General features: G+C 48.2%; 1 protein-coding gene and 1 pseudogene across 4 annotated transcripts in view; one reads left to right on the top strand and one right to left on the bottom strand.

Annotated features, from left to right (window-relative positions):
• Nucleotides 1–5,443: 5,443 nt before the first annotated feature.
• LOC118936627 lies at nt 5,444–28,931 on the top strand (annotated as a pseudogene).
• Nucleotides 28,932–45,003: 16,072 nt separating this feature from the next.
• The window catches only part of LOC110516312 (phospholysine phosphohistidine inorganic pyrophosphate phosphatase), a 22,450-nt gene continuing 6,505 nt past the window's right edge, over nt 45,004–60,948 (bottom strand). Inside the window, exons 5-8 of one of the 4 annotated variants that reach the window (XR_005041873.1) lie at nt 60,429–60,521; nt 59,993–60,084; nt 45,267–46,280; nt 45,004–45,188 (exon numbers count right to left, since the gene is read on the bottom strand). Coding sequence is in view for 2 of the 4 variants with exons in the window: in XM_036972605.1 (XP_036828500.1) it covers nt 46,184–46,280; nt 59,993–60,084; nt 60,429–60,521 (282 nt within the window). In the remaining 2 variants the exon portion in view is untranslated. Of the gene's footprint in view, nt 46,281–59,992; nt 60,085–60,428; nt 60,522–60,948 lie in introns of all 4 variants that reach the window. The other 3 variants (XR_005041874.1, XM_036972605.1, XM_036972606.1) reach the window with 3 other exon arrangements.

Here is a 60,948-nt window from a genome sequence, read left to right as displayed (position 1 = left end):
CATTACTTCCTGCAAGGGGTTCTGGAGCTAGGACCATTACTTCCTGCTTGAGGTTCTGGAGCTAGGACCATTACTTCCTTCATGGGGTTCTGGAACTAGGACCATTGCTTCCTGCATGGGGTTCTGGAACTAGGACCATTACTTCCTACAAGGGGTTCTGGAACTAGGACCATTGCTTCCTGCATGGGGTTCTGGAACTAGGACCATTACTTCCTGCATGGGGTTCTGGAACTAGGACCATTGCTTCCTACAAGGGGTTCTGGAACTAGGACCATTGCTTCCTACAAGGGGTTCTGGAACTAGGACCATTACTTCCTGCATGGGGTTCTGGAACTAGGACCATTACTTCCTTTATTCCTGCATGGGGTTCTGGAACTAGGACCATTGCTTCCTACAAGGGGTTCTGGAGCTAGGACCATTACTTCCTTTATTCCTGCATGAGGTTCTGGAACTAGGACCATTGCTTCCTACAAGGGGTTCTGGAACTAGGACCATTACTTCCTGCATGGGGTTCTGGAACTAGGACCATTGCTTCCTGCATGGGGTTCTGGAGCTAGGACCATTGCTTCCTGCATGGGGTTCTGGAGCTAGGACCATTACTTCCTGCATTGGGTTCTGGAACTAGGACCATTACTTCCTGCATGGGGTTCTGGAGCTAGGACCTTTACTTCCTACATGAGGTTCTGGAACTAGGACCATTACTTCCTGGATGGGGTTCTGGAGCTAGGACCATTACTTCCTGCATGGGGTTCTGGAACTAGGACCATTGCTTCCTGCATGGGGTTCTGGAGCTAGGACCATTACTTCCTGCATGGGGTTCTGGAACTAGGACCATTACTTCCTGCATGGGGTTCTGGAACTAGGACCATTGCTTCCTACAAGGGGTTCTGGAACTAGGACCATTGCTTCCTACAAGGGGTTCTGGAACTAGGACCATTACTTCCTGCATGGGGTTCTGGAACTAGGACCATTACTTCCTTTATTCCTGCATGGGGTTCTGGAACTAGGACCATTGCTTCCTACAAGGGGTTCTGGAGCTAGGACCATTACTTCCTTTATTCCTGCATGAGGTTCTGGAACTAGGACCATTGCTTCCTACAAGGGGTTCTGGAACTAGGACCATTACTTCCTGCATGGGGTTCTGGAACTAGGACCATTGCTTCCTGCATGGGGTTCTGGAGCTAGGACCATTGCTTCCTGCATGGGGTTCTGGAGCTAGGACCATTACTTCCTGCATTGGGTTCTGGAACTAGGACCATTACTTCCTGCATGGGGTTCTGGAGCTAGGACCTTTACTTCCTACATGAGGTTCTGGAACTAGGACCATTACTTCCTGGATGGGGTTCTGGAGCTAGGACCATTACTTCCTGCATGGGGTTCTGGAACTAGGACCATTGCTTCCTGCATGGGGTTCTGGAGCTAGGACCATTACTTCCTGCATGGGGTTCTGGAACTAGGACCATTGCTTCCTGCATGGGGTTCTGGAAATAGGACCATTACTTCCTGCATGAGGTTCTGGAGCTAGGACCATTGCTTCCTGCATGGGGTTCTGGAGCTAGGACCATTGCTTCCTGCATGGGGTTCTGGAGCTAGGACCATTACTTCCTACATGAGGTTCTGGAACTAGGACCATTACTTCCTGCATGGGGTTCTGGAACTAGGACCATTGCTTCCTGCATGGGGTTCTGGAACTAGGACCATTACTTCCTGCATGAGGTTCTGGAGCTAGGACCATTGCTTCCTGCATGGGGTTCTGGAGCTAGGACCATTACTTCCTGCATGGGGTTCTGGAGCTAGGACCATTACTTCCTGCATGGGGTTCTGGAACTAGGACCATTACTTCCTGCATGAGGTTCTGGAGCTAGGACCATTACTTCCTGCATGGGGTTCTGGAGCTAGGACCATTACTTCCTGCATGGGGTTCTGGAGCTAGGACCTTTACTTCCTACATGAGGTTCTGGAACTAGGACCATTACTTCCTGCATGGGGTTCTGGAGCTAGGACCATTACTTCCTGCATGGGGTTCTGGAACTAGGACCATTACTTCCTGCATGGGGTTCTGGAGCTAGGACCATTACTTCCTACATGAGGTTTTGGTGCTAGGACCTTTACTTCCTGCATGGGGTTCTGGAGCTAGGACCATCACTTCCTGCATGAGGTTCTGGAGCTAGGACCATTACTTCCTGCATGAGGTTCTGACATTAACCACTACTGATAATGACATTAACCACTACTGATAAGTGAAAGGTGACCTCAGCGATCGGGTTGGTTCCAGCAGGCCTATCATAACCACTACTGATAATGTCATGGGTGTGACCAACCAGTATCTTTGATGAATGGGCCAAGAGCTGGTCTACTCTTCCAATGCCCATCAATGGGGCTCTGGCAAAGACCTCACCTCCAATCCTTACCTCTTGCCTGCTCACCAACGGTTGTCGATGGGGAGAACAGAATTAGGAATTAGGTAGGTTTAGTCTGATTTGTTCAAACTTCAACATGTTTGTGTTTCAGATATTACCTATACTAACTGCCATTGGTTTTAAAAAAAAAACAGTCACTATTTGTTCCCAGAAACATGTATGGAGCCAGCACATGGAGACTTGCATGATGATGTGATGGAGTCCAGACTGATAGACAGGTCTGATACTGATGTCTCTGAACGGAGAGAGACCTGGCACTCTGACAGACAGGCTTGATACTGATGTCTCTGAATGGAGAGAGACCTGGCATTCTGACAGACAGGCTTGATACTGATGTCTCTGAATGGAGAGAGACCTGGCACTCTGACAGATATATACTGATGTCTCTGAATGGACAGAGACCTGGCACTCTGACAGACAGGCTTGATACTGATGTCTCTGAATGGAGAGAGACCTGGCATTCTGACAGACAGGCTTGATACTGATGTCTCTAAATGGAGAGAGACCTGGCACTCTGACAGACAGGCTTGATACTGATGTCTCTGAATGGAGAGAGACCTGGCACTCTGACAGATAGATACTGATGTCTCTGAATGGAGACAGACCTGGCACTCTGACAGACAGGCATGATACCGATGTCTCTGAATGGACAGAGACCTGGCACTCTGACAGACAGGCTTGATACTGATGTCTCTGATTGGACAGAGACCAGACAGGCTTGATACTGATGTCTCTGAATGGACAGAGACCAGACAGGCTTGATACTGATGTCTTGAATGGAGACAGACCTGGCACTCTGACAGACAGGCATGATACCGATGTCTCTGAATGGACAGAGACCAGACAGGCTTGATACCGATGTCTCTGAATGGACAGAGACCTGGCACTCTGACAGACAGGCTTGATACTGATGTCTCTGAATGGAGAGAGACCTGGCACTCTGACAGACAGATACTGATGTCTCTGAACGGTGAGAGACCTGGCACTCTGACAGACAGGCTTGATACTGATGTCTCTGAATGGACAGAGACCTGGCACTCTGACTGATAGATACTGATGTCTCTGAATGGAGAGAGACCAGACACTCTGACAGACAGGCTTGATACTGATGTCTCTGAACCAGGATCAGTCAATATGTGGAGGGAGGAACCCTGTGTATGTATTCTGGACCAGGATCAGTCAATATGGGGAGGGAGAAACCCTGTGTATTCTGGACCAGGATCAGTCAATATGGGGAGGGAGAAACCCTGTGTATTCTGGACCAGGATCAGTCAATATGGGGAGGGAGAAACCCTGTTTATTCTGGACCAGGATCAGTCAATATGGGGAGGGAGAAACCCTGTGTATTCTGGACCAGGATCAGTCAATATGGGGAGGGAGAAACCCTGTGTATTCTGGACCAGGATCAGGTATCAGTCAATATGGGAGGGAGAAACCCTGTGTATTCTGGACCAGGATCAGGTATCAGTCAATATGGGGAGGGAGAAACCCTGTGTATTCTGGACCAGGATCAGTCCATATGAGGAGGGAGAAACCCTGTGTATTCTGGACCAGGATCAGGTATCAGTCAATATGGGGAGGGAGAAACCCTGTGTATTCTGAACCAGGATCAGTCAATATGGGGAGGGAGAAACCCTGTGTATTCTGGACCAGGATCAGTCAATATGGGGAGGGAGAAACCCTGTGTATTCTGGACCAGGATCAGTCAATATGGGGAGGGAGAAACCCTGTGTATTCTGGACCAGGATCAGTCAATATGGGGAGGGAGAAACCCTGTGTATTCTGAACCAGGATCAGGTATCAGTCAATATGGGGAGGGAGAAACCCTGTGTATTCTGAACCAGGATCAGGATCAGTCAATATGGGGGAGGGAGAAACCCTGTGTATTCTGGACCAGGATCAGTCAATATGGGGGAGGGAGAAACCCTGTGTATTCTGGACCAGGATCAGTCAATATGGGGAGGGAGGAAACCTGTGTGTTCTGGACCAGGATCAGAGAACTCCTGTTGTACATGGGACACCAGACAGGAAGGTATGCCCACGCTGACATGTTACCACGGTAACCCCATTACCACCACACAGGAAGGTATGAACACTCCGATGTGTTACCACGGTAACCCCATTACCAGCACACAGGAAGGTATGAACTCTCTCATATGTTACCCCGGTAACCCCATTACCACCAGACAGGAAGGTATGAACACTCTGACGTGTTACCACGGTAACCCCATTACCGCCACACAGAAAGGTATGAACACTGACGTGTACCCTGGTACACCCATGGTAGCCCCATTACCACCAGACAGGAATACGCAAATAGTCCTCAAGAGTCTTATGGCTTGAGGGTAGAAGCTGTTAGGAAGTATTTTTTTTATTTAGAATTGGCGTTCCGTTACTCCTCTAATCAAGGATAAATAATGAAACATGACTAGTGGTGAATTGAAGTTAACCCTCAAATAAATTGGACCACATTTGCAACTTTTCCTGGACTAAAAACAAGTGTTCTATTGACATACTGCATAACATTATGCAAATATCTGGTGGTATTCTAGTGACATCATCCCAACCCATAACATAATCCTTTATCGTGGTTTACACATACATGTGCATTGTGTAATCCTTGTACATATGACCTACTTTTTCACAAAGTTGTTTACGGTCAGTCAACAACTATTACAAACCTTTAAATCGGACTTATTTTTTTTATGTGCTTTCGATTACTGCCGTGCGGATGAGACCATCGTTAAGGTGAGGCGGCCGCTATGTGATCGGTAAAGTCTGATACAGTATCTCTCACTATCTTTACATACTTTTGATTATTGACCGTATCAAAACAGTCGTAACCACATAATGTATATCTAAATGCGCGACAAACCTTAATATCATGATATTTAATGAGTAAACCCGACCACCCCTACGACTCATAAATGGTTCGCTCCAAAGTGCATGTCGTCACAGCGTGTAAATTCAGACACTGGCTCAATGTCTGGTAGTTGTGAGAGTTCAGTCCCCTGGGTGTGTGTCCATGCAGCACGGGAAGTTTGAACTCAATGCTTTGTCTTGTAGCAGTAGCTATGTTTTTTGCAACAAAAAACATTTGGAAGATGATTCTGCATTTCGAACTGTAAGTTGGTGTGGGAGTCAGACAGACATTGGGACCCATCGAGCTGTGCAGCTTAATTCTCGTGAGTTGTAACACTGTTTAGCTACTATAGTTATACATTTTAGCTATGAGATTCTAGGTAGTAGAATAAGTAGCTGTGCAGCTAACTACCAAGCCATCTAGCAGGCTGTGCAGCTAACTACCAAGCCATCTAGCAGGCTGTTCAGCTAACTTCCAAGGCATCTAGCTGACTGCAGCTAACTACCAAGCCATCTAGCAGGCTGTGCAGCTAACTTCCAAGGCATCTAGCTGACTGTGCTGCGAACTACCAAGCCATCTAGCTGACTGTGCTGCTAACTACCAAGCCATCTAGCAGGCTGTTCAGCTAACTTCCAAGGCATCTAGCTGACTGCAGCTAACTACCAAGCCATCTAGCAGGCTGTGCAGCTAACTTCCAAGGCATCTAGCTGACTGTGCTGCTAACCACCAAGCCATCTAGCTGACTGTGCTGCTAACTACCAAGCCATCTAGCTGGCTGTGCTGCTAACTACCAAGCCATCTAGCTGGCTGTGCTGCTAACTACCGAGCCATCTAGCTAACTGTGAAGCTAACTACCAAGCCATCTAGCTGACTGTGTAGCTAACTACCAAGCCATCTAGCTGACTGTGCAGCTAACTACCAAGCCATCTAGCTGGCTGTGCTGCTAGCTACCAAGCCATCTAGCTGGCTGTGCTGCTAGCTACCAAGCCATCTAGCTGACTGTGCAGCTAACTACCAAGCCATCTAGCTGGCTGTGCTGCTAGCTACCAAGCCATCTAGCTGGCTGTGCTGCTAACTACCAAGCCATCTAGCTGACTGTGCTGCTAACTACCAAGCCATCTAGCTGACTGTGCTGCTAACTACCAAGCCATCTAGCTGACTGTGCTGCTAACTACCAAGCCATCTAGCTGACTGTGCTGCTAACTACCAAGCCATCTAGCTGACTGTGCTGCTAACTACCAAGCCATCTAGCTGGCTGTGCTGCTAACTACCAAGCCAAATGGCTGACTGGGCTGCTAACTACCAAGCCAAATGGCTGACTGGGCTGCTAACTACCAAGCCATCTAGCTGACTGTGCTGCTAACTACCAAGCCATCTAGCTGACTGTGCAGCTAACTACCAAGCCATCTAGCTGACTGTGCTGCTAGCTACCAAGCCATCTCGCTGACTGGGCTGCTAACTACCAAGCCATCTAGCTGACTGTGCTGCTAGCTACCAAGCCATCTAGCAGACTGTGCTGCTAGCTACCAAGCCATCTAGCTGGCTGTGCTGCTAGCTACCAAGCCATCTAGCAGACTGTGCTGCTAGCTACCAAGCCATCTCGCTGACTGTGCTGCTAACTACCAAGCCATCTAGCTGACTGTGCTGCTAACTACCAAGCCATCTAGCTGACTGTGCTGCTAGCTACCAAGCCATCTCGCTGACTGTGCTGCTAACTACCAAGCCATCTAGCTGACTGTGCTGCTAACTACCAAGCCATCTAGCTGACTGTGCTGCTAACTACCAAGCCATCTAGCTGACTGTGCTGCTAACTACCAAGCCATCTAGCTGACTGTGCTGCTAACTACCAAGCCATCTAGCTGACTGTGCTGCTAACTACCAAGCCATCTAGCTGACTGTGCTGCTAACTACCAAGCCATCTAGCTGGCTGTGCTGCTAACTACCAAGCCAAATGGCTGACTGGGCTGCTAACTACCAAGCCAAATGGCTGACTGGGCTGCTAACTACCAAGCCATCTAGCTGACTGTGCTGCTAACTACCAAGCCATCTAGCTGACTGTGCAGCTAACTACCAAGCCATCTAGCTGACTGTGCTGCTAGCTACCAAGCCATCTCGCTGACTGGGCTGCTAACTACCAAGCCATCTAGCTGACTGTGCTGCTAGCTACCAAGCCATCTAGCAGACTGTGCTGCTAGCTACCAAGCCATCTAGCTGGCTGTGCTGCTAGCTACCAAGCCATCTAGCAGACTGTGCTGCTAGCTACCAAGCCATCTAGCTGGCTGTGCTGCTAGCTACCAAGCCATCTAGCTGACTGGGCTGCTAACTACCAAGCCATCTAGCAGACTGTGCTGCTAGCTACCAAGCCATCTAGCAGACTGTGCTGCTAGCTACCAAGCCATCTAGCTGGCTGTGCTGCTAACTACCAAGCCATCTAGCAGACTGTGCTGCTAGCTACCAAGCCATCTAGCAGACTGTGCTGCTAACTACCAAGCCATCTAACTGGCTGTGCTGCTAACTACCAAGCCATCTAGCTGACTGTGCTGCTAACTACCAAGCCATCTAGCTGACTGTGCTGCTAACTACCAAGCCATCTAGCTGACTGTGCTGCTAACTACCAAGCCATCTAGCTGACTGTGCTGCTAACTACCAAGCCATCTAGCTGGCTGTGCTGCTAACTACCAAGCCATCTAGCTGACTGCATAAAAAGCTAGCTACTAGTAAACATGCGTACCCCGATGTGGGGTTATTTTATTCAGTCATTAAGCTTGCTATGTAACTATGTCTGATAGGAAGGAAACTGTTATTATGTAAGAAAGTTAGCTACAACGTTTTCTACTCTGTCCAGCCGGTTGTGCAGCCTAGTTAGTAAAGTATAGAAAAACAACCGGCATACTAGTGAAGATGTTCATGAGGTAGTTGTTTGATTTAAAATTGTCTCATTGTAAAAGTTTAATTAGCAATTGATGTGATGAAACGTAGCAACATTTTTCCCACAACTGTCAAAGAAATGGAGGTTGAATGTTCTTTATTGTACTGCGAATAACACTTTTCTGTAAAAAAAACAAACAACTAAAATGTGTTTACTGCCTCTGCCTTCGAGGAACATAACTTGGACTCAGTAGTAACTAGTGGTGTTATGTTGGAAAGTCCTGCTCTGTGAGATGCCTTTCTGTTTTCTAAACCATGTCATTGTGTTGACGAGAGGAGAGATGTGTCTGAACTCGGGCTTCTGTACTGCTGCGTTTCCCCTTTAAATCAAAATCAACCCGCAATGAACTGTAGGAAATACGAGAGTTGTTGTTTTTTAAAACTTTTGAATGGTTGTTGTAATTAATCGGGCGCATTGTTAGTATCGTTTTCATCCCGTGAGTTTGACAAGCAGATCCCGTGTGACAGGAACATATATCTTTGGGCCATATAAAGTATCAAGCAGCGTTTTTATAGATGTTATCATTTCAACTTATTCAGAACTTATTTTAGCATAAGAGAATGTTCATAATGGATAATGTTCCTCTCAGGTAGGTCGGGTTGACATGCTATCCAATATAACGTGCAGCTGTAATGTGGTCAACGACAGGATGTCGGCTTGCTATTCAACTTTCTCCATAACAACGATGTGGAAGGACCATGATATTTAGCTTGTATCTCAATACTGTACTTTTTTTTTTTTGCTGAGAGAGATTTTAGAAGCAGGTCTCTTCATATTGTGTTACTACAGTATATAGCAGTTTGTGGCCCTTTCCCCCTCAAGGTTAAAATGTGTGCGTGCTCTATAGCCTCATTGTAACATTCGGTGGGCTTCTGCAACACCAGCCTGCCTGCCAAACTTCTTTCCTTTATCAGAGGGACTTTGGAAACAACCAGACCTAGATAGTATATAGCAGTTTGTGGCCCTTTCCCCCTCAAGGTTAAAATGTGTGCGTGCTCTATAGCCTCATTATAACATTCGGTGGGCTTCTGCAACACCAGCCTGCCTGCCAAACTTCTTTCCTTTATCAGAGGGACTTTGGAAACAACCGGACCTAGATAGTTTATGTGGGTTGCTTGGGCTGTAATTTAGCTAGTTAAGCCTTGTCATGTTCATTGAGGAAGTGGAGCCAGAGAGAGAGGGGGGATCGTTCATGGTAAACAGTCAGGCCTAGATAGTTTGTGGGTTGCTTGGGTCGTATTTAGCTAGTTAAGCCTTGTCATATTCATTGAGAGAGAGAGAGAGAGAGAGAGAAAAAAAATCGTTCATGGTAAACAGGAGCCAGAGAGAGAGAGAGAGTGGGTCGTTCATGGTAAACAGCCAGGCGTTTGAGTCGTACATTAAACATGTGGTCTTACACCTCTTGATCTTTATCACGGCTGGCTGGTAGAATATGTTGTCAGTTGTGGTTTAGTTGTTACAGTCATAAGGCTCCGTTTTTAGCTGAGGCAGCAGGAACTGAATGTTGAGATGACTCTAGTGGGTTTTTGTCCATGTACACTATTTAAATAGGTCAGTGACAATGCAGTTAGACTTTTTCATTTTATTTTTTAAAGGTTGTTTGGGAGTGTCTCTAGAGTCTCTCTCACAGTACCTCATCTTCCCTTGGATGAGATATTTGGCCTAATGCCGACAAGTCACTTTTCTAAAATGTTAGGCTTAAGGCCTGTGTCCTAAATGGTGCCCTGTTCCCTTTTATAGTGCACTACTTTTGGGCCCATAGGGCTCAAAGTAGTGGACGATTATAGGGGAATAGGATGCAGCCTTCCCATGGTATCAATAGGCCTGCTCTACCTGCAGTGTAGGTTGGCCCTGTTACTTTAACGGGCATGAATATTCATGTAGACATTGACAGGGCTGGTGGAAAGACATGTTGTTTTTAAAGACCTCCGCCATTCTCTTGTTTCTGAACCATGGAGGCCTGTATAGACGTCAACCAACCCGGTGCCGTTGTTTCCTGACCCACCCGGTGCCGTTGCTTCCTGACCCACCCGGTGCCGTTGCTTCCTGACCCACCCGGTGCCGTTGCTTCCTGACCCACGATCAGTGCTGCTGTTGCAGGCTGTAGACCTTCTTTATATAAAGTAAACCCACTAAAAGCAGGCCTCTCTGCCTTGGCTGCCATGCATAGGCTTGCTGGGTGGGTCTTTGTGTTTATGGTAAGTGGCTGGGGCAGCTGCATGCTTATGAAACCATTACTGTGTCCAACTAGTCTCTGACACGGCTCCGGGTCTCCTCAACCATTACTGTGTCCCACTAGTCTCTGACACGGCTCAGGGTCTCCTCAACCGTTACTGTGTTCCACTAGTCTCTGACACGGCTCAGGGTCTCCTCAACCCTAAACCGTTACTGTGTTCCACTAGTCTCTGACACGGCTCAGGGTCTCCTCAACCCTAAACCGTTACTGTGTTCCACTAGTCTCTGACACGGCTCAGGGTCTCCTAAACCATTACTGTGTCCCACTAGTCTCTGACACGGCTCAGGGTCTCCTAAACCATTACTGTGTCCCACTAGTCTCTGACACGGCTCCGGGTCTCCTCAACCATTACTGTGTCCCACTAGTCTCTGACACGGCTCAGGGTCTCCTCAACCGTTACTGTGTTCCACTAGTCTCTGACACGGCTCAGGGTCTCCTCAACCCTAAACCGTTACTGTGTTCCACTAGTCTCTGACACGGCTCAGGGTCTCCTCAACCCTAAACCGTTACTGTGTTCCACTAGTCTCTGACACGGCTCAGGGTCTCCTAAACCATTACTGTGTCCCACTAGTCTCTGACACGGCTCAGGGTCTCCTAAACCATTACTGTGTCCCACTAGTCTCTGACACGGCTCAGGGTCTCCTAAACCATTACTGTGTTCCACTAGTCTCTCAGACACGGCTCATTGTTTTTGACGCACAAAACAATTTAGGCAACAGGGGAACTTGCTCCAGAAGGGGGGTTGAATATCTCTGCTGTAACCAAGAAGCTTGATGTTGACATCTAGCCGCTTAGCTAGCAAGTTAGAAAACCAGATGCATAGCTGGAGCCCTCTTAGAGTCCTTATAGTTTTATAAGAAGTAGTGTAGCTCGCAGCACCGCAAGGTGAGGGTGATCCAACCTAGATGTTTCGGTTTGGTAGACTGGCATTCAAATGGGAGAGTTATAGTGTCGTGTCCCCAAGTCAACTTCGGGGAAACACAAGATGATGCCCAGTTGTCTCCTCTCTGTAATGTGGTTTGGTTAGCCTATAGCATATAGCCTGCCAAACAATAGGACTAATTGATGTACTGTTATCTCCAGAGCACTGTAACCACCACAAATCCTGCTTTGACAAATTTTACTACAACACGTTCACCGACCCCAGGCCTAACTGTCAAGGTTCTGTATCCTACAACACGTTCACCCGACCCCAGGCCTAACTTCTCAAGGTTCTGTATCCTACAACACGTTCACCGAACCCAGGCCTAACTTCTCAAGGTTCTGTATCCTACAACACGTTCCCCCGACCCCAGGCCTAACTTTTCAAGTCTCAAGGTACGGGTATTTTCATTTCACAACAGTGATTTGCTGATGCAGCAACCAGAGGTCTGAACCGGTCTGAACCGGTTTTCTTTCCTCAGTCTTTTCATTGTTCCCTCTGTTCCTGTCCTGTACTACATACCATGTCAACATAGACCATCAGGACATAGGAAGACGTCTAGGGCCTATGAACCAATGGGCATGAGATGGACGTGTGGATCCTTTTTCAAGCTGAAAGCAGCGCTGAAAGAAATACACCAGCAGCCAATAGGAACAGAGTTAGCTAGTAGAGACTTTTCAGGAAACATGACTGGTTCCTCTCAAGCACTAGCCTCCTAGTCTGGTCCCAGATCTGTTTTGCCAACTCCTATGGTCATTCTCACACTTATGACAATGACCTTAGAGGATGGCAGAAGCTGATCTGGGACCAGGCTACTTGATCACCAGCTAGCAGTAGCATAAATGGGTGATTTGGGCTAGACTTCATCACCTGGGATGAAGTTGTTGGGCCTTCCTCAGGTAGGCAGGCGCACTGCCTAGCTAGCAGACACTAGGATTAGGCTACAGTACAGACGAGGGCTACAATCCTGAGACGGTTTGACCCAGTCCCCGGGACTCTGGCGGGACACGGCCGGGGCTCTGGCGGGGCTCTGGCGGGACACGGCCGGGGCTCTGGCGGGGCTCTGGCGGGACCCGGCGTCAGATGAACTAGTGGGTAGCGTTTTGTTTTTGTCTCTGTGTGCAGTATGAAGGAAGTAAGGGGTGGTTTTGAGAGCCAATGCTAACTAGCCAGATTCTCACATTATCCCTTTTTAAAAGTTGTACATTAGATTTGCTGCTTACAGCTTCTGGTCAGTAGTTTGCTTTCTACTAATGACCAGTAGTTTTATTTTTATTTAACCAGGTAGGCCAGTTGAGAACAAGTTCTCATTTACAACTGCGACCTGGTCCGATCGGCCCCCAGGGTGACTCGGCTCTCCTCCGATCGGCCCCCAGGGTGACTCGGCTCTCCTCCGATCGGCCCCCAGGGTGACTCGGCTCTCCTCCGATCGGCCCCCAGGGTGACTCGGCTCTCCTCCAATCGGCCCCCAGGGTGACTCGGCTCTCCTCCGATCGGCCCCCAGGGTGACTCGGCTCTCCTCCGATCAGCCCCCAGGGTGACTCGGCTCAGAGCATTCTACACTGTTGTGTATATCCATCCTCCTGTCCTCATTTGGCACTGTGGTTTCCTCTAGACCCAGTTGTTTCTCTCTGGTGTTTTCAGTGCGACGGCCTTCGCCGTTTCAGCAACTTCACACACCTCAGAAATGCCGCTGTTTGAAAGGCTGACTGTGACCACAGAGGAAGAAGTCTTGGTCTCCGTTCTCCATCGCACATCAAGCCCAGAGAGACGTCACAACTTCTAACGCCCCCTGTCTACCGCTGTCGAGAGGCTCGCTGGTTAAAACTGGCACGTTGACAGACCTGTTTATTAATGTGCCCTGTCCCTTGGTTACTTTAGTTTTTACAGTCTGTCATGTTACCAGCTGGTGTCCAGTCTACTTAGTGAGGGCCCCATGTTACCAGCTGGTGTCCAGTCTACTTAGTGAGGGCCCCATGTTACCAGCTGGTGTCCAGTCTACTTAGTGAGGGCCCCATGTTACCAGCTGGTGTCCAGTCTACTTAGTGAGGGCCCCATGTTACCAGCTGGTGTCCAGTCTACTTAGTGAGGGGCCCATGTTACCAGCTGGTGTCCAGTCTACTTACTGAGGGCCCCATGTTACCAGCTGGTGTCCAGTCTACTTAGTGAGGGCCCCATGTTACCAGCTGGTGTCCAGTCTACTTAGTGAGGGCCCCATGTTACCAGCTGGTGTCCAGTCTACTTACTGAGGGCCCCATGTTACCAGCTGGTGTCCAGTCTACTTACTGAGGGCCCCATGTTACCAGCTGGTGTCCAGTCTACTTACTGAGGGCCTCATGTTACCAGCTGGTGTCCAGTCTACTTACTGAGGGCCTCATGTTACCAGCTGGTGTCCAGTCCACTTAGTGAGGGCCCCATGTTACCAGCTGGTGTCCAGTCTACTTACTGAGGGCCCCATGTTACCAGCTGGTGTCCAGTCTACTTACTGAGGGCCCCATGTTACCAGCTGGTGTCCAGTCTACTTACTGAGGGCCCCATGTTACCAGCTGGTGTCCAGTCCACTTAGTGAGGGCCCCATGTTACCAGCTGGTGTCCAGTCTACTTACTGAGGGCCCCATGTTACCAGCTGGTGTCCAGTCTACTTACTGAGGGCCCCATGTTACCAGCTGGTGTCCAGTCTACTTACTGAGGGCCCCATGTTACCAGCTGGTGTCCAGTCTACTTACTGAGGGCCCCATGTTACCAGCTGGTGTCCAGTCTACTTACTGAGGGCCCCATGTTACCAGCTGGTGTCCAGTCTACTTACTGAGGGCCCCATGTTACCAGCTGGTGTCCAGTCTACTTACTGAGGGCCCCATGTTACCAGCTGGTGTCCAGTCTACTTAGTGAGGGCCCCATGTTACCAGCTGGTGTCCAGTCCACTTAGTGAGGGCCCCATGTTACCAGCTGGTGTCCAGTCTACTTACTGAGGGCCCCATGTTACCAGCTGGTGTCCAGTCTACTTAGTGAGGGCCCCATGTTACCAGCTGGTGTCCAGTCTACTTACTGAGGGCCCCATGTTACCAGCTGGTGTCCAGTCCACTTAGTGAGGGCCCCATGTTACCAGCTGGTGTCCAGTCTACTTACTGAGGGCCCATGTTACCAGCTGGTGTCCAGTCTACTTAGTGAGGGCCCCATGTTACCAGCTGGTGTCCAGTCTACTTAGTGAGGGCCCCATGTTACCAGCTGGTGTCCAGTCTACTTACTGAGGCCCCATGTTACCAGCTGGTGTCCAGTCTACTTACTAAGGGCCCCATGTTACCAGCTGGTGTCCAGTCCACTTAGTGAGGGCCCCATGTTACCAGCTGGTGTCCAGTCTACTTACTGAGGGCCCCATGTTACCAGCTGGTGTCCAGTCTACTTACTGAGGGCCCCATGTTACCAGCTGGTGTCCAGTCTACTTACTGAGGGCCCCATGTTACCAGCTGGTGTCCAGTCTACTTACTGAGGGCCCCATGTTACCAGCTGGTGTCCAGTCTACTTACTGAGGGCCCCATGTTACCAGCTGGTGTCCAGTCTACTTACTGAGGGCCCCATGTTACCAGCTGGTGTCCAGTCTACTTACTGAGGGCCCCATGTTACCAGCTGGTGTCCAGTCAACTTACTGAGGGCCCCATGTTACCAGCTGGTGTCCAGTCTACTTACTGAGGGCCCCATGTTACCAGCTGGTGTCCAGTCTACTTACTGAGGGCCCCATGTTACCAGCTGGTGTCCAGTCTACTTACTGAGGGCCCCATGTTACCAGCTGGTGTCCAGTCCAGAGCCAATTTAGCTCTTTTTTTTAAAAGCATTACAAATATTTAAAGTTGCAATATGTAAAAAAAATAATAATAATAAAAACAAATCTGACCTGATCAAATTCTCATAGAAATGTGAGTTATAGATCTGTCGTTCTTATTGAAAGCCAGTCTAAGAAGCGGTAAGATCTGTTCTATGTGTATTTCTAGGCTTCACGTTCTTAAATATCTTTTGGTTTTGTACACCAGTTTCAAACGGATGAGAAATATAATATTTTTGTTTATTTGACAAGATATTTCCCAGCGGTTTAGATGGAACACACTCTAACCCGGACGCCGCTGGGCCAATTGTGCGCCGCCCTGTGGGACTCCCGATCACGGCCCGGTTGCGATACAGTCCACTGCATCACTCGGGAGACCAATTTGGCAACCTAGTAGAATGTTATCAACCAGGAAATGGTGTGACGTCCCGGCTCAAGTTGCTGTGACTTGATGTGATCACTGTTAGGCCTAGTGATGGAGATCACACGGTCACCATGGTCAGTCAGCCCCCTGCAGTCTTGTGATGAGTTTATATTCTGACTTCTCTCCTCTCTCGTATTGTTTCTCCTCTCTGTTCATTATGATCAAGACAACGTGCCTTTTGTTCCACAGACAACAGCTCTCTCCCTGCTCTCTACTCCCTCTCTCTCTATCCTCTCTCCCAGCGCTCTCCTCTCTCCTCTCTGCAGTTCTGTCATTCATCTGACCCTCTCTTCACCCAACCCCTCTGTGCAGTCCTCATCTCATCTCCTATCTTCAGACCCCTCTGTGCAGTCCTCCTCCTCAGACCCCTCTGTGCAGTCCTCATCTCTTACCCCTCTGTGTAGTCCTCCTCATCTCAGACCCCTCTGTGTAGTCCTCCTCATCTCAGACCCCTCTGTGTAGTCCTCCTCCTCTCAGACCCCTCTGTGTAGTCCTCCTCCTCTCTGACCCCTCCCTCTGTGCAGTCCTCCTCCTCTCTGACCCCTCCCTCTGTGCAGTCCTCCTCCTCTCTGACCCCTCCCTCTGTGCAGTCCTCCTCCTCTCTGACCCCTCCCTCTGTGCAGTCCTCCTCCTCTCTGACCCCTCCCTCTGTGCAGTCCTCCTCCTCTCTGACCCCTCCCTCTGTGCAGTCCTCCTCCTCTCTGACCCCTGTGCAGTCCTCATCTCATCTTCTACTGTGGTTCTGGAATGAATGGATCTTGTCCAACCACTGCTTTTCTCCTTTTTGGTATCTACAAGAGTGTGTCGTCGGAGACCTCAAATTCTGATGAGACTGATGACTGTGTCTGTCTGAGCTGAGCTGCCAGAGAGCTTAAATCAGCACTGGAGAGATGCAGTAGTCTGGTCCCAGATCAGTTTGTACGGTGTCACCAACTCCCATGATCACTGTCATTTCCATTGCAAACAGATCCTAGATCAGGCTTATGGGAGAGCCCCTTGAGAGGACGCCCCTTGAGAGGAAGCCCCTTCAGGGATTCTTACTGACCGCCCCACAGTTCAGCTGGGTCATGAGGTCAGGGTTGAGGGTTGTTGAGAAACAAGGTCCTGAACTCCAGAAACGAACACGATTCTAATCCCTTTGTCTCCTGCGACAGAGGAGGGACAGGAAGTAGACATTCCAGGAGGTGATGAGGATCGTCAAGATGGCCTCCATCACCAACCAGGTTCACAGCCAAAATGCTCTGGAATAGAGTGTGGCAGCGGAGATGTGGGGCGGCGTTGCCATGGTGATCATTTACACAACATTACTGGAAAAGAAGCCGGGTGTCGACGATGTAAAGTCAAAGAGACCGATTTGGAGCTGGTGAGAAGTTCTCTCCACACACACACACACACCTTTTGTATATGACTTTGTTATTTGCATATATCCTATGTGATTGTATGTTCATACTGTGTTTAGTCAGTATGATGTCAACCATCCTGTCAGTCGGTAGGAAACACCAAGCTCAGTGTTAACCATCCTGTCAGTCGGTAGGAAACACCAAGCCCAGTGTCAACCATCCTGTCAGTCGGTAGGAAACACCAAGCCCAGTGTTAACCATCCTGTCAGTCGGTAGGAAACACCAAGCCCAGTGTCAACCATCCTGTCAGTCGGTAGGAAACACCAAGCCCAGTGTCCACCATCCTGTCAGTTGGTAGGAAACACCAAGCCCAGTGTCCACCATCCTGTCAGTTGGTAGGAAACACCAAGCCCAGTGTCAACCATCCTGTCAGTCGGTAGGAAACACCAAGCCCAGTGTCAACCATCCTGTCAGTCGGTAGGAAACACCAAGCCCAGTGTTAACCATCCTGTCAGTCGGTAGGAAACACCAAGCCCAGTGTTAACCATCCTGTCAGTTGGTAGGAAACACCAAGCCCAGTGTCCACCATCCTGTCAGTTGGTAGGAAACACCAAGCCCAGTGTTAACCATCCTGTCAGTCGGTAGGAAACACCAAGCCCAGTGTTAACCATCCTGTCAGTCGGTAGGAAACACCAAGCCCAGTGTCAACCATCCTGTCAGTCAGTAGGAAACACCAAGCCCAGTGTTAACCATCCTGTCAGTTGGTAGGAAACACCAAGCCCAGTGTCAACCATCCTGTCAGTTGGTAGGAAACACCAAGCCCAGTGTCAACCATCCTGTCAGTCAGTAGGAAACACCAAGCCCAGTGTCAACCATCCTGTCAGTTGGTAGGAAACACCAAGCCCAGTGTTAACCATCCTGTCAGTTGGTAGGAAACACCAAGCCCAGTGTTAACCATCCTGTCAGTCGGAAGGAAACACCAAGCCCAGTGTAGAATAACGTCTTGACGCCGTCTAATCTCACTGCCACGTTCTTCACCATCCCAAAGATGGAACAGTTTACGCCCTTACAGTATAATAAATGATAGATTTGTCCTATTCCACTATACAGACCATCAACCTATTCCAATATACAGACCATCAACCTATTCCACTATACAGACCACCAACCTATTCCACTATACAGACCATCAAGCTATTCCACTATACAGACCATCAAGCTATTCCACTATACAGACCATCAACCTATTCCACTATACAGACCATCAACCTATTCCACTATAAAGGGAATATGGCTGTTCCATTTGGGATGCTTCCTGTGATTACTGCGGCTGGGTTTGATGCTGTAAGCTTTTACTAATGGACTTAGGCCCGACTTCCCTTGGGTTGCTTTCTCCTACTATCATTTCCATTCAGGAAGTGATGGAAAACGCTCTTACATTATCTGAACATTACTCGATTTAAAAGGATAGTTTTTATCACATTGAATCATGGTTGAATGTTGAAAGCTCCGCATGTTATCACGAGGGACTGAAGGAAGGCTGTGTCATGTAGTTCCTTCCATTCCGGAAGCCTCTTGTTTCCTTCCATTCCGGAAGCCTCGTGTTTCCTTCCATTCCGGAAGCCTCGTGTTTCCTTCCATTCCGGAAGCCTCGTGTTTCCTTCCATTCCGGAAGCCTCGTGTTTCCTTCCATTCCGGAAGCCTCGTGTTTCCTTCCATTCCGGAAGCCTCTTGTTTCCTTCCATTCCGGAAGCCTCTTGTTTCCTTCCATTCATTACTCTTCTGAAAAACAAAGGGCCGTTATCTATAAAGTCCACTACTTTTGGCCCGGGCCCATAGGGTTCTGGTCAACAGTAGTGGACTATATCACTCAACCTTTAGAAACAACAAGGCTGGTCAACTCTGACTCATGTTTTCTCACCGGAGAAGGGAAGTGTTCAGAGTGAAAATTCTCCCTGTAATGTGGACATGAGGTTTTCCCTCTGTCCATGTGAAACGTCATCGTCATGCCCAGTCTCAGGAGACTGATCCTCAATTTTTAAAGTGGAGACTGGACTTACTAGGACTGTGTCTTTTTAAAGGGCACCCTATTTCTAATACAGTCACATGACTTTGGTCCGGAGCCCTATGGGCCAATATGTAGTGGATAAGACGCCATTTTAGATCCGGAGCCCTATGGGCCAATATGTAGTGGATAAGACGCCATTTTAGATGTGCCCAGGGGGAATCCATTCCACAGCTGCAGTCTCCAACGTCCTCTTTCATGCCACATTTACATAGACCTACAAAAACACCACACACACACACACATTGGTAGACACTATTGTTTCTGTGGTTTGCAGTAGACCATATCTTTGCATTACATTTCTAGGGGGTAGGGGATGCTAGCTTACACTTCCTGTTTCATTGTGTAGAGTGCTGTGTATGTACAGACGGCATGTTAAGCTCCAGTGTTGAGGTGACTTGGTGACAGAACGTTAAGCTCCAGTGTTGAGGAGAGGTGACAGAACGTTAAGCTCCCGTGTTGAGGTGACTTGGTGACAGAACGTTAAGCTCCAGTGGTGAGGTGACTTGGTGACAGAACGTTAAGCTCCAGTGTTGAGGAGAGGTGACAGAACGTTAAGCTCCAGTGTTGAGGTGACTTGGTGACAGAACGTTAAGCTCCAGTGTTGAGGAGAGGTGACAGAACGTTAAGCTCCCGTGTTGAGGTGACTTGGTGACAGAACGTTAAGCTCCAGTGGTGAGGTGACTTGGTGACAGAACGTTAAGCTCCAGTGTTGAGGAGAGGTGACAGAACGTTAAGCTCCAGTGTTGAGGTGACTTGGTGACAGAACGTTAAGCTCCAGTGGTGAGGTGACTTGGTGACAGAACGTTAAGCTCCAGTGTTGAGGAGAGGTGACAGAACGTTAAGCTCCAGTGGTGAGGTGACTTGGTGACAGAACGTTAAGCTCCAGTGTTGAGGTGACTTGGTGACAGAACGTTAAGCTCCAGTGGTGAGGTGACTTGGTGACAGAACGTTAAGCTCCAGTGTTGAGGAGAGGTGACAGAACGTTAAGCTCCAGTGTTGAGGGGAGGTGACTTGGTGACAGAACGTTAAGCTCCAGTGTTGAGGTGACTTGGTGACAGAACGTTAAGCTCCAGTGTTGAGGTGACTTGGTGACAGAACGTTAAGCTCCAGTGGTGAGGTGACTTGGTGACTTGGTGACAGAACGTTAAGCTCCAGTGGTGAGGTGACTTGGTGACAGAACGTTAAGCTCCAGTGTTGAGTTGACTTGGTGACAGAACGTTAAGCTCCAGTGTTGAGGTGACTTGGTGACAGAACGTTAAGCTCCAGTGGTGAGGTGACTTGGTGACAGAACGTTAAGCTCCAGTGTTGAGGTGACTTGGTGACAGAACGTTAAGCTCCAGTGGTGAGGTGACTTGGTGACAGAACGTTAAGCTCCAGTAGTGAGGTGACTTGGTGACAGAACGTTAAGCTCCAGTGTTGAGGTGACTTGGTGACAGAACGTTAAGCTCCAGTGTTGAGGTGAGGTGACTTGGTGACAGAACGTTAAGCTCCAGTGTTGAGGTGAGGTGACTTGGTGACAGAACGTTAAGCTCCAGTGTTGAGGTGACTTGGTGACAGAACGTTAAGCTCCAGTGTTGAGGTGACTTGGTGACAGAACGTTAAGCTCCAGTGGTGAGGTGACTTGGTGACAGAACGTTAAGCTCCAGTGTTGAGGTGACTTGGTGACAGAACGTTAAGCTCCAGTGGTGAGGTGACTTGGTGACAGAACGTTAAGCTCCAGTAGTGAGGTGACTTGGTGACAGAACGTTAAGCTCCAGTGTTGAGGTGACTTGGTGACAGAACGTTAAGCTCCAGTGTTGAGGGGAGGTGACTTGGTGACAGAACGTTAAGCTCCAGTGTTGAGGTGAGGTGACTTGGTGACAGAACGTTAAGCTCCAGTGTTGAGGTGACTTGGTGACAGAACGTTAAGCTCCAGTGTTGAGGTGAGGTGACTTGGTGACAGAACGTTAAGCTCCAGTGTTGAGGTGAGGTGACTTGGTGACAGAACGTTAAGCTCCAGTGTTGAGGTGACTTGGTGACAGAACGTTAAGCTCCAGTGTTGAGGTGACTTGGTGACAGAACGTTAAGCTCCAGTGTTGAGGTGACTTGGTGACAGAACGTTAAGCTCCAGTGTTGAGGTGACTTGGTGACAGAACGTTAAGCTCCAGTGTTGAGGTGACTTGGTGACAGAACGTTAAGCTCCAGTGTTGAGGTGACTTGGTGACAGAACGTTAAGCTCCAGTGTTGAGGGGAGGTGACAGAACGTTAAGCTCCAGTGTTGAGGAGAGGTGACTTGGTGACAGAACGTTAAGCTCCAGTGGTGAGGTGACTTGGTGACAGAACGTTAAGCTCCAGTGTTGAGGGGAGGTGACAGAACGTTAAGCTCCAGTGTTGAGGGGAGGTGACAGAACGTTAAGCTCCAGTGTTGAGGAGAGGTGACTTGGTGACAGAACGTTAAGCTCCAGTGTTGAGGGGAGGTGACAGAACGTTAAGCTCCAGTGTTGAGGTGACTTGGTGACAGAACGTTAAGCTCCAGTGGTGAGGTGACTTGGTGACAGAACGTTAAGCTCCAGTGTTGAGGGGAGGTGACAGAACGTTAAGCTCCAGTGGTGAGGTGACTTGGTGACAGAACGTTAAGCTCCAGTGTTGAGGTGACTTGGTGACAGAACGTTAAGCTCCAGTGGTGAGGTGACTTGGTGACAGAACGTTAAGCTCCAGTGTTGAGGTGACTTGGTGACAGAACGTTAAGCTCCAGTGTTGAGGTGACTTGGTGACAGAACGTTAAGCTCCAGTGGTGAGGTGACTTGGTGACAGAACGTTAAGCTCCAGTGGTGAGGTGAGGTGACAGAACGTTAAGCTCCAGTGGTGAGGTGACAGAACGTTAAGCTCCAGTGGTGAGGTGAGGTGACTTGGTGACAGAACGTTAAGCTCCAGTGTTGAGGTGAGGTGACTTGGTGACAGAACGTTAAGCTCCAGTGTTGAGGGGAGGTGACTTGGTGACAGAACGTTAAGCTCCAGTGTTGAGGTGACTTGATGACAGAACGTTAAGCTCCAGTGGTGAGGTGACAGAACGTTAAGCTCCAGTGTTGAGGTGACTTGGTGACAGAACGTTAAGCTCCAGTGTTGAGGTGACTTGGTGACAGAACGTTAAGCTCCAGTGGTGAGGTGACTTGGTGACAGAACGTTAAGCTCCAGTGTTGAGGTGACTTGGTGACAGAACGTTAAGCTCCAGTGGTGAGGTGACTTGGTGACAGAACGTTAAGCTCCAGTGTTGAGGAGAGGTGACAGAACGTTAAGCTCCAGTGTTGAGGGGACTTGGTGACAGAACGTTAAGCTCCAGTGGTGAGGTGACTTGGTGACAGAACGTTAAGCTCCAGTGTTGAGGTGACTTGGTGTCAGAACGTTAAGCTCCAGTGTTGAGGGGACTTGGTGACAGAACGTTAAGCTCCAGTGGTGAGGTGACTTGGTGACAGAACGTTAAGCTCCAGTGTTGAGTTGACTTGGTGACAGAACGGTAAGCTCCAGTGGTGAGGTGACTTGGTGACAGAACGTTAAGCTCCAGTGGTGAGGTGACTTGGTGACAGAACGTTAAGCTCCAGTGTTGAGGTGAGGTGACTTGGTGACAGAACGTTAAGCTCCAGTGTTGAGGTGACTTGGTGACAGAACGTTAAGCTCCAGTGTTGAGGTGACTTGGTGACAGAACGTTAAGCTCCAGTGTTGAGGTGACTTGGCGAAGGGGCTTTCCAACCCAAAGGCAGGTGTTGTTTCCTAATGTTATGGCTTGTGTTTCCACAGATCAAGGCAGAGACCATGAGCCTTCAGGGGACAGCACTCTTCTCTTGTGGAGTCATGGGTGAGTGTGGATATAATGGCTGTAGGAGTGGCTGGCTTACCTAGGATGAGATGTTTCTGATTTACCCGAGACCAAATAACAGCTCTGAATTTAGCCTAATAATGGATTCAGTTGGAATTAAGAGTAGCTGCTGCCATGGCAGGAACTAATGGGGATCCATAGGAAACCCCAGGAACTAATGGGGATCCATAGGAAACCCCAGGAACTAATGGGGATCCATAGGAAACCCCAGGAACTAATGGGGATCCATAGGAAACCCCGGGAAGAGTAGCTGCTGCCATGGCAGGAACTAATAGGGATCCATAATAAACCCCAGGAAGAGTAGCTGCTGCCTTGCAGCTAATAGGGATCCATAATAAACCCCAGGAACTAATAGGGATCCATAATAAACCCCAGGAAGAGTAGCTGCTGCCTTGCAGCTAATATGGATCCATAATAAACCCCAGGAAGAGTAGCTGCTGCCTTGCAACTAATAGGGATCCATAATAAACCAAAGGAACTAATGGGGATCCATAATAAACCCCAGGAACTAATGGGGATCCATAGGAAACACCAGGAACTAATGGGGATCCATATGTAACAGTATAAGTTTAGACCGTCCCCTCGCCCATACCCGGGCGCGAACCAGGGACCTTCTGCACACATCAACAGTCACCCTCGAAGCATCGTTACCCATCGCTCCACAAAAGCCGCGGCCCTTGCAGAGCAAGGGGAACTACTACTTCAAGGTCTCAGAGCAAGTGACGTCACCGATTGAAACGCTATTTAGCGCCCACGCTAACTAAGCTAGCCGTTTCACATCCGTTACACATAGGAAACACCAGGAACTAATGGGGATCCATAGGAAACACCAGGAACTAATGGGGATCCATAGGAAACACCAGGAACTAATGGGGATCCATAGGAAACCCCAGGAACTAATGGGGATCCATAGTAAACCCCAGGAACTAATGGGGATCCATAGTAAACCCCAGGAACTAATGGGGATCCATAGGAAACCCCAGGAACTAATGGGGATCCATAGGAAACCCCAGGAACTAATGGGGATCCATAGGAAACCCCAGGAACTAATGGGGATCCATAGGAAACCCCAGGAACTAATGGGGATCCATAGGAAACCCCAGGAACTAATGGGGATCCATAGGAAACACCAGGAACTAATGGGGATCCATAGGAAACACCAGGAACTAATGGGGATCCATAGTAAACCCCAGGAACTAATGGGGATCCATAGGAAACACCAGGAACTAATGGGGATCCATAGTAAACCCCAGGAACTAATGGGGATCCATAGGAAACACCAGGAACTAATGGGGATCCATAGGAAACCCCAGGAACTAATGGGGATCCATAGGAAACACCAGGAACTAATGGGGATCCATAGGAAACACCAGGAACTAATGGGGATCCATAGGAAACACCAGGAACTAATGGGGATCCATAGGAAACACCAGGAACTAATGGGGATCCATAGGAAACACCAGGAACTAATGGGGATCCATAGGAAACACCAGGAACTAATGGGGATCCATAGGAAACACCAGGAACTAATGGGGATCCATAGTAAATACATATAACAGCCACGTAAACCAATCTTTCCAATTTAGCTGTTAGGTTTCGATTCACCGACTGGGTTTTGTTCATCCCACTGGTTTCACAGCGCCCATTTTCAGATCCAGTCCGTATGCACTTCCTCATTCATTGCTAGAGCTGTCTGGCTGCGTTGTTAGTTCCCCGCTCGCGCTGCACAGATGTTGACACGCGTGTATAAATGCAAAACGGCATGTAGACCTGTTGAAACTGTTCATTAATGTTCACAGAACAATGTCCCCACAGGCTACAACACTATTTTGAAATGCAAAACCATACCGTTAGCTTCCAGTAGGCTAACTTCTACCAGACTAACTTTCCTTGATAGCTTATTTTTTTGTAATTTAAAAAATGTTAAAAAGATTGAACCTTTTTTATTTAACTAGGCAAGTCAGATAAGAACAAATTCGTATTTATAATGATGGCCAAACCCGGACGACACTGGGCCGATTGTGCGCCGCCCTATGGGTGACTATTACCATGTTGTATTGTAGTCTATATGTCCCCCCCTCCCCCCTGACTATTACCATGTTGTAGGCTATATGTCCCCCCCTCCCCCCTGACTATTACCATGTTGTAGGCTATATGTCCCCCCCTCCCCCCTGACTATTACCATGTTGTAGGCTATATGTCCTCCCCTGACTATTACCGTGTTGTAGGCTATATGTCCCCCCCCCCCCCTGACTATTACCGTGTTGTAGGCTATATGTCCCCCCCCCCCCCCCTGACTATTACCATGTTGTGTTGCAGAGACCGGCAGCAGGTGGGGTGATGTGGGTCTGGGCCGGGGGTGTTGTGGAGCGCTGCATCACCAGAGAGCCTCAGTGGAGTCCTGTTGCCTGGAGAACCTGTGGGATGTCCTGCCCTCCGAGGTTCTACCCCCCCACTACTACCCGAGCCCAGTCAGAGACGCAGGACTGGGTCCCACCAGCATCACCTCCATCCCGGGCGCCATCCCCTCCATCCCGGGCGCCATCACCAGCCTGCTACAGGACCTGAGCCTGGGTGAGACGTCAGCCGCCGTAGCCTCCTCACCCTCCACCGCTCCACCCTCCAAACGCCAGTGCCGCTCCGTCTCCTGCTCAGAGGACCTGGGAGGCCGGTCGTCGACCTGGAGGCCCCAGGGGTCCGGGGTGTGGACGGCTGTGGCGAAGAGGCGATCCCACAGCGGAGGAAGTGTCCAGAGAGGATTTGCATCAGGAGGAGGGACACGCTCTCAGCAGCTAGGGTTCCCTGCCATGCAGCGTAGCTTCAGCTTCAGCCTGCCAGCTCGCTCCAACACCCTCTCCCTGGATCTCACTGGCTTCACCTCCTGCCCTTCCTATTTCAGCGGTTTAGCCCCTCCCTCTTACTCCTCCCGGTCCTCAGAGCCCCCCAGGCCCTTCCTCTACCTCTCTCATGAACAGATCTGCCTCCCAGAGATCCAGGGAGTGCCGGCGTCGCCCCTGAGCTCCCCAGACTCCACCCCAGAGATGAAGCGCCGTGCTGGGCAGGGGGGGCTGGCCCGGAGTCGCTCTCAGCCCTGCGTCCTCAGTGACAAGAAGATGGGTATGAAGCGGAGGAGACCAGCCGACTCACACAAACAGAGGCCTTCTCTGGACCTGACCAAGATGACACAGGTTCGAAGGGGACGAATATAATGGGTTTACCTGTGTTGTAATTCAGGAGGATCTGGTCTGCTATAGCTAGCTCAAATCTTTCCTGCACTGTTGGGTAAAGCAAACAATTTAAAAAGGTCAAGTTGTGTGTTTCTTCAACCGCTATTATTGAACAAGTCCAATAGTGTCCCGTCAAGCCAGCGAAATATTGCATCTCCATGGAAACCAACTGTAGAGTAACTGCCAATGCTGTTCATGGGGTCTGACTGACTATGTCTGTTCAGGATCCTGCATGTTGTGTAGTTCTCTCTCCTCTCTATCCCAGTCCAGTCACGGTTTGCTTTAGTTTCTTTTTCCTGTGTGACCAAATAAATATTCATAACAAATTCATATAAAAAAAATATTTTTTCTATCCACAGAAACTTCGGAATTTCCAAAGCCTCAGCTGCCCTGGGATCACTGGGGACGACAGCTATCAATCAACCCAGGGCCCGCCCCCTCTGAGGACCACTGACCAATGTGAGACTGACTTTACCTCTGCAGGCAATCAGGGATTGGACGAGCCAACCTCCAGCTCCAAAGATAGCGGAGTTGTCACAAGTGTCTCTAGGGAGGAGGATCTAGCCAGCTCCATCGAGGAGCTGGATTGGCTGAGCTCCCCGGTCTGCGACGACGTGACCGAAGGGGCAGCCACTGGCACCAGGAAGGATGTGTATCAGCTGGGAGGAGATCTGGACATCGATCAGATCGAGAGGAACTGAACCCGGGTCGTTTTCATAAGGCACCAAACGGAACAAAACAGACTGAAACGAGGAGAGAGAACCTGGATATGTCCAATGAGAAATGCTGCAAAATGTTAATGCATTTTTTTTCTCATGTTCCCGAATGAACATGACCCTGAACTATACTTACCACCCTCAGGGGAATGACCCTGAACTATTCTTACCACCCTCAGGGGAATGGGACTGAATGAACATGACCCTGAACTATACTTACCACCCTCAGGGGAATGGGACTGAATGAACATGACCCTGAACTATACTTACCACCCTCAGGGGAATGACCCTGAACTATTCTTACCACCCTCAGGGGAATGACCCTGAACTATTCTTACCACCCTCAGGGGAATGGGACTGAATGAACATGACCCTGAACTATACTTACCACCCTTAGGGGAATGACCCTGAACTATTCTTACCACTGTCAGGGGAATGGGACTGAATGAACATGACCCTGAACTATACTCACCACCCTCAGGGGAATGGGACTGTGAAGGGAAAGAGGAGTTGGGTGGTACAGTAGGTAAACCCTGCTGACAGGCTTAAAGGACAAAGACAAGTAGAGTACAGTAGTCCATGTGAAGAGACCAGGCTCCTGCTCTGACTAAACCCTGTAGACTACAGTAGTCCATGTGAAGAGACCAGGCCAGGTTCCTGCTCTGACTAAACCCTATAGACTACAGTAGTCCATGTGAAGAGACCAGGCTCCTGCTCTGACTAAACCCTGTAGACTACAGTAGTCCATGTGAAGAGACCAGACTCCTGCTCTGACTAAACCCTGTAGAGTACAGTAGTCCATGTGAAGAGACCAGACTCCTGCTCTGACTAAACCCTGTAGACTACAGTAGTCCATGTGACGAGACCAGGCTCCTGCTCTGACTAAACCCTGTAGACTACAGTAGTCCATGTGAAGAGACCAGGCTCCTGCTCTGACTAAACCCTGTAGAGTACAGTAGTCCATGTGAAGAGACCAGACTCCTGCTCTGACTAAACCCTGTAGAGTACAGTAGTCCATGTGAAGAGACCAGGCTCCTGCTCTGACTAAACCCTGTAGACTACAGTAGTCCATGTGAAGAGACCAGACTCCTGCTCTGACTAAACCCTGTAGAGTACAGTAGTCCATGTGAAGAGACCAGACTCCTGCTCTGACTAAACCCTGTAGACTACAGTAGTCCATGTGAAGAGACCAGACTCCTGCTCTGACTAAACCCTGTAGACTACAGTAGTCCATGTGACGAGACCAGGCTCCTGCTCTGACTAAACCCTGTAGACTACAGTAGTCCATGTGAAGAGACCAGGCTCCTGCTCTGACTAAACCCTGTAGACTACAGTAGTCCATGAGAAGAGACCAGACTCCTGCTCTGACTAAACCCTGTAGACTACAGTAGTCCATGAGAAGAGACCAGGCTCCTGCTCTGACTAAACCCTGGGAGTGAAAGGTGAAGGAGGGTCTGTTGTCTGTCTGGGCTATCACCATTTCTCTCTTAGCCTGAATGCCTTATCTATAACGATGTACTGGGTATGAACAGAACACACAGCTGGTTTGTACTGGTGATGAACAGAACACACAGCTGGTTTGTACTGGTGATGAACAGAACACACAGCTGGTTTATATAACGATGTACTGGTGATGAACAGAACACACAGCTGGTTTGTACTGGTGATGAACAGAACACACAGCTGGTTTGTATAACGATGTACTGGGTACGAACAGAACACACAGCTGGTTTGTATAACGATGTACTGGGTACGAACAGAACACACAGCTGGTTTGTATAACGATGTACTGGGTATGAACAGAACACACAGCTGGTTTGTATAACGATGTACTGGGTATGAACAGAACACACAGCTGGTTTGTATAACGATGTACTGGGTATGAACAGAACACACAGCTGGTTTGTATAACGATGTACTGGGTACGAACAGAACACACAGCTGGTTTGTACTGGGTATGAACAGAATAAACAGCTGGTTTGTATAATGATGTACTGGGTACGAACAGAATAAACAGCTGGTTTGTATAACGATGTACTGGGAATGAACAGAACACAGCTGGTTTGTATAATGATGTACTGGGTACGAACAGAATAAACAGCTGGTTTGTATAATGATGTACTGGGTACGAACAGAATAAACAGCTGGTTTGTATAATGATGTACTGGGTATGAACAGAACACACAGCTGGTTTGTACTGGGTATGAACAGAACACACAGCTGGTTTGTACTGGGTATGAACAGAACACACAGCTGGTTTGTACTGGGTATGAACAGGACACACAGCTGGTTTGTACTGGGTATGAACAGGACACACAGCTGGTTTGTACTGGGTATGAACAGAATAAACAGCTGGTTTGTACTGGGTATGAACAGAACACACAGCTAGTTTGTATTAATTATCTGCACTTGGACTAGTGGATGTCGTCCCAATCGATCACCTAAACCTGACGCACGTGGGGATCTGAGATGATTTGACCAGTGTCAATCAATAAATTATTTATAATTATTAGGTCAATCAATATGGTCGTAGTTCCCCACCCCCCTTTCCCTCTGATAGGCTAGGGGGAAGTTTCACCCTATTGCTTATACCAATCAAATCCACTCAGAGGGCGTAGGGCGCTAGGGGCCCGTCTGGGATTGGGTTGTTTCTCAACACCGATTCCTCCCACAGCACGTTAACAGGGACGTGAGGACGGCGATGGAGAGGACTTTGAGAGACACCGTCTGTCTGTACATTCCTTCCTCCTCCTTCCTCTATCTTTTTAATGGGGAAAATTAATTTCACACACAGCACCCCCCCAGACCTGGGTTCAAATACTATTTGAAATCTTTCAAACAAATCAAATGTATTTATAAAGCCCTTCTTACATCAGCTCATATCTCAAAGTGCTGTACAGAAACCCAGCCTAAAACCCCAAACAGCAAGCAATATAGAAGCACGGTGGCCAGGAAAAACTCCCTAGAAAGGCCAGAACTCTAGGATGAAACCTAGAGAGGAACCAGGCTCTGAGGGGTGGCCAGTCCTCTTCTGGCTGTGCCGGGTGGAGATTATAACAGAACATGGCCAAGATGTTCAAATGTTCATAAATGACCAGCAGGGTCAAATAATAATAATCACAGTAGTTGTCGAGGGTGCAACAGGTCAGCACCTCAGGAGTAAATGTCAGTTGGCTTTTCATAGCCGATCATTAAGAGTATCTCTCCCACTCCTGCTGTCTCTAGTGAGTTGAAAACAGCAGGTCTGGGACAGGTAGCATGTCTGGTGAACAGGTCAGGGTTCCATAGCCGCAGGCAGAACAGTTGAAAACTGGAGCAGCAGCACGGCCAGATGGAGTGGGGACAACAAGGATTCATCATGCCAGGTAGTCCTGGGGCATGGTCCTAGGGCTCAGATCCTCCGAGAGAAGAGAGAGAGAAAGAGAGAATTGGAAAGAGCACACTTAAATTCACACTGGACACCGGATAAGGCAGGAGAAATACTCCAGATATAACAGACTGACCCTAGCCCCCCGACACATAAACTACTGCAGCATAAATACTGGAGGCTGAGACAGGATGGGTCAGGAGACACTGTGGCCCCATCTGACGATAAACACTTTTATCGTTTGCTTTAGGCCTGGAGTGCTTTAGGCCTGCCTGGAGTGCCTGGAGTGCTTTAGGCCTGCCTGGAGTGCTTTAGGCCTGCCTGGAGTGTCTGGAGTGCTTTAGGCCTGCCTGGAGTGTCTGGAGTGCTTTAGGCCTGCCTGGAGTGCTTTAGGCCTGCCTGGAGTGCTTTAGGCCTGCCTGGAGTGCTTTAGGCCTGCCTGGAGTGCTTTAGGCCTGCCAGGAGTGCCTGGAGTGCTTTAGGCCTGCCTGGAGTGTCTGGAGTGCTTTAGGCCTGCCTGGAGTGTCTGGAGTGCTTTAGGCCTGCCTGGAGTGTCTGGAGTGCTTTAGGCCTGCCTGGAGTGCCTGGAGTGCTTTAGGCCTGCCAGGAGTGTCTGGAGTGCTTTAGGCCTGCCTGGAGTGCCTGGAGTGCTTTAGGCCTGCCAGGAGTGTCTGGAGTGCTTTAGGCCTGCCTGGAGTGTCTGGAGTGCTTTAGGCCTGCCTGGAGTGTCTGGAGTGCTTTAGGCCTGCCTGGAGTGTCTGGAGTGCTTTAGGCCTGCCTGGAGTGTCTGGAGTGCTTTAGGCCTGCTTGGAGTGTCTGGAGTGCTTTAGGCCTGGAGTGCTTTAGGCCTGCCTGGAGTGCTTTAGGCCTGGAGTGCTTTAGGCCTGCCAGGAGTGTCTGGAGTGCTTTAGGCCTGCCTGGATGATGGGACTATTATTCTGGTTAAACAGACAAGATCAGTCAAGCCCAGTTAAAATATTGAAATTATTTCAAATAGTGTTTGAACCCAGGTCTGACACACACACACACACACAGCCTATACAGAGTATATCAATGAACATGTCACACAATAACATTGAAATGAAATCTACTCTCCTCATTCGGCAGAGAGAAACTTAGTGATGTTGCTAATATGGCGTTTTTAATAATATAATATTGTTACTACAACGCGATGTAAGGTAAAAACATGGCACGTATTTCTATTGGAATAAACATGGTTGTTTTACATGTTCGTCTACCGTCTTCAGATATATGAATATAAACTCGGCAACAACAAACAAGAAACGTCCTCTCGCTGTCAACGGCGTTTATTTTCAGCAAACTTAACGTGTGAATGTTTGTACGAAAATAAGATTCAACAACTGAGACATAAACTGAACAAGTTGCACAGACATGTGACTTAACAGAAATTGAATAATGTGTCCCTGAACAAAGGGGGGGGGGGGTCAAAATCAAAAGTAACAGTCAGTATCAGTCAGTCAAAACCTAAAACAGATAATTGTTACGAGGATTTAATGTCAGGAATTGGGACAAACTGAGTTGAAATGTTTCCAGTTTAGGTGTATGTAAACTTCTGACTTCAACTGTATATATAACTATGGCACAGACACGTTCACTGTAGTGGACTACACAGACACGCTCACTGTAGTGGAGGATGGATGGAGGATGACAGGCCAGCGGAGGATGACAGGCCAGCGGGGAGATGACAGGCCAGTGGGGATGACGGGCCAGGGGGAGATGACAGGCCAGTGGGGATGACAGGGCAGGGGGAGATGACAGGCCAGGGGGAGATGACAGGCGAGTGGGGGATGACAGGCCAGGGGGAGATGACAGGCCAGGGGGAGATGACAGGCCAGTGGGGATGACAGGCCAGGGGGAGATGACAGGCCAGTGGGGATGACAGGCCAGTGGAGGATGACAGGCCAGCGGGGAGATGACAGGCCAGTGGAGGATGACAGGCCAGGGGGAGATGACAGGCCAGGGGGAGATGACAGGCCAGCGGGGAGATGACAGGCCAGCGGGGAGATGACAGGCCAGCGGGGAGATGACAGGCCAGCGGGGAGATGACAGGCCAGGGGGAGATGACAGGCCAGTGGAGGATGACAGGCCAGCGGAGGATGACAGGCCAGCGGGGAGATGACAGGCCAGTAAGGGATGACAGGCCAGGGGAGGATGACAGGCCAGCGGGGAGATGACAGGCCAGTGGGGATGACAGGCCAGTGGAGGATGACAGGCCAGGGGGAGATGACAGGCCAGGGGGAGATGACAGGCCAGCGGGGAGATGACAGGCCAGTGGAGGATGACAGGCCAGTGGAGGATGACAGGCCAGGGGGAGATGACAGGCCAGTGGAGGATGACAGGCCAGGGGGAGATGACAGGCCAGGGGGAGATGACAGGCCAGTGGGGAGATGACAGGCCAGCGGGGAGATGACAGGCCAGGGGGAGATGACAGGCCAGGGGGAGATGACAGGCCAGCGGGGAGATGACAGGCCAGGGGGAGATGACAGGCCAGGGGGAGATGACAGGCCAGGGGGAGATGACAGGCCAGTGGGGAGATGACAGGCCAGCGGGGAGATGACAGGCCAGGGGGAGATGACAGGCCAGGGGGAGATGACAGGCCAGTGGGGATGACAGGCCAGGGGGAGATGACAGGCCAGGGGGAGATGACAGGCCAGGGGGAGATGACAGGCCAGCGGGGAGATGACAGGCCAGGGGGGAAGTCCTCTTTTCCATGTTAAATGATGGGTTGCATCGTGGCAGTGCAGCCTAGAGACCTCCCTTCCTTTCTCCCTCCCTTCCTCTCTCCCTCCCTCCTGGGAAACAAAGGGGCTTTTTATCTGAAGAGCAGCAGTGACATGGGAGGAGAGGAGAGGGAAGGAGAAGCGAGGGGATGAGAGGACAGGGAGGGAGGAGAGGGCAGGCAGGCGGACGGCTGTGAATGTGGGCCATGTGTCAGGACTGCTGGTGCTGCTTCTCTCCGTTGCTCTCTAGTTCTGTAACTAAGTGACTCGGGAAAAAATACATTCATATTTTGGGTCCGTGGCCAGGAAACTCCCCAGACCTTAATCCCATTGAGAACTTGTGGTCAATCCTCAAGAGGCGGGTGGACAAACAAAAATCCACAAATTCTGACAAACTCCAAGCATTGATTATGCAAGAATGGGCTGCCATCAGTCAGGATGTGGCCCAGAAGTTAATTGACAGCATGCCAGGGCGGATTGCAGAGGTCTTGAAAAAGTAGGGTCAACTCTGCAAATATTGACTCTTTGCATCAACTTCATGTAATTGTCAATAAAAGCCTTTGACACTTATGAAATGCTTGTAATTATACTTCAGTATCCATAGAAACATCTGACAAAAATATCTAAAGACACTGAAGCAGCAAACTTTGTGGAAATTAATATTTGTGTCCTCAAAACTTTTGGCCACGACTGTGTCACCTGCCATGGCTTTGAGCCTCCGTTCTCCTTCCCTCGTAGTTTAGACCTGCTACCACAACGTCCTTCACTCCTTCCCTCGTAGTTCAGACCTGCTACCACAACGTCCTTCACTCCTTCCCTCGTTGTTCAGACCTGCTACCACAACGTCCTTCCCTCGTAGTTCAGACCTGCTACCACAACGTCCTTCCCTCGTAGTTCAGACCTGCTACCACAACGTCCTTCCCTCGTAGTTCAGACCTGCTACCACAACGTCCTTCCCTCGTAGTTCAGACCTGCTACCACAACGTCCTTCCCTCGTAGTTCAGACCTGCTACCACAACGTCCTTCCCTCCTTCCCTCGTAGTTCAGACCTGCTACCACAACGTCCTTCCCTCATTCTTGTCGTGAAATACACGAGTCTCAGCCTTTCTCGGTAAGTGGAACAACTCTCCTCCTCTAATAGGCCAAGCAGCTAACCACCCCACCGGTTGACACGCTACACACCGGGCATGTCACATACAACACAGAGTAATTGGAGACTTTAATTACCCTAAAAAGGGACGAATGGTATTTATTTAATGGATTGGATTATGTTATGTTGTCGCCTGAGAGGAATCTGTCCGCTTGCACAATGACCTTTTTTTAAAACTTGGCCTTGTCAGCGAGAGAGAGAGAGAGCTTGGCTTTTCTGTACAAGGAGGCTTGTTTTGGCTGAGTCGACCTCGTTGGGGTAGTGAGTTCAGAAGGAAACGAGTGGAGCCAACAGGGCCTTGTAAAGAGAGGACACACACACACACCCTCTCCGACCTCCACAGCCTTTAATCTGACTAGTGACAGAAATGAAATGAGTCTGTGTTATTGGGTTAGGACAACAGGAGGGACTGTTCTGGGGTCAGATGGGACTGTTATGGGGTCTGATGGGACTACAGGAGGGACTGTTCTGGGGTCAGATGGGACGTGTTGTGTCCCTGTACAGGGTTGGTACCTCTAACCAGCTCAGACAGAAACATGTTCATTAAATTTTAATTTGCTGTTGTTGCTCTTCCACTTTCTTGATCACCCACAGCACCGTTCTCAACCTGACACACACACACAGCACCGTTCTCAACCTGACACACACACACAGCACCGTTCTCCTCAACCTGACACACTCACACAGCACCGTTCTCCTCAACCTGACACACTCACACAGCACCGTTCTCCTCAACCTAACACACTCACACAGCACCGTTCTCAACCTGACACACACACACAGCACCGTTCTCAACCTGACACACACACACAGCACCGTTCTCCTCAACCTGACACACTCACACAGCACCGTTCTCAACCTGACACACTCACACAGCACCGTTCTCAACCTGACACACTCACACAGCACCGTTCTCAACCTGACACACACACACAGCACCGTTCTCAACCTGACACACACACACAGCACCGTTCTCCTCAACCTGACACACTCACACAGCACCGTTCTCCTCAACCTAACACACTCACACAGCACCGTTCTCAACCTGACACACACACACAGCACCGTTCTCAACCTGACACACACACACAGCACCGTTCTCCTCAACCTGACACACTCACACAGCACCGTTCTCAACCTGACACACTCACACAGCACCGTTCTCAACCTGACACACACACACAGCACCGTTCTCAACCTGACACACACACACAGCACCGTTCTCCTCAACCTGACACACTCACACAGCACCGTTCTCCTCAACCTGACACACTCACACAGCACCGTTCTCCTCAACCTAACACACTCACACAGCACCGTTCTCAACCTGACACACACACACAGCACCGTTCTCAACCTGACACACACACACAGCACCGTTCTCCTCAACCTGACACACTCACACAGCACCGTTCTCAACCTGACACACTCACACAGCACCGTTCTCAACCTGACACACTCACACAGCACCGTTCTCAACCTGACACACACACACAGCACCGTTCTCAACCTGACACACTCACACAGCACCGTTCTCCTCAACCTAACACACTCACACAGCACCGTTCTCAACCTGACACACTCACACAGCACCGTTCTCCTCAACCTGACACACTCACACAGCACCGTTCTCCTCAACCTGACACACACACACCGCACCGTTCTGAACCTGACACACACACACAGCACCGTTCTCAACCTGACACACTCACACAGCACCGTTCTCAACCTGACACACTCACACAGCACCGTTCTCCTCAACCTGACACACTCACACAGCACCGTTCTCCTCAACCTGACACACTCACACAGCACCGTTCTCCTCAACCTGACACACTCACACAGCACCGTTCTCAACCTGACACACACACACAGCACCGTTCTCAACCTGACACACTCACACAGCACCGTTCTCCTCAACCTGACACACTCACACAGCACCGTTCTCCTCAACCTGACACACACACACAGCACCGTTCTCAACCTGACACACTCACACAGCACCGTTCTCCTCAACCTGACACACTCACACAGCACCGTTCTCCTCAACCTGACACACTCACACAGCACGATTCTCCTCAACCTGACACACACACACAGCACCGTTCTCCTCAACCTGACACACTCACACAGCACCGTTCTCCTCAACCTGACACACTCACACAGCACCGTTCTCAACCTGACACACTCACACAGCACCGTTCTCCTCAACCTGACACACTCACACAGCACCGTTCTCCTCAACCTGACACACTCACACAGCACCGTTCTCCTCAACCTGACACACTCACACAGCACCGTTCTCAACCTGACACACACACACAGCACCGTTCTCCTCAACCTGACACACTCACACAGCACCGTTCTCCTCAACCTGACACACACACACAGCACCGTTCTCCTCAACCTGACACACTCACACAGCACCGTTCTCAACCTGACCCACTCACACAGCACCGTTCTCCTCAACCTGACACACTCACACAGCACCGTTCTCCTCAACCTGACACACTCACACAGCACCGTTCTCCTCTACCTGACACACTCACACAGCACCGTTCTCCTCAACCTGACACACTCACACAGCACCGTTCTCCTCAACCTGACACACTCACACAGCACCGTTCTCCTCAACCTGACACACTCACACAGCACCGTTCTCAACCTGACACACTCACACAGCACCGTTCTCAACCTGACACACTCACACAGCACCGTTCTCCTCAACCTGACACACTCACACAGCACCGTTCTCCTCAACCTGACACACTCACACAGCACCGTTCTCCTCAACCTGACACACTCACACAGCACCGTTCTCCTCAACCTGACACACTCACACAGCACCGTTCTCCTCAACCTGACACACTCACACAGCACCGTTCTCAACCTGACACACTCACACAGCACCGTTCTCAACCTGACACACTCACACAGCACCGTTCTCCTCAACCTGACACACTCACACAGCACCGTTCTCCTCAACCTGACACACTCACACAGCACCGTTCTCCTCAACCTGACACACTCACACAGCACCGTTCTCCTCAACCTGACACACTCACACAGCACCGTTCTCCTCAACCTGACACACTCACACAGCACCGTTCTCCTCAACCTGACACACTCACACAGCACCGTTCTCCTCAACCTGACACACTCACACAGCACCGTTCTCAACCTGACACACTCACACAGCACCGTTCTCAACCTGACACACTCACACAGCACCGTTCTCCTCAACCTGACACACTCACACAGCACCGTTCTCCTCAACCTGACACACTCACACAGCACCGTTCTCCTCAACCTGACACACTCACACAGCACCGTTCTCCTCAACCTGACACACTCACACAGCACCGTTCTCCTCAACCTGACACACTCACACAGCACCGTCCTCAACCTGACACACTCACACAGCACCGTTCTCCTCAACCTGACACACTCACACAGCACCGCTAGGCAGCTTGTTTCTGTATCTTATACTCTCACACACAAATGTAAGACATTTGAAGCTTAAAGCATTTCCTGGTTGGTCTCACAAAGTAGACAGACAGACAGGTAGGCAGACATACAGACAGGCAGGCAGGCAGGCAGGCATACAGACATGCAGACAGGCAGACAGACAGGCAGGCAGGCAGGCATATAGACAGACAGGCAGGCATATAGACAGACAGGCATACAGACAGGCATACAGACAGGCAGGCAAATAGACAAGCATACAGACAGACAGGCATATAGACAGGCAGGCATATAGACAGGCAGGCATACAGACAGACAGGCATATAGGCAGGCAGACAGACAGACAGGCAGGCATATAGACAGACAGGCATACAGACAGGCAGGCAGACAGACAGGCAGGCAGGCAGGCAGGCATACAGACAGGCAGGCAGACAAACATACAGACAGGCAGGCAGACAGACAGGCAGGCATATAGACAGACAGGCATACAGACAGGCAGGCAGACAGACAGACAGGCAGGCAGACATACATACAGACAGGCAGGCAGACAGACGGGCAGGTAGGCATATAGACAGGCAGGCATACAGACAGGCAGGCATATAGACAGACAGACAGGCAGGCAGGCAGGCAGACAGGCAGGCAGGCAGACAGACAGGCAGGCAGGCATATAGACAGGCAGGCAGGCAGGCAGACAGGCAGGCAGACAGACAGGCACACCACAAACAAACAGAATTTGAGTCTGAAAGCAACAGGTCCTGTTAGGTTTCTCTCTTACTTCCAGGGGAGCTGTGCCTAAGTAACACATATATATACACACACACACACACACACACACACACACACACACACACACACATACACACACACACACCACAGAGCTGAGCTGTGCCTCCAGGCTAGTACTACCCTCTACCTCCAGAGGCAGTTCATGTGGTTGAATCTGAACACTCCCTTGGTCTCAGCTAAAGCCACATAACATTTCCACTTGAACAAATGCAACACTAAAGGCTTGGTCTCGTGAAACTTCACTCCAGGGTGTGGCTTGTTTCCTAGGTTACCGGGGATATATGGTGTGTAAACACACACTTTACATTGCCTGATGTCTCCTGTCAGTCGTTGCCATTTATGTAGGTGGCATAGTAGCTAAGACGTTGAACCATCCACGTTATTAAATACCTAGAGGGGATATGTGTGTTAAACACTCAATGTGGGGGTGGAAATGGCAGCCATTTTGGTCAGGGAGGAATCCAAACCAGTCTAATTGGAATGAATGGCGGTAGAGGCATTTCCTGATTTTACTTATACAGGAAAGTAAAAATAAGTTATGTGATGTATCAGAAATTGTGTTATAGAATTATAGTCAACCTAAAATATTGTAATTTAAATATAGTTTTACCATTTTTATTACAATTTTCTGTTAACAGACCATAGATGTCTCGGTTTAATATTTCTTCTTGGAAAGCTGTGAGTGATATTCTATGATACTATATCAGTCAGTAGCTGTTGCATTTCCAACGTGTCTGTCCTATCAACTGTCTGTCCTATCAACTGTCTGTCTATCAACTGTCTGTCCTATCAACCGATGTCTGTCCTATCAACTGATGTCTGTCCTATCAACTGATGTCTGTCCTATCAACTGTCTGTCCTATCAACTGTCTGTCCTATCAACTGTCTGTCCTATCAACTGTCTGTCCTATCAACCGATGTCTGTCCTATCAACTGTCTGTCCTATCAACTGTCTGTCCTATCAACTGTCTGTCCTATCAACGGATGTCTGTCCTATCAACAGATGTCTGTCCTATCAACTGTCTGTCCTATCAACCGATGTCTGTCCTATCAACAGATGTCTGTCCTATCAACTGATGTCTGTCCTATCAACTGATGTCTGCAAGTCTGTCCTATCAACGGATGTCTGTCCTATCAACTGATGTCTGTCCTATCAACGGATGTCTGTCCTATCAACTGATGTCCTTTCAACTGATGTCTGTCCTATCAACTGATGTCTGTCCTATCAACTGATGTATGTCCTATCAACTGATGCCTGTCCTATCAACTGTCTGTCCTATCAACTGATGTCTGTCCTATCAACTGATGTCTGTCCTATCAACTGATGTCTGTCCTATCAACCGATGTCTGTCCTATCAACGGATGTCTGTCCTATCAACTGTCTGTCCTATCAACTGATGTCTGTCCTATCAACTGATGTCTGTCCTATCAACTGTCTGTCCTATCAACTGATGTCTGTCCTATCAACTGATGTCTGTCCTATCAACCGATGTCTGTCCTATCAACTGATGTCTGTCCTATCAACTGATGTCTGCCAGTCTGTCTTATCAACTGATGTCTGTCAGTCTGTCCTATCAACCGATGTCTGCCAGTCTGTCCTATCAACTGATGTCTGCCAGTCTGTCCTATCAACTGATGTCTGTCCTATCAACCGATGTCTGCCAGTCTGTCCTATCAACTGATGTCTGCCAGTCTGTCCTATCAACTGATGTCTGTCCTATCAACTGATGTCTGCCAGTCTGTCCTATCAACTGATGTCTGTCCTATCAACTGATGTCTGCCAGTCTGTCCTATCAACTAATGTCTGCCAGTCTGTCCTATCAACTAATGTCTGCCAGTCTGTCCTATCAACCGATGTCAGCCAGTGTATAGCTGTGGATCAACTGCATTGTTTCAATAGAATGTTGGCAGTTAATTTGAAAACAATATTGTATCATCTCTCTAAACTTGGCTGGCTGACTGGCTGGCTGGCTGGCTGACTGACTGGCTGGCTGGCTGGCTGGCTGCCTAACAAACATAGGGTGTAAATAATTCATTGTTTTTACCCAATCGTATCACAGCACTGGCAAACCATGGTTGACCACCTCTCTGACCAACATGGCTGACCTTTCATCTCTTCATAGGAAGGTTCATGACCATTCTACTATTCTACACTGAACACAACATGGTCCCATGTTTAGTGAGCATTTAGTCTTTGCAAAGATAATCCATCCCCTGACAGACGCGGCATATCAAGAAGCTGACTAAACAGCAGGATCATTACAAAGGTGCACCTTGTGCTGGGGACGACAAAAGGCCACTCTCTAAAATGTGCAGTTTTGTCACACAACGCAACGCCGCAGATGTCTCATGTTTTGAGGGAGCGTTGCAATTGGCATGCTGACTGCAGGAATGTCCACCAGAGCTGTTGCCAGATAGTTTAATGTTAACTTCGCTGCCATAAGCCGCATCAAGTCGTTTTAGAGAATTTTTTGACAGGACGTCCGTCCGGCCTCGCGTCCGCAGACCACGTGAAACCATGCCAACCACGCCAGCCCAGGACCTTCAAATCCGGCTTCTTCACCCGCGGGATCCTCTGAGACCAGCCACCTGGAAAGCTGCCGAAACTGAGGGGTTTTGCACAACCAAAGAATTTCTGCACAAACTGTCAGAAACCGTCTCAGGGAAGCTCATCTGCTCGTCGTCCTCACTAGAGTCTTGACCTGACTGCAGTTCAGTGTCGTAACTGACTTCAGTGGGGACGTGCTCACCTTCGATGGCCCTCGGGACACGCTGGAGAAGTGTTCTCTTCACGGATGAATCCCGGTTTCATGTTTACCGGGCAGATTGTTCACGACGTTGACGTCAGCAGAGCGCCCCATGGTGACGGTGGTGGGGTTACGGTATGGGCAGTCATAAACTACTGACAACGAACACAACTGCATTTTATCGATGGCAATTTGAATGCGTAGAGATACCGTGACGAGTTCCTGAGGCCCGTTGTTGTGCCTTTCATCCACCACCATCACCTCATGTTTCAGCATGATAATAGTATGGTAATGTATGATAATAGCATGATGATAACAGCATGAAAATTGTATGATAATGCATGACAATAGCATGATAATAGTATGATAATGCATGACAATAGCATGATAATAGTATGATAATGCATGACAATAGCATGATAATAGTATGGTAATGTGTGCTAATAGCATGATGATAACAGCATGAAAATTGTATGATAATGCATGATAATAGTACGATAATGCATGATAATAGCATGACAACTGTATGATAATGCATGATAATAGTATGATAATAGTATGGTAATGTTAGATAATAGCATGATAATGCGCGATAATATCACGATAATAGTACGATAATGCATGATAATAGCACGATAATGCGTGATAATAGCATAACAACAGCACGGCAATGCATGATAATAGTATGATAATAGCATGATAATGCGCGATAATAGCACGATAATGGCATGATAATGCACGACAATAGCATGATAATAGTACGATAATGCACGATAATAGTATGATAATGCATGATAAAAGTACGATAATGCATGATAATAGCATAATAATGCATGATAATAGTATGATAATAGCACAATAATGCATGATAATAGTACGATAATGCATGACCCCATGTTGCAAGGATCTAGCCTGCTCACGTCATCAGAGGGTTAACTGACACGCTCTAATTCATTAATAGACATCAAGGGCTGTCTCCCAAATGGCACCCTATTCCCTACATAGTGCACTACTACCTTATAGACCCTGGTTCAAAGTAGTGCACTGTGTAGGGAATAGGGCGCCATTTGGGATGATTCGGCCTGTTCTAGAGACAAGCCTCCAAATTAGAACCCCCTGGACAACACTGTTCTAGAGACAAGCCTCCAGATTAGAACCCCCTGGACAACACTGATCTAGAGACAAGCCTCCAGATTAGAACCCCCTGGACAACACTGTTCCAGATTAGAGCCTCCAGATTAGAACCCCCTGGACAACGTTGTTCTAGAGACAAGCCTCCAGATTAGAACCCCCTGGACAACGCTGTTCTAGAGACAAGCCTCCAGATTAGAACCCCTGGACATCGTTATGTTTGGAGGAAAAAGTGGGAGTCTTGCAAGCTGAAGAACACCATCCCAACCGTGAAGCACGGGGGTGGCAGCATCATGTTGTGGGGGTGCTTTGCTGCAGGAGGGACTGGTGCACTTCACAAAATAGATGGCATCGTGAGGCAGGAAAATTATGTAAATATATTGAAGCAACATCTCAAGACATCGGTCAGGAAGTTAAAGCTTGGTCGCAAATGGGTCTTCCAAATGGACAATGACTCCAAGCATACTTCCAAAGTTGTGACAAAATGGCTTACGGACAACAAAATCAAGGTATTGGAGTGGCCATCACAAAGCCCTGACCTCAATCCTATAGAACATTTGTGGGCAGAACTGAAAAAGCGTGTGCGAGCAAGGAGTGGTCAGAGGGCGGTCATGTTACGCTAATACTGTATGCTACGCTACTACTGTATGCTACGCTACTACTGTATGCTACTACTGTATGCTACTACTGTATGCTATGCTACTACTGTATGCTACGCTACTACTGTATGCTACTACTGTATGCTACTACTGTATGCTATGCTACTACTGTATGCTACGCTACTACTGTATGCTACGCTACTACTGTATGCTACTACTGTATGCTATGCTACTACTGTATGCTACGCTACTACTGTATGCTACCCTACTACTTACTGTATGTTACACTACTACTGTATGTTACACTACCACTATTCTCTACCCTACCACTATATTCTACGTTACTACTGTATGTTACACTACTACTGTATGCTACGTTACTACTGTCCGAGGAGTTATGAACTTCAAAGGCAGACACATGGTGAATTTGGATCCTAGAGCTTGTTGGTGCAATGAGGATCAGTTTGTCTGCATACACAATAGAAGTGGTACGTTGTGTGTAAACTAAGTACTCGGGACAGTAGGGCGAGTTGGTGTAATGAGGATCAGTTTGTCTGCATACACAATAGAAGTGGGACGTTGTGTGTAAACTAAGTACTCGGGACAGTAGGGCGAGTTTGTGTAATGAGGATCAGTTTGTCTGCATACACAATAGAAGTGGGACGTTGTGTGTAAACTAAGTACTCGGGACAGTAGGGTGAGTTGGTGTAATGAGGATCAGTTTGTCTGCATACACAGTAGAAGTGGTACGTTGTGTGTAAACTAAGTACTCGGGACAGTAGGGCGAGTTGGAGTCGTAGGACTACCTGGTAGCTCTCTGTCTGTCTGTGGCTCTTCTTGTTACATAAGTTGGATTTGGCCCCGCAAAAGTGGTCAGGCCTCCGACCGATGGAGGTCTGCACAGATGCCAACAGCCCCTGGCAGAGAAGACACTCCTCCCACTTCCAATGTTGACCATCTCAACTACAGACTCCTCCCACTTCCAATGTTGATCATCTCAACTACAGACTCCTCCCACTTCCAATGTTGATCATCTCAACTACAGACTCCTCCCACTTCCAATGTTGATCATCTCAACTACAGACTCCTCCCACTTCCAATGTTGATCATCTCAACTACAGACTCCTCCCACTTCCAATGTTGATCATCTCAACTACAGACTCCTCCCACTTCCAATGTTGATCATCTCAACTACTGACTCCTCCCACTTCCAATGTTGATCATCTCAACTACAGACTCCTCCCACTTCCAATGTTGATCATCTCAACTACAGACTCCTCCCACTTCCAATGGCAATCATCTCAACTACAGACTCCTCCTACTTCCAGTGTTGATCATCTCAACTACAGACTCCTCCCACTTCCAATGGCTTGTTGTTGTCTAACAAAGACTGTTGGGATATGAACTCAGCTCCAACTCAGGGCCAAGGCTGTGCGTTGGGGGACACACACACACACACTAGGGCCTTGAGCCCTTAAAAACAGTCTATGATGACAATGAACCAAGATGTGGCAGAACAAAATGACTAAAGAAAAGACAATGTTTTCCACATCTCTTGGGAGTTTTTATTTTTAACATTTTATTTAACCAGGTAGGCTAGTTGAGAACACCTTTATTTAACCAGGTAGGCTAGTTGAGAACACCTTTATTTAACCAGGTAGGCTAGTTGAGAACACCTTTATTTAACCAGGTAGGCTAGTTGAGAACACCTTTATTTAACCAGGTAGGCTAGTTGAGAACACCTTTATTTAACCAGGTAGGCCAGTTGAGAACACCTTTATTTAACCAGGTAGGATAGTTGAGAACACCTTTATTTAACCAGGTAGGATAGTTGAGAACAAGTTCTCATTTACAACTGCGACCTGGCCAAGATAAAGCAAAGCAGTGCGACACAAACAACAACACAGAGTTACACATGGAGTAAACAAACATACAGTCAATAACACAATAGAAGAAAGAAAGTCTACATACAGTGTGTGCAAATGGCGTGAGGAGATAGACAATAAATAGGCCATAGTAGCAAAGTAATTACAATTTAGCAGATTAACACTGGAGTGATACAGTGGGGCAAAAAGGTATTTAGTCAGCCACCAATTGTGCAAGTTCTCCCACTTAAAAAGATGAGAGGCCTGTAATTTTCATCATAGGTACACTTCAACTATGACAGACAAAATGAGAAAAAAAATCCAGAAAATCACATTGTAGGATTTTAAATGAATTTATTTGTAAATTATGGTGGAAAATAAGTATATATTTTTTTTTATCCAAAACATTAACTTAGTCAGCTAAATCCACAGTACTATCACATGGACACAGCCCACTACTAGACCCAGTCCATCTCCACAGTACTATCACATGGACACAGCCCACTACTAGACCCAGTCCATCTCCACAGTACTATCACATGGACACAGCCCACTACTAGACCCAGTCCACTAGATCCAGTCCATCTCCATCCAGTCCACTAGACCCAGTCCATCTCCATCCAGTCCACTAGACCCAGTCCATCTCCACAGTACTATCACATGGACACAGCCCACTACTAGACCCAGTCCATCTCCACAGTACTATCACATGGACACAGCCCACTACTAGACCCAGTCCACTAGACCCAGTCCATCTCCATCCAGTCCACTAGACCCAGTCCATCTCCATCCAGTCCACTAGACCCAGTCCATCTCCACAGTACTATCACATGGACACAGCCCACTACTAGACCCAGTCCATCTCCACAGTACTATCACATGGACACAGCCCAATACTAGACCCAGTCCACTAGACCCAGTCCATCTCCATCCAGTCCACTAGACCCAGTCCATCTCCATCCAGTCCACTAGACCCAGTCCATCCTCAGTGTGTAAAGAGGCTACTGGCTTTAGGCACCTTCAGGTAAACATGAGGTTATTAACTTACCTAACTAGCTGCCCTCTGACCATGAGGTTATTAACTTACCTAACTAGTTGCCCTCTGACCATGAGGTTATTAACTTACCTAACTAGCTGCCCTCTGACCATGAGGTTATTAACTTACCTAACTAGTTACCCTCTGACCATGAGGTTATTAACTTACCTAACTAGCTGCCCTCTGACCATGAGGTTATTAACTTACCTAACTAGCTGCCCCCTGACCAAGAGGTTATTAACTTACCTAACTAGCTGCCCTCTGACCATGAGGTTATTAAGTTATATCTCCTCCATCTTGGCTCCAACATGGCTCTATCTCCTCCAATACTGTGTTCCTCCATCTTGTCTCCAACATGGCTCTATCTCTCCATGGCTCTCTATGTTAGTGGGTTTCTCCCTGTTGTCAGATCGTACTAGAGTAATCACTGTGTGTGTGTGGTGTATTGTGGTGGTGAAGGTGGTTCTTTCTGGTCCTCTCCTCACTGGCCCCGGAGCTTCAGGATGGTTTCCACAGCCTCCGCAAGGTTGTCCACATAGCCATCAGCTGTTACTGTGGGGTGCTTCTCATCACTGGGCCTACAGAGAGAGAGAGACAGAGAGACAAAGAGAGACATACAGAGAGACAGACAGACAGACAGAGAGAGACAGACAGAGAGAGAGAAAGAGGCTGAATGCAGTGGTGTGCAGCATTGAATATTGAGGAGGCCATACATGCCTTGTGTTAACTGTCTGTCAACAAATCAAATTTTATTTGTCACATGCGCAGAATACAACAGGTGTAGTAGACCTCACAGTGAAACAGCTTACTGTACAAGCCCTTAACCAACAGGTGTAGACCTCACAGTGAAACAGCTTACTGTACAAGCCCTTAACCAACAGGTGTAGACCTCACTGTACAAGCCCTTAACCAACAGGTGTAGACCTCACAGTGAAACAGCTTACTGTACAGGCCCTTAACCAACAGGTGTAGACCACAGTGAAACAGCTTACTGTACAAGCCCTTAACCAACAGGTGTAGACCTCACAGTGAAACAGCTTACTGTACAAGCCCTTAACCAACAGGTGTAGTAGACCTCACAGTGAAACAGCTTACTGTACAAGCCCTTAACCAACAGGCGTAGTAGACCTCACAGTGAAACAGCTTACTGTACAAGCCCTTAACCAACAGGCGTAGACCTCACAGTGAAACAGCTTACTGTACAAGCCCTTAACCAACAGGCGTAGACCTCACAGTGAAACAGCTTACTGTACAAGCCCTTAACCAACAGGCGTAGACCTCACAGTGAAACAGCTTACTGTACAAGCCCTTAACCAACAGGTGTAGACCTCACAGTGAAACAGCTTACTGTACAAGCCCTTAACCAACAGGTGTAGACCACAGTGAAACAGCTTACTGTACAAGCCCTTAACCAACAGGTGTAGACCTCACAGTGAAACAGCTTACTGTACAAGCCCTTAACCAACAGGTGTAGTAGACCTCACAGTGAAACAGCTTACTGTACAGGCCCTTAACCAACAGGCGTAGACCTCACAGTGAAACAGCTTACTGTACAGGCCCTTAACCAACAGGTGTAGACCTCACAGTGAAACAGCTTACTGTACAGGCCCTTAACCAACAGGTGTAGACCTCACAGTGAAACAGCTTACTGTACAGGCCCTTAACCAACAGGCGTAGACCTCACAGTGAAACAGCTTACTGTACAAGCCCTTAACCAACAGGTGTAGACCTCACAGTGAAACAGCTTACTGTACAAGCCCTTAACCAACAGGTGTAGACCTCACTGTACAAGCCCTTAACCAACAGGTGTAGACCTCACAGTGAAACAGCTTACTGTACAGGCCCTTAACCAACAGGTGTAGACCACAGTGAAACAGCTTACTGTACAAGCCCTTAACCAACAGGTGTAGACCTCACAGTGAAACAGCTTACTGTACAAGCCCTTAACCAACAGGTGTAGTAGACCTCACAGTGAAACAGCTTACTGTACAAGCCCTTAACCAACAGGCGTAGTAGACCTCACAGTGAAACAGCTTACTGTACAAGCCCTTAACCAACAGGCGTAGACCTCACAGTGAAACAGCTTACTGTACAAGCCCTTAACCAACAGGCGTAGACCTCACAGTGAAACAGCTTACTGTACAAGCCCTTAACCAACAGGCGTAGACCTCACAGTGAAACAGCTTACTGTACAAGCCCTTAACCAACAGGTGTAGACCTCACAGTGAAACAGCTTACTGTACAAGCCCTTAACCAACAGGTGTAGACCACAGTGAAACAGCTTACTGTACAAGCCCTTAACCAACAGGTGTAGACCTCACAGTGAAACAGCTTACTGTACAAGCCCTTAACCAACAGGTGTAGTAGACCTCACAGTGAAACAGCTTACTGTACAGGCCCTTAACCAACAGGCGTAGACCTCACAGTGAAACAGCTTACTGTACAAGCCCTTAACCAACAGGTGTAGACCTCACAGTGAAACAGCTTACTGTACAAGCCCTTAACCAACAGGTGTAGACCTCACAGTGAAACAGCTTACTGTACAAGCCCTTAACCAACAGGTGTAGACCTTACAGTGAAACAGCTTACTGTACAAGCCCTTAACCAACAGGTGTAGACCTCACAGTGAAACAGCTTACTGTACAAGCCCTTAACCAACAGGTGTAGACCTCACAGTGAAACAGCTTACCGTACAAGCCCTTAACCAACAGGCGTAGACCTCACAGTGAAACAGCTTACTGTACAAGCCCTTAACCAACAGGCGTAGACCTCACAGTGAAACAGCTTACTGTACAAGCCCTTAACCAACAGGTGTAGTAGACCTCACAGTGAAACAGCTTACTGTACAAGCCCTTAACCAACAGGTGTAGACCTCACAGTGAAACAGCTTACTGTACAAGCCCTTAACCAACAGGCGTAGACCTCACAGTGAAACAGCTTACTGTACAAGCCCTTAACCAACAGGTGTAGACCTCACAGTGAAACAGCTTACTGTACAAGCCCTTAACCAACAGGTGTAGACCTCACAGTGAAACAGCTTACTGTACAAGCCCTTAACCAACAGGTGTAGTAGACCTCACAGTGAAACAGCTTACTGTACAAGCCCTTAACCAACAGGTGTAGTAGACATCACAGTGAAACAGCTTACTGTACAAGCCCTTAACCAACAGGTGTAGACCTCACAGTGAAACAGCTTACTGTACAAGCCCTTAACCAACAGGCGTAGACCTCACAGTGAAACAGCTTACTGTACAAGCCCTTAACCAACAGGTGTAGACCTCACAGTGAAACAGCTTACTGTACAAGCCATTAACCAACAGGTGTAGACCTCACAGTGAAACAGCTTACTGTACAAGCCCTTAACCAACAGGCGTAGACCTCACAGTGAAACAGCTTACTGTACAGGCCCTTAACCAACAGGTGTAGACCTCACAGTGAAACAGCTTACTGTACAAGCCCTTAACCAACAGGTGTAGACCTCACAGTGAAACAGCTTACTGTACAAGCCCTTAACCAACAGGTGTAGTAGACCTCACAGTGAAACAGCTTACTGTACAGGCCCTTAACCAACAGGCGTAGACCTCACAGTGAAACAGCTTACTGTACAAGCCCTTAACCAACAGGTGTAGTAGACCTCACAGTGAAACAGCTTACTGTACAAGCCCTTAACCAACAGGTGTAGTAGACCTCACAGTGAAACAGCTTACTGTACAAGCCCTTAACCAACAGGTGTAGTAGACCTCACAGTGAAACAGCTTACTGTACAGGCCCTTAACCAACAGGTGTAGACCTCACAGTGAAACAGCTTACTGTACAAGCCCTTAACCAACAGGCGTAGACCTCACAGTGAAACAGCTTACTGTACAAGCCCTTAACCAACAGGTGTAGTAGACCTCACAGTGAAACAGCTTACTGTACAGGCCCTTAACCAACAGGTGTAGACCTCACAGTGAAACAGCTTACTGTACAAGCCCTTAACCAACAGGTGTAGTAGACCTCACAGTGAAACAGCTTACTGTACAAGCCCTTAACCAACAGGCGTAGACCTCACAGTGAAACAGCTTACTGTACAAGCCCTTAACCAACAGGTGTAGACCTCACAGTGAAACAGCTTACTGTACAAGCCCTTAACCAACAGGTGTAGACCTCACAGTGAAACAGCTTACTGTACAAGCCCTTAACCAACAGGTGTAGTAGACCTCACAGTGAAACAGCTTACTGTACAAGCCCTTAACCAACAGGTGTAGACCTCACAGTGAAACAGCTTACTGTACAAGCCCTTAACCAACAGGTGTAGTAGACCTCACAGTGAAACAGCTTACTGTACAAGCCCTTAACCAACAGGCGTAGACCTCACAGTGAAACAGCTTACTGTACAAGCCCTTAACCAACAGGTGTAGACCTCACAGTGAAACAGCTTACTGTACAAGCCCTTAACCAACAGGCGTAGACCTCACAGTGAAACAGCTTACTGTACAAGCCCTTAACCAACAGGTGTAGACCTCACAGTGAAACAGCTTACTGTACAAGCCCTTAACCAACAGGTGTAGACCTCACAGTGAAACAGCTTACTGTACAAGCCCTTAACCAACAGGTGTAGTAGACCTTACAGTGAAACAGCTTACTGTACAAGCCCTTAACCAACAGGTGTAGACCTCACAGTGAAACAGCTTACTGTACAAGCCCTTAACCAACAGGTGTAGACCTCACAGTGAAACAGCTTACTGTACAAGCCCTTAACCAACAGGTGTAGTAGACCTCACAGTGAAACAGCTTACTGTACAAGCCCTTAACCAACAGGTGTAGACCTCACAGTGAAACAGCTTACTGTACAAGCCCTTAACCAACAGGTGTAGTAGACCTCACAGTGAAACAGCTTACCGTACAAGCCCTTAACCAACAGGTGCTTTAAGAAGTTAAGAAGAAAAATGTATTAAGTAAAAAAATAAAAGTAACAAATAATTAAAGATCCGCAGTAAAATAACAATAGTTATGTGTGGAGGCTATATACAGGGTATTACGGTACAGAGTCAATGTGGAGGCTATATACAGGGTATTACGGTACAGAGTCAATGTGGAGGCTATATACAGGGGGTACCGGTACAGAGTCAATGTGGAGGCTATATACAGGGGGTACCGGTACAGAGTCAATGTGGAGGCTATATACAGGGTGTTACGGTACAGAGTCAATGTGGAGGCTATATACAGGGGGTACCGGTACAGAGTCAATGTGGAGGCTATATACAGGGTGTTACGGTACAGAGTCAATGTGGAGGCTATATACAGGGGGTACCGGTACAGAGTCAATGTGGAGGCTATATACAGGGGGTATCGGTACAGAGTCAATGTGGAGGCTATATACAGGGGGTACCGGTACAGAGTCAATGTGGAGGCTATATACAGGGGGTACCGGTACAGAGTCAATGTGGAGGCTATATACAGGGTGTTACGGTACAGAGTCAATGTGGAGGCTATATACAGGGGGTACCGGTACAGAGTCAATGTGGAGGCTATATACAGGGGGTACCAGTACAGAGTCAATGTGGAGACTATATACAGGGGGTACCGGTACAGAGTCAATGTGGAGACTATATACAGGGGGTACCGGTACAGAGTCAATGTGGAGGCTATATACAGGGTGTTACGGTACAGAGTCAATGTGGAGGCTATATACAGGGTGTTACGGTACAGAGTCAATGTGGAGGCTATATACAGGGTATTACGGTACAGAGTCAATGTGGAGGCTATATACAGGGTATTACGGTACAGAGTCAATGTGGAGGCTATATACAGGGTATTACGGTACAGAGTCAATGTGGAGGCTATATACAGGGTATTACGGTACAGAGTCAATGTGGAGGCTATATACAGGGGGTACCGGTACAGAGTCAATGTGGAGGCTACATACAGGGGGTACCAGTACTGAGTCAATGTGGAGGCTATATACAGGGGGTACTGGTACAGAGTCAATGTGGAGGCTATATACAGGGGGTACCGGTACAGAGTCAATGTGGAGGCTACATACAGGGGGTACCAGTACTGAGTCAATGTGGAGGCTATATACAGGGGGTACTGGTACAGAGTCAATGTGGAGACTATATACAGGGGGTACCGGTACAGAGTCAATGTGGAGGCTATATACAGGGGGTACCGGTACAGAGTCAATGTGGAGGCTATATACAGGGGGTACCGGTACAGAGTCAATGTGGAGGCTATATACAGGGGGTACCGGTACAGAGTCAATGTGGAGGCTATATACAGGGGGTACTGGTACAGAGTCAATGTGGAGGCTATATACAGGGGGTACCAGTACAGAGTCAATGTGGAGGCTATATACAGGGGGTACCGGTACAGAGTCAATGTGGAGGCTATATACAGGGGGTACCGGTACAGAGTCAATGTGGAGACTATATACAGGGGGTACCGGTACAGAGTCAATGTGGAGGATATATACAGGGGGTACCGGTACAGAGTCAATGTGGAGGCTATATACAGGGGGTACCAGTACAGAGTCAATGTGGAGGCTATATACAGGGGGTACCAGTACAGAGTCAATGTGGAGGCTATATACAGGGGGTACCAGTACAGAGTCAATGTGGAGGCTATATACAGGGGGTACCAGTACAGAGTCAATGTGGAGGCTATATACAGGGTGTACCGGTACAGAGTCAATGTGGAGGCTATATACAGGGGGTACCGGTACAGAGTCAATGTGGAGGCTATATACAGGGGGTACCGGTACAGAGTCAATGTGGAGGCTATATACAGGGGGTACCAGTACAGAGTCAATGTGGAGGCTATTTACAGGGGGTACCAGTACAGAGTCAATGTGGAAGCTATATACAGGGTATTACGGTACAGAGTCAATGTGGAGGCTATATACAGGGTATTACGGTACAGAGTCAATGTGGAGGCTATATACAGGGGGGTACCTAAAGCCTAGAGCCACACTGAGCTGAACACACACACACACACGTCAAATGAAGAATTGGTTGCAAGAACCTCCATCTCTACTATGAGGATGGAGCCGTGTATCTGTTAAGGGGGGCGGGGGGTTTACACTTAGCTACCAAACATTCCATCCCCACAATAAAATGTTCTCCGACAACAAGCAAGCATTTATCATCACCGGGAGAAAGACAACAACAAAAAGCATATTTTTTATTCCATTTATAATCTTATGACCATAAACATGGCCTTTATTTCCTAATCGGCTTTGGTATCACGATTCCATAACCCCAAAGGAGGACGACGAGAAGGTCATAAACAGGGTCATTACTATCACATCTGGCTGGAGATATCAATAAGTGCCTTTCATCTCCCTCCGTGTTCTCCCTCAGTAGGGTTCAATACAGGCAGCCATATTGGAAGGTCTGGTAAACAGATTTAGGATGTTATAGCAGCCATATTGGAAGGTCTGGTTAACAGATTTAGGATGTTATAGCAGCCATATTGGAAGGTCTGGTTAACAGATTTAGGATGTTATAGCAGCCATATTGGAAGGTCTGGTAAACAGATTTAGGATGTTATAGCAGCCATATTGGAAGGTCTGGTTAACATATTTAGGATGTTACAGCAGCCATATTGGAAGGTCTGGTTAACAGATTTAGGATGTTATAGCAGCCATATTGGAAGGTCTGGTTAACATATTTAGGATGTTACAGCAGCCATATTGGATGGTCTGGTTAACAGATTTAGGATGTTATAGCAGCCATATTGGAAGGTCTGGTTAACAGATTTAGGATGTTATAGCAGCCATATTGGAAGGTCTGGTTAACAGATTTAGGATGTTATAGCAGCCATATTGGAAGGTCTGGTAAACAGATTTAGGATGTTATAGCAGCCATATTGGAAGGTCTGGTTAACAGATTTAGGATGTTATATCAGCCATATTGGAAGGTCTGGTTAACAGATTTAGGATGTTATAGCAGCCATATTGGAAGGTCTGGTAACAGATTTAGGATGTTATAGCAGCCATATTGGAAGGTCTGGTTAACAGATTTAGGATGTTATAGCAGCCATATTGGAAGGTCTGGTTAACAGATTTAGGATGTTATAGCAGCCACATAGGAAGGCCTGGTAACAGATTTAGGATGTTATAGCAGCCATATTGGAAGGTCTGGTTAACAGATTTAGGATGTTACAGCAGCCATATTGGAAGGTCTGGTTAACAGATTTAGGATGTTATAGCAGCCATATTGGAAGGTCTGGTTAACAGATTTAGGATGTTATAGCAGCCATATTGGAAGGTCTGGTTAACAGATTTAGGATGTTATAGCAGCCATATTGGAAGGTCTGGTTAACAGATTTAGGATGTTATAGCAGCCATATTGGAAGGTCTGGTTAACAGATTTAGGATGTTATAGCAGCCACATAGGAAGGCCTGGTAACAGATTTAGGATGTTATAGCAGCCATATTGGAAGGTCTGGTTAACAGATTTAGGATGTTACAGCAGCCATATTGGAAGGTCTGGTTAACAGATTTAGGATGTTATAGCAGCCATATTGGAAGGTCTGGTTAACAGATTTAGGATGTTATAGCAGCCATATTGGAAGGTCTGGTTAACAGATTTAGGATGTTATAGCAGCCATATTGGAAGGTCTGGTTAACAGATTTAGGATGTTATAGCAGCCATATTGGAAGGTCTGGTTAACAGATTTAGGATGTTATAGCAGCCATATTGGAAGGTCTGGTTAACAGATTTAGGATGTTATAGCAGCCATATTGGAAGGTCTGGTTAACAGATTTAGGAGGTTACAGCAGCCATATTGGAAGGTCTGGTTAACAGATTTAGGATGTTATAAGCAGCCATATTGGAAGGTCTGGTTAACAGATTTGGGATGTTATAGCAGCCATATTGGAAGGTCTGGTTAACAGATTTAGGATGTTATAGCAGCCATATTGGAAGGTCTGGTTAACAGATTTAGGATGTTATAGCAGCCATATTGGAAGGTCTGGTTAACAGATTTAGGAGGTTATAGCAGCCATATTGGAAGGTCTGGTAACAGATTTAGGATGTTATAGCAGCCATATTGGAAGGTCTGGTTAACAGATTTAGGATGTTATAGCAGCCATATTGGAAGGTCTGGTTAACAGATTTAGGATGTTATAGCAGCCATATTGGAAGGTCTGGTTAACAGATTTAGGATGTTACAGCAGCCATATTGGAAGGTCTGGTTAACAGATTTAGGATGTTATAGCAGCCATATTGGAAGGTCTAGTTAACAGATTTAGGATGTTATAAGCAGACATATTGGAAGGCCTGGTGGGAACTACACAGGAGGCCTGAGACAGAGCATTGACAGAGCAGCGCCTGGTTGACTTGGTCTAGTCCCAAATGACACCCTATCCCCTACATAGTGCACTACTACTTTTGAACTACGAAAGGTAACAGGGTTCCATTTGGACCGTAACCTTGGAGACAGCCAGCTGTGTTTTCCCACATCTCGCTGTGGTTTATGGCTCTCCACAGAGTTTACGGGGTCATGCAAGGCTAAACGAGGTTAAACAAGGCTAAATCTCACGTCTCACACTCACAATGTGAAAGTAGCAGATAGTGTTTGTGTGAGGCTGAACGAGCCATCTGCACATCAGTTACATGACACACACACACGGCCCCCTTTGGCTCAGATCAGTGCCAGTTTGTCACCGTGTGTGTGTGTGTGTGTGTGTGTGTATATATATACAGTGCCTTGCGAAAGTATTCGGCCCCCTTGAACTTTTGCCACATTTCAGGCTTCAAACATAAAGATATAAAACTGTATTTTTTTTGTGAAGAATCAACAAGTGGGACACAATCATTAAGTGGAACAACATTTATTGGATATTTCAAACTTTTTTAACAAATCAAAAACTGAAAAATTGGGCGTGCAAAATTATTCAGCCCCTTTACTTTCAGTGCAGCAAACTCTCTCCAGAAGTTCAGTGAGGATCTCTGAATGATCCAATGTTGACCTAAATGACTAATGATGATAAATACAATCCACCTGTGTGTAATCAAGTCTCCGTATAAATGCACCTGCACTGTGATAGTCTCAGAGGTCCGTTAAAAGCGCAGAGAGCATCATGAAGAACAAGGAACACACCAGGCAGGTCCGAGATACTGCTGTGAAGAAGTTTAAAGCCGGATTTGGATACAAAAAGATTTCCCAAGCTTTAAACATCCCAAGGAGCACTGTGCAAGCGATAATATTGAAATGGAAGGAGTATCAGACCACTGCAAATCTACCAAGACCTGGCCGTCCCTCTAAACTTTCAGCTCATCCAAGGAGAAGACTGATCAGAGATGCAGCCAAGAGGCCCATGATCACTCTGGATGAACTGCAGAGATCTACAGCTGAGGTGGGAGACTCTGTCCATAGGACAACAATCAGTCGTATATTGCACAAATCTGGCCTTTATGGAAGAGTGGCAAGAAGAAAGCCATTTCTTAAAGATATCCATAAAAAGTGTCGTTTAAAGTTTGCCACAAGCCACCTGGGAGACACACCAAACATGTGGAAGAAGGTGCTCTGGTCAGATGAAACCAAAATTAAACTTTTTTGGCAACAATGCAAAACGTTATGTTTGGCGTAAAAGCAACACAGCTCATCACCCTGAACACACCATCCCCACTGTCAAACATGGTGGTGGCAGCATCATGGTTTGGGCCTGCTTTTCTTCAGCAGGGACAGGGAAGATGGTTAAAATTGATGGGAAGATGGATGGAGCCAAATACAGGACCATTCTGGAAGAAAACCTGATGGAGTCTGCAAAAGACCTGAGACTGGGACGGAGATTTGTCTTCCAACAAGACAATGATCCAAAACATAAAGCAAAATCTACAATGGAATGGTTCAAAAATAAACATATCCAGGTGTTAGAATGACCTGAATCCAATCGAGAATCTGTGGAAAGAACTGAAAACTGCTGTTCACAAATGCTCTCCATCCAACCTCACTTAGCTCGAGCTGTTTTGCAAGGAGGAATGGGAAAAAATGTCAGTCTCTCGATGTGCAAAACTGATAGAGACATACCCCAAGCGATTTACAGCTGTAATCGCAGCAAAAGGTGGCGCTACAAAGTATTAACTTAAGGCGGCTGAATAATTTTGCACGCCCAATTTTTCAGTTTTTGATATGTTAAAAAAGTTTGAAATATCCAATAAATGTCGTTCCACTTCATGATTGTGTCCCACTTGTTGTTGATTCTTCACAAAAAAATACAGTTTTATATCTTTATGTTTGAAGCCTGAAATGTGGCAAAAGGTCGCAAAGTTCAAGGGGGCCGAATACTTTCGCCAGGCACTGTATATACACTACCGTTTAAAAGTTTGGGGTCATTTAGAAAAGTCCTTGTTTTTTAAAGAAAAGCTTTTTTTCTGTCCATTAAAATAACATCAAATTGATCAGAAATACAGTGTAGACATTGTTCATGTTGTAAATGACTAATGTAGCTGGAAACGGCTGATTGTTAATGGAATATCTACATAGGCGTACAGAGGCCCATTATCAGCAACCATCACTCCTGTGTTCCAATGGCACGTTGTGTTAGCTAATCCAAGTTTATCATTTTAAAAGGCTAATTGATCATTAGAAAACCCTTTTGTAATTATATTAGCACATCTGAAAACTGTTGTACTGATTAAAGAAGCAATACAACTGGCCTTCTTTAGACTAGTTGAGTATCTGGAGCATCAGCATTTGTGGGTTCGATTACAGGCTCAAAATGGCCAGAAGCAAATACCTTTCTTCTGAAACTCGTCAGTCTCTTCTTGTTCTGAGAAATGAAGGCTATTCCATGTGAGAAATTGCCAAGAAACTGAAGATCTCGTACAACGCTGTGTCCTACTCCCTTCACAGAACAGCACAAACTGGCTCTAACCAGAATAGAAAAGAGGAGTGGGCGGCCCCGGTGCACAACTGAGCAAGAGGACAAGTACATTATAGTGTCTCGTGTTGTGTGGCTGACTGTCCCGTGTTGTGTGGCTGACTGTCCTGGGGTCCTGTGTTGTGTGGCTGACTGTCCTGTGTTGTGTGGCTGACTGTCCTGTGTTGTGTGGCTGACTGTCCTGGGGTCCTGTGTTGTGTGGCTGACTGTCCTGTGTTGTGTGGCTGACTGTCCTGTGTTGTGTGGCTGACTGTCCCGGGGTCCTATGTTGTGTGGCTGACTGCACCGGGGTCCTGTGTTGTGTGGCTGACTGTCCCGGGGTCCTGTGTAGTGTGGTTGACTGTCCCGGGGTCATGTGTTGTGTGGCTGACTGTCCCGGGGTCCTGTGTAGTGTGGCTGACTGTCCCGGGGTCCTGTGTTGTGTGGCTGACTGTCCCGGGGTCCTGTGTAGTGTGGCTGACTGTCCCGGGGTCCTGTGTAGTGTGGCTGACTGTCCCGGGGTCCTGTGTAGTGTGGCTGACTGTCCCGGGGTCCTGTGTAGTGTGGCTGACTGTCCCGGGGTCCTGTGTAGTGTGGCTGACTGTCCCGGGGTCCTGTGTAGTGTGGCTGACTGTCCCGGGGGCCTGTGTTGTGTGGCTGACTGTCCTGGGGTCATGTGTAGTGTGGCTGACTGTAATGGTGTCCTGTGTAGTGTGGCTGACTGTCCTGGGGTCCTGTGTAGTGTGGCTGACTGTCCTGGGGTCATGTGTTGTGTGGCTGACTGTCCTGGGGTCCTGTGTAGTGTGGCTGACTGTCCTGGGGTCATGTGTTGTGTGGCTGACTGTCCTGGGGTCCTGTGTAGTGTGGCTGACTGTCCCGGGGTCCTGTGTTGTGTGGCTGACTGTCCTGGGGTCCTGTGTAGTGTGGCTGACTGTCCCGGGGTCCTGTGTTGTGTGGCTGACTGTCCCGGGGTCCTGTGTAGTGTGGCTGACTGTCCTGGGGTCCTGTGTTGTGTGGCTGACTGTCCCGGGGTCCTGTGTAGTGTGGCTGACTGTCCTGGGGTCATGTGTTGTGTGGCTGACTGTCCCGGGGTCCTGTGTAGTGTGGCTGACTGTCCCGGGGTCCTGTGTTGTGTGGCTGACTGTCCTGGGGTCCTGTGTAGTGTGGCTGACTGTCCTGGGGTCCTGTGTTGTGTGGCTGACTGTCCTGGGGTCCTGTGTTGTGTGGCTGACTGTCCCGGGGTCCTGTGTTGTGTGGCTGACTGTCCCGGGGTCCTGTGTAGTGTGGCTGACTGTCCTGGGGTCATGTGTTGTGTGGCTGACTGTCCTGGGGTCATGTGTTGTGTGGCTGACTGTCCTGGGGTCCTGTGTAGTGTGGCTGACTGTCCTGGGGTCATGTGTTGTGTGGCTGACTGTCCTGGGGTCCTGTGTAGTGTGGCTGACTGTCCTGGGGTCATGTGTTGTGTGGCTGACTGTCCCGGGGTCCTGTGTAGTGTGGCTGACTGTCCCGGGGTCCTGTGTTGTGTGGCTGACTGTCCTGGGGTCCTGTGTAGTGTGGCTGACTGTCTTGGGGTCCTGTGTTGTGTGGCTGACTGCCCCGGGGTCCTGTGTTGTGTGGCTGACTGTCCTGGGGTCCTGTGTAGTGTGGCTGACTGTAATGGTGTCCTGTGTAGTGTGGCTGACTGTCCTGGGGTCCTGTGTTGTGTGGCTGACTGTCCTGGGGTCCTGTGTTGTGTGGCTGACTGCCCCGGGGTCCTGTGTTGTGTGGCTGACTGTCCTGGGGTCCTGTGTTGTGTGGCTGACTGTCCTGGGGTCCTGTGTTGTGTGGCTGACTGTCCTGGGGTCCTGTGTTGTACAGTACCAGTGAAAAGTCTGGACACACCCACTCAAGGGTTTTTCTTTATTTTTACTATTTTCTACATTGTAGAATAACAGTGAAGACATCAAAAACTATGAAATAACACATATGGAATCATGTAGGAGCCAAAAAAAGTGTTAAACAAATCAAAATAAATGTTATATTCTTGAAAGTAGCCAACCTTTGCCTCGATGACAGCTTTGCACTCTTCCATACGTGTTATTTCATAGTGTTGATGTCTTCACTAGTCAGTCAGACTACAGACTAATACAGAGAGTATGGATGGGATTGGGGCAGAGCTGCATTTACACATTTGGATAACATGAAGATATTTTCAGCATATTCTTAATGAAATAAACAAATCTTTAAATGGTAAGTTTCACAGAGACAGAATAATAAACCTTGGACCAAGAAGTTCTCAATCGGGACTCTCCATCGAAAATAGTGTTTTTAGTCCTTAGATTGAGATGTTGTGTAGGACCGCCCCCTTGTGGTCGTTGATGGGACAGTTGGTTTCTGCCTGCGTTCATTTCAACGATGTGAAGCCAAACATACGGACGTCAACATACATAAACAAACACCTACCTGTATTTTCCTGTCCTCACTTGGACCCCCTTCATTCCACAGTGTTGGGCCCCGCCCACATCATTCACCAGATCGTCACCAATCATCAGAGTCTGACAGGAGGAGAGGGAGAGAGACAGAAAGAGAGCAGTAGGAGAGAGAGAAAGAGAGCAGGAGGAGAGAGAGAAAGAGAGCAGGAGGAGAGAGACAGAAAGAGAGCAGGAAGAGAGAGAGAGAGAGACAGAAAGAGAGCAGGAGAGAGAGAGAGAGAGAGAGAGAGAGAGAGAGAGAGAGAGACAGAAAGAGAGCAGGAGGAGAGAGAGAGACAGAAAGAGAGCAGGAGGAGAGAGAGACAGAAAGAGAGCAGGAGGAGAGAGAGAGACAGAAAGAGAGCAGGAGGATGGCTCGGAATCCTTTTTAACAGAATGTGTGTGCTGGATTTAGTTTTTAAACCTACCTGGTGTGACTGAACCCCCATGTCATCTAGAACTTTCTGAAAGAACATGGGGTCTGGCTTCCCGATGACCTCAGCTTCTACATCACAGGCATACTGATGGAGAGAAACACAACGACCCCTCAGCTTCTACATCACAGGCATACTGATGGAGAGAAACACAACGACCCCTCAGCTTCTACATCACAGGCATACTGATGGAGAGAAACAACGACGACCTCAGCTTCTACATCACAGGCATACTGATGGAGAGAAACACAACGACCTCAGCTTCTACATCACAGGCATACTGATGGAGAGAAACACAACGACCTCAGCTTCTACATCACAGGCATACTGATGGAGAGAAACAACGACGACCTCAGCTTCTACATCACAGGCATACTGATGGAGAGAAACACAACGACCTCAGCTTCTACATCACAGGCATACTGATGGAGAGAAACACAACGACCTCAGCTTCTACATCACAGGTATACTGATGGAGAGAAACAACGACCTCAGCTTCTACATCACAGGCATA

Source organism: Oncorhynchus mykiss, unplaced genomic scaffold (assembly GCF_013265735.2).
Source record: "Oncorhynchus mykiss isolate Arlee unplaced genomic scaffold, USDA_OmykA_1.1 un_scaffold_186, whole genome shotgun sequence".
In the NCBI taxonomy this organism is placed as follows: domain Eukaryota; kingdom Metazoa; phylum Chordata; class Actinopteri; order Salmoniformes; family Salmonidae; genus Oncorhynchus; species Oncorhynchus mykiss.
This window is presented reverse-complemented; position numbering and strand designations above follow the sequence as displayed.